The 60,948-nt window shown below is 31.6% G+C and overlaps 6 protein-coding genes, 3 long non-coding RNA genes and 1 other non-coding gene across 14 annotated transcripts; 6 read left to right on the forward strand and 4 right to left on the reverse strand.

Moving 5' to 3' along the window:
• The first annotated feature begins 5,367 nt into the window (after positions 1 to 5,367).
• Positions 5,368 to 6,138, forward strand: LOC7456244 (uncharacterized). The gene has a single exon (XM_002300082.4). It carries the CDS (start codon positions 5,458 to 5,460, stop codon positions 5,827 to 5,829), a length of 372 nt encoding a protein of 123 aa, XP_002300118.1. The 5' UTR covers positions 5,368 to 5,457; the 3' UTR covers positions 5,830 to 6,138.
• Positions 6,139 to 10,496: 4,358 nt separating this feature from the next.
• On the forward strand, positions 10,497 to 11,575 carry LOC112327153 (uncharacterized). The gene is made up of 2 exons (XR_002981205.2): positions 10,497 to 10,582; positions 11,372 to 11,575. It is a non-coding gene; the product is annotated as an uncharacterized LOC112327153 (long non-coding RNA).
• A 4,224-nt stretch (positions 11,576 to 15,799) lies between these two features.
• LOC7456243 (truncated transcription factor CAULIFLOWER A) lies at positions 15,800 to 27,939 on the forward strand. Of its 2 annotated transcripts, none has more exons than XM_024603107.2 (7): positions 15,800 to 16,108; positions 24,234 to 24,318; positions 25,294 to 25,358; positions 25,460 to 25,559; positions 25,752 to 25,793; positions 27,270 to 27,311; positions 27,417 to 27,939. In XM_024603107.2, exons 1-7 carry the CDS (start codon positions 15,924 to 15,926, stop codon positions 27,519 to 27,521), a joined length of 624 nt encoding a protein of 207 aa, XP_024458875.1. In that variant the 5' UTR covers positions 15,800 to 15,923; the 3' UTR covers positions 27,522 to 27,939. The 2 variants fall into 2 exon arrangements, with proteins under 2 accessions (XP_024458875.1, XP_024458870.1); XM_024603102.2 differs by having other exon boundaries at positions 15,803 to 16,108; positions 25,291 to 25,358.
• Positions 22,030 to 27,345, reverse strand: LOC112327897 (uncharacterized). Of its 4 annotated transcripts, none has more exons than XR_008059795.1 (4): positions 26,169 to 27,345; positions 25,276 to 25,636; positions 24,104 to 24,254; positions 22,030 to 23,847 (listed from the first exon to the last, which is right to left on the reverse strand). It is a non-coding gene; the product is annotated as an uncharacterized LOC112327897 (long non-coding RNA). The 4 variants fall into 4 exon arrangements; XR_008059794.1 differs by having other exon boundaries at positions 24,104 to 24,293; XR_002982372.2 differs by lacking the exon at positions 25,276 to 25,636.
• Positions 27,693 to 29,054, reverse strand: LOC127905613 (uncharacterized). The gene is made up of 3 exons (XR_008059796.1): positions 28,481 to 29,054; positions 28,285 to 28,385; positions 27,693 to 28,160 (listed from the first exon to the last, which is right to left on the reverse strand). It is a non-coding gene; the product is annotated as an uncharacterized LOC127905613 (long non-coding RNA).
• A 7,087-nt stretch (positions 29,055 to 36,141) lies between these two features.
• On the forward strand, positions 36,142 to 36,715 carry LOC7495795 (uncharacterized). Its single transcript, XM_002300079.4, has one exon. It carries the CDS (start codon positions 36,429 to 36,431, stop codon positions 36,639 to 36,641), a length of 213 nt encoding a protein of 70 aa, XP_002300115.2. The 5' UTR covers positions 36,142 to 36,428; the 3' UTR covers positions 36,642 to 36,715.
• Positions 36,716 to 40,150: 3,435 nt separating this feature from the next.
• Positions 40,151 to 40,613, forward strand: LOC7495794 (uncharacterized). The gene has a single exon (XM_002300078.4). The coding sequence runs from the start codon at positions 40,292 to 40,294 to the stop codon at positions 40,496 to 40,498; it is 207 nt and encodes a 68-aa protein (XP_002300114.1). The 5' UTR covers positions 40,151 to 40,291; the 3' UTR covers positions 40,499 to 40,613.
• Positions 40,614 to 41,554: 941 nt separating this feature from the next.
• Positions 41,555 to 42,099, reverse strand: LOC7456239 (uncharacterized). The gene has a single exon (XM_024596400.2). It carries the CDS (start codon positions 41,957 to 41,959, stop codon positions 41,747 to 41,749), a length of 213 nt encoding a protein of 70 aa, XP_024452168.1. The 5' UTR covers positions 41,960 to 42,099; the 3' UTR covers positions 41,555 to 41,746.
• Positions 42,100 to 43,099: 1,000 nt separating this feature from the next.
• TRNAS-UGA (transfer RNA serine (anticodon UGA)) lies at positions 43,100 to 43,181 on the reverse strand. Its single transcript has one exon. It is a non-coding gene; the product is annotated as a tRNA-Ser (tRNA).
• A 13,326-nt stretch (positions 43,182 to 56,507) lies between these two features.
• Positions 56,508 to 60,532, forward strand: LOC7456238 (protein NUCLEAR FUSION DEFECTIVE 4). The gene is made up of 3 exons (XM_002300077.4): positions 56,508 to 57,287; positions 58,740 to 59,671; positions 59,770 to 60,532. Exons 1-3 carry the CDS (start codon positions 56,715 to 56,717, stop codon positions 60,275 to 60,277), a joined length of 2,013 nt encoding a protein of 670 aa, XP_002300113.3. The 5' UTR covers positions 56,508 to 56,714; the 3' UTR covers positions 60,278 to 60,532.
• Positions 60,533 to 60,948: the final 416 nt, after the last annotated feature.

A 60,948-nucleotide genomic window follows, 5' to 3' on the forward strand; every position in this document is an offset into this window, starting at 1 on the left:
GCCGTCGGTATTTCTTTCACCGACGGATTTCATGGCTATCACCAACGGAATTAATCCGTCGGTAAAACTGGATAATGTTGTAGTGGTTTATCTTCTTACACGCAGTCATTCGATAAGACTTCAACAGCCCACGCGGTTGTGTAATAATTGACTGCATCGTTCATGAATATCATATTGATAAGTTTAAATTAAAAAAAAAAAAAAAACTAACACGCGTGAAACGATATTTCTAACCACACCTCTCTCTCTCTCTCTCTCTCTCTCTCTATATATATATATATATATATATATATATATATATATGATTATCGGATAGTGTTAGAGAATAATATAAATCATATCTTGAAACCTTACCTAACAGCTTAAGTTATATATTAGATTGAAATGGTTTTTTGACATGGTATCAAAGTCTTGATGATCAAGCGGTCACGAGTTTGAATCTTACCATCCCCATTTATTTGATAAAAATTAAGCACAAGATAATGTGGGGTCTGTGCAATTTTTAAGCCCAAAAAGCTTTCACTTGAGAGGGTATGTTAGAGAATAATATAAAGCATATCTTGGGGTCTCACCTTAACAGCTTAAGCTATTGGGTTAAGATGGTTATTTGACGGATAGAATTGAAGTTTTGCGATTTGCCTAACATTTTGCAAGCATATTCTAAAGCTAGCTAAGGTTGGAATCATGCTAAAATGAGACCCAAAAATATTGTTTTATAATTTTATTTTTTTTGTATTTTTTTTAAATTAAATTGTATAATTTTATTTGATTTAGGTTTTCTTAACTAGCACAATTTTAGCTCGTATTTAAATAGTTTTGTATGTTATTTTTCATATTAAACTATCAAATTTGATATTACTAACATTCGGAATCTATAGACTCGTAGTTTTCTCTACAATTTAAAATTATAATTTAAGGCTTGAGGAAGGGTTTGATATTCTATCTTTCACTATAAATTACATGAAACAAAAAAAAAATAAAAAGACAGCCATAGGTGAAGGGAAATACAAGCAGTAAGTGGATGAAATACAACACGCATGCATAAAACTTGCTAGTTCGTGTGTAACATGCATGTGTCATAAAAAAAGAGGAATTAAAATAGAAGGATGGTCTATAACAGTCTAAATCAGTATTCACCCTCTAACAATGCATTATCGATTGGATCGATTTTTTTATTTTTTTAGTCCTTAAACTTCTTTTTTTATTGATTGAATCTTTCAATTGTAAAATTGATTGCCAATTGCTTTCTATTTATTGACTTGGGAAAAAATTCAAAGAAAAGAGACCAAGGTGGAAAAGGCGCTGAAAATCGGAGACATGAAAAATTCATTTTAGTCCTCCAATTTACAAAATGATACCTTTTTGGTCCTTGAAATTTTTTTCAAATTCAATTTTGTTAAAAAAATTATATTTTTGTTATTTTTTAGTTCTTGTTTGTAAAAGAAAAGAGAGAGCATCGCTAGGTTCCTACATGGAGAGAGAAAGTCGTTATTTTTGCCAATTTTGACCAGTAAAATGGTTGATATTGGTGCTCACGATTTCTATTTGATGAAATGAGTTTGATGAAGGTTATTTAAAACCTCAATTTGCGTAAGAAAATATATTAAAGTTGATGAAAGGAAAATCTAACTCAGTTTGATTTCATGTTTTTAGACCATTTTCTAAGTTTATGAGGTTGATAAATTGATTTCTAGATGTTCTAATGGTGTTCATAAAGTTTTTTTTTTCCTTGAAATGAGTTTATTGGGCAAACAAAAGCTTTACCTTGATTTTTCAGCCACCATAATGGTGGTTAGAATATGGGTAGAAAGACGACATGTTGTTTACTTTATTGGACGACATGTTGTCTTATTTTGTTTTCAAAAAAAATAGGGATGAGTGACAAGTCATATATATATTTGGTCACAATTTAGTCATAAATTCAATTTAGTCATTAATTTAAGTCTTTTATTTATTTGGTCCATGAATTTTTTTTATAACTTTTCAATTCAATCTTGAATTTCATTTAACATGTGATTAATTAAGGCCGGAAAAGAGTAAGGTATAAGAAAAGAAAGAGACATATTTCCCAAATAGACTATCTAATTGGAATCATGTCCATGACCCAGGTTATGAATTTCATTGGTTAACTCAGGTTGACTAGGCTCGATATAAAATGACATATTTTTTAAATCTCACCTCCAATTATTTTATAACTATTTAATTTAGTTCAAAATTTAATCTGACCCGAGATCAATTAAGACTTATTTAAGGCCCAACAAAGAAGAGAATAAAGGAAGGAAAAGAAAAGGACAAATTATCAAACCAGATTAACTCATTGTGGTTGTGTCTATTATCAGGGTCGTAAATTTCGAGTGTTAACCTTGGTCAATATAATATGCCACCGTCTTTTTATTTCACTTTCTATTTTTTTTTAGTTTAGTCCTTTAGCAATCTATTGTTTTGCATTTAAGCCAAGGTTAGGTAATGGTTAAAACAATGGTGACATGAGGTTTTTTTGAACCAGATCATCATTTGAATAGGGTGACTAGTTTGTTATTGCCCGCTAGATCGAATAAGTCTCACGTACCTTCTTGTCTATTTATTAACACATATAATGATTGATTAATTCGATGACTTGAGTTTTTAATTCTTATTTGAAATATTTTATCGCATGAAAATAAAAACAACACTCCTTTTTTTTAATGCAATGGTTGGCTTTATTTGATCTGGCACATACAGTGAAGCGCGGGTTCTAGACCCAATAAAGTCTATTGGGTTAACCCGTTAAATCCCCAACTTGGATCATGAAACAAGGACAACCCAATAAAAACAAGTCCAATGTTGAAGGACCAGTTACTCGGGTCATGAGACCGATATAACCTCTTAGAAAGAAAATAAAAAAACAACCTAATTTAACCAGGGTTAAAATACCAAAACCCATGACTTTGAACGTGAGACCAAGATATTCTCATAAAAAGCAAATAAAAATATATTATGAAGATCTATTCCTGATCCAATGTTGAATGATAAAATTAAAAAATCAATTAAATAAAAGATACAAAAAACAACTCGAGTCAACTCGGGTTAACCCATTCAGCACTATTCTCGGGTTATGAAACCATGATAACCTAATGAAAAGAAAATAAAACAAATCATAAAGTTTAATTCTCAATTAAATCAATATTAAAGATGAAATTGAAAAAAAAAATAAGAAAACAAAAATCTTAGTCAACCGAGTTAACCCATCAAACCAGGTTAACCATCAAACCTAGAATACATGTCATGAAAGTGTGGTAATTAAATAGAAAAAAATAATATTAAAAGATAATATTAAAAAAAACATTGATTGAAAAAAAAAAGTATTGTTCCAATAAATAGTACTTTGTGAGAAGGGGTATAGTAAAACCCTTTTTTTTTAGTTTATAGTTAATTTATAAATTATTTGATAGATCTTAATTTGGATCTCTTTTAAACTCTGTTATCATATTATATTAAATTAGATAGTTGAGTTTAGATTTCATTTAAAAGATTTAAATCTTACATTGGATGGCCTATTCTCAATTTTGTATATTATTTTATAATTATTCAATGCAAAATAGGTTTTTTTGACATATATACAACAAATTATATGAAAATAAAATTAAGATAAAGAAAAAAAATCCTTATATACTCCATGTTGTCCGAATATTCCTAGTGAATAAACCAAATGAGAAACATAATTGACTAATAAGTCACATATAAACCTTTGAATAAATAGGTGTAATAGTTTTAGCCATTAACACTTAAATGCCACTTGGTAATTTACAAGTTGACCAGGAAGATGCATTATCCAATATCTTTTCCTTATCCTGATGACTAAGCAATTTTGTTCGAAAAATGAAAAAGGTTTTTTTTTATTTATTTTAACTTATTTTCTTGGAAATGATACAATTATGGAATTACTAGCTAGGATATGACGATGCGTAGTCTCCTTTATTCCATCAAGGCAACCCCTTTGAAGTCCCTGAAAGTGCTTCTTGCGATTGATGATACACCGCCTTGGGCCAGAAGCTGAAGAGAAGCACACCCAAGGCAGCCTCACCATGGTAAGATGCGGCTTGGTGACCAAGTGAGCACTGCTAGATCAGCTATAGTGACTTACTTTGAAGTACTAAAAACAAAAGCATTTTTTTTTTTTTTTGGTTTTAGCACTTCAAAAAATATATAAATAAAATAACAGTATAAAAAATATTTAGAAAAATAGTATAGTTTAAAAAGTTGCAGATGATATCTGCGACTCTCTCTAAAATTAAAATAAATTGGCACAATTTATAATAAAGAGAGGAGAGATCAGGTATAGAAAAACAAGGAAATAAAAAAAGAAAAAACAAGACCTTTGAGACACATCAAAACTCTAATAACAACACAGCCGGCATCGTTGGAAATATATTGACGAAACGAATCTAACGACACCAAGAATGATCATGAATAGTGACCAAAGTAAGCCATACAAGTCGTCCAAATATTTCGGATTCGTCTCGTCAAGATCTTTTCAACGATACCAATGGTGTTATTATCGGAGTTTTGGTGTGTCTTCAAAGTTTTTTTTTTATTTCTTTTTTCTCTCTCCTCTTTGTAATTTGTGAAGAGGCAAGAGAGATAAAAAAAAAAAAAAGGATCTTGAAGGCACACTGAAGCTCCGGTGATGATACCACTGGTACTGTTGGAAAGATCTCAACGATATGAATACTATGACATCAAGAAATGTCAGAAACAGTTTTGTTATCGAAGTTTCATTGTATCTCCGAGTTTTTTTTTCCTTGTTTTTCTCTCTCTCACCTCACATTTCCACTCTTTTTATTATAAATTATGTCAGTCTATTTTTAATTTTAAAAAGAGTCGCATATGACACTTACGACTCGCGAGTAGCAAATGTCATCTGCAACTCTCTAAATTATACTATTTTTTAAATATTTTTTTGTACTATGTTATTTTATCAATTTTTTTAAGTGTTAAAAGTATAAAAATACTATAAAAAGGAGGGGGGACAAATTATTCTCCTTTATGTAATGATCCACTATGCTGCCTAATTGATAAGGGCACTTGGTCTGTGTAGGGTAGACATTCGCTATCCCTATAAAATATATGATAGAACTCAAATTATGTGTTCATTGCTTCTGGAAGGCATAAAGATTAGTGAATTCCCATATCTTGGAAAGTGGTTTAACTGTTTAACCAATAACTGGAATAAGTACCTTACAGTCCTCTTAGATTTAAAGGAGATTATGCTTTCAAGATATTTAAGCCGAGGGACCACATCTGGACTTTTCATGTCTATCTGTAGCCCCCTCCACAACACACACACACACTCACAAAAGAGAAAAAAAACAAGAAGAAAAAAGGTAGCCAATCCCACTATTATATATATACACCCTCTGTTCCACTGAAATAATCACACAATTTGTATCTAGTGCTTAACCTGATCTTCAAGCAAACATGGAGTCCAACCGCAAGCGCAAAGGGTTCACGAAGGGCAAGTTGATGCTTTTCTATCGTTCATCACCGAAGCCTTCCTCAAATGTACAGTACAGCAGCAAGGTTAAGCCAAGCCAGACATCTCCAACAACAGCTTCAGTGGGTTATGTTAACCATGATTATATGATTGCTCCACAAAAGCAGAAGGTCTCATTTATAGTGCCTGCTGCAGACAACCATCGTGACAAGTTAAGCCAGTTCGACAAGTTCTTCGGGGTTGTTGGTGATGTAAGTGTGGATACCAAGGCTACTAGTTACATCTCTTCTGTTCAAGAACGTTTCAAGCTTGAACGAATCAACTCGGAACGAAAGCAGCTGGAAGACAAGCTGTAGGGATTAATATGCATGGATGGTTAACTCTGCCCGCTGGTTAGCTAGTCGTGAATTAATAAAACCTTGATCGTATAGTTTCATTTGTGAAGAGAGGTACTGTACGTGTTGCATTTGTTTAAACTGAATCTTTAATTTTTAGGAATAGTGCATGTCTTAAGTCATCAAGGCTTCTCATGTATTACCAATGAAGTTGTGGCCAATCAGAAATTTAATTCATCCTTTCACTCTTTAGTACTCTATGCGTTTATTTAGTTTGTAACTGCAGGTGCTCTAAAATATTTACTTAATGGGTCAAGTTTTTTTTTATTATGATTGATGCATCAATATATTTTAAAATTTAGTTTTAGTCTAAGTTTATTTTTAAAAAAAGTGTGATAACTTAACATATATAGACTTGGGAGAATATTTGGCCTGGATGACATGGGTGTGACTTTCTTCCTGACACAATATTCTTGGATTCAGCTAAACATTAAACTCAAGTACATATGGTTCTATCGAGCTTCCAGACCCAACATCCTTTGATTCAGTTACGCGCTGAGCCTAAATAGACGTGTGTCTAGCAAGCTACCAGACCCATCGTCATTAGGTTCAGCTACGCGTTAAACCCAAATAGACAAGGGTCTAGCGAGTTGTTAGACCTAACATAATTGAGTTCAACTACACGCTGAGCCCAAGTATATATCGCTCTGGTGAGCTGTCAGACCCTACATCATTGGGTTCGGCTACGCGCTAAGCCCAAGTATATATAGGTCTAATGAGCTGCTAGACCCAACATTCTTGGGTTCAGTCCCGCACTAAGCTCAAATAGACGTGGGTCTGGTGAGCTATCAGACCTAACATTTTTTAATTCAGTTACACGTTGAGCCCAAGTACATATAAGTTTGGAGAATGTTCTTGGATTCTGCTACATGCTGAGCCTAAACAGACGTGGGTCTGGCATGAAATGCTCACTTCAAGAATTTTTGTTTTTTGATTAAACTAAATTAATGGATTAAATATAAGCATGAGATGCTTACTTCATGATATTTTGCTTGATTTGCTTTATGGGTCGTTACTATAGCAGTGTGTGCAACCTCTTTTGTGATCATCATGCAGCCTTTCTTTGTGACATTAGAATCATATTGATGAGCTTTTTTTGGTGATGGAGCGGTATCCACGGTAGATCGACGGTGAATCTCTAACGAGCTTTTCTTTCTTCTCCTCCCGAGTACAATATTGCCATCTCATTTTTTATTGTTAATTATTGCTTTTTTTTCCTTTATTTATTGTCGATGTCCTTTTTTAATCATTTTATTAAATTAAACGATTTTATTGAACTCAATCAAATGAATGACTTATGTCACAGACTTTTCTTGTTTTCTTAAAATATATTGATGTTGCATAAATATTTTTTTTTATATTTGAAAAATTTTGACACAACCCACAATATTGTAGAACAAGCACCAATCTAGTAAAAAACTAAAAATAAAAAAAAAAGATAAAAGATAAAAAAAATAACATAATTCCTGAAATTTATCCAAAAAAGAAACTTCTCAACAAATTCATTTTTAATTATAAACTACAATAACAACAAGATTCCCACATCAACAAACACATCAGAAACCTAAACCATGCATTATCTACTTGTTTATCTAAGCTTTTTAAGTTATTCATAAATTATATCATGAGTAAATAAATAAAAGATGCTTTTATATGTTTACTTTGCTTTTTTCCCTCTTTGATGCGGTATGCTTGTTTGGATTTGTTGATTCAAAGGTTTTCGGACTTCGGATCATACTTTTTTGATCTTCGTCCTTGGTCTGCTAAGTTTTCTACTGCCTCATGTGAATAGATTTTCTTTATTTAAATTTCTTATTTAAAAAAAAAACAAAATCATTTGAATATTTGTAAAAATAATATTCTTATCCTATTCTTTTATTCGAGATACTTGCTATCATTTTTTAAATTATGTGTTATCGTGAATGTATTTGCTTCATGTATAGTAGTAGGTACTCCTAGGACGTTGGATCGGGTTCCCTTACGTTTTCCTCTTCTTCTCACTATCCATTTTTCTTGAATATCCAATAGGTTTAGGTAGTTTAACACAACAAAATTGAATATTCTTGTTTTCACTTGCATGCAATTTATTTTAGATAAGAATAGTCTTTTGACCTCCGTTATGCTGCAGACTAAATTATTTTTTTATAATATTATAAAAAAAATTAAAGATGTTAAAATGTTAAGAATTTGATGTATAATGGGTGAAACCTTTTTAAAATATTATGACGGTGACATATTGGATGATATATTTTTTTAAATATATATATTAAGATGTCGATAGACTAGATTGATTCGGGCCAACCATATTTAACCCGCTATTTAGGGCATGATCCTGTAATAACCCTATAGAACTCAAATCAAAACAAATTAGAAAACTCAATTTTAATTAACCAAATATTCAAGGTCTAAAATGAGAAACAAAAACGTCGATTAAAGAAAAGAATTAAAACAATAACTTGAGCAAACCTAGATTTGCGACTCGTGGTATGCCGCGACCCATACCGAATTGGTTCTAACATTAAAAAAAAAAAAGGATGCTCAATTCATTGATCTCATTGGATCAATTAAGTCGGGTTAATTTAATAATGTGATTAAAAAATTAGCAAAGAACAAAAAATAAAAAGACCTGAGTTAACCTGAATTATTTTTAAAATTAGTAAAAAATCCAATAGAAAGCCAAAAAAATGTTTACGGATCCCAATCTCCAAAAACTAAAATCTTAAAGGATGATATTGAAAAAACATGAACTTAAAAAAAAAACAAATGATTTTTTACCTAGCGCTACGTTGCGGGCCGAATATTTTTGTTTAACCTTTAAAAAAATGGAGAAGATGACATACTAGATAATATTTTTAAAAAAATATTTAACAATCAATTTAAATTAATTTAATTAAAAATCCTTTTAAAAAAGATAAATCCAACAAAGAACAGCAAATAAAAAAAACTATGATAACTCGGGTAATTTTTAAAATTAGTGAAAAATCCTACATAAAGAAAACAAATAAATGGATTATTGAGCTCAATATCGAATCAAATCAAGTGTTTAATAATGAAACTAAAAAATATGAGTTTTAAAATAAATAGATAAATGAACTCGGGCAAATCTCCTAAATATGGGTCAAGTTTTCAAATTCGCAACCTCTTATATCCAAGACTTGGAGTCAATCAAGAAACTCAATTTAGTGTTAAAAGATGTAATTAAAAAAAATATATCAATTAAAAAACTTATCAAGGAAAAAAAATAACATAAAAAATGAGGATAAAATCTGATATGTAAATATAATAGAGGATGCAATTGTAAAAATAAATCAATTTTAAAAACATCCTAAACAAAAAAACTAGAAATAAAAAAAATAGAGACTAAATCTGAAATTAAAAAAATAATAATAGAGGACTCAATTCTATAAATTAATTGAAATATAAAAAGTAACAATTAAAAAAACAGAGAACAAATCCTAAGACCAAATATATTGAAGGGTTGATGTGAAATGTTACAAGGCTTGAAATGAAATCCAAAGAAAAGAGAAAGAAAAAAAAAAAAAATCAATCGCCACTGCACACAACATGAAATTCACTTACTGGCACATTTGTGGAATGTGCTAGCACTTTTTTTTAATTAAATTATTGAATCACCCCTGGAACACATGATTATTGCCAAAAAAAACAATATGAATAACTAATATGCCCCTAAAGTTAAGCCTAAGAATTTTTTACTTCAAGGGTAATAGAATAATTATACTTCGCGTAGCAAAAGGAATTATCAAAAATGTCTCTGAGCCAAAGTTTTTTGTTTTTTGCTTTTAAGAAAAATCAAGTAATTTAACTATTTTAAAAATTACAAAAGGACCAAGATATCCTCAAACAATTCTAGAATGATAAATGGACCATGTGAAAAGATTTTTTTACCCTTCGAGTTATAGAATACTATTGAATGATAGTTATTTTGTGATTTTTTTATGACTATTAAAGTCATTTGTTGTCGAGAAGTTTTTTTTTTTTTGCCAATAATTAGGGATATTTTGAAAATAATTTGTTCATCATAAAACAAGATTAAATTTTTTTTTCTAAACAATCCTAAAAACAAACATTATACATCAACTCAATACATTTAGATGAAGTGAAATTCCTAATGTTTTAGTTCCAAAATTCAGATACAAAAATCAAGAAATATCTTTAACCACAAAGTCAATTCTCTAAAGTCTTGGTGGTGAAGGTTATATTAAAATAAAGTAACTCTACAAGTCTAATAAAATTCTTCCTCAAAGACTCATGCTTATAAAATTGCATAACTTTTAAAGGAGACTAAATTAGAAATTTCAATTTGATTAATTAATTTCTTTTTTTAAAATTAAATAATTATAGGATTATTAGAGGGTCAATACTTGCGAAAGTCATTGCACCCAGTCTGAATATATACTCCGGTCTAATAATTAATAATAAATTGTGGACTTAGGAGTGAAATAAGAATAAAATCATAAGGATTAAAAAAATAATATTGCCCTTTTATAAATAATTATGGTTAATAATGACTGGTGGGAAAATTGGACGTTTCATTTAATTTGAGTTATTTACGCTATTGTCATCATTTACTATTATATATAAGAGTCATAAAAGAAAAAAAAGATGAAACCAGAAATAGAAAGAAGAACCGAGAGAAGGGAGGTAGGAGAAGGAAAAGAAACGAAATGGATTACGGGGAGAGTAAGTAGTTAAGGTGAGATTACTGTTGTTAAGCGTGATTATTGTTGTTAAGTATGGTTCTGTATATATGTTAAGTTTGTTTGATTAGTAAGGATTTGAAGATGATCAAGAATTGATTTAGAGGAAGTATATTGGCTGTTAGTAAGGATTTGAGATGGGTTGATCTTTGAAGTTAATTTATGGTAAGATTAAGTTGAGTTCTATGGTTTTCATGTTGAATTGATAGCGATATGGGTTTAATGGTAGAAACAATTGATTTGAGATGAGACTTTGTTTAATTGGTGTATTATGGTTAGAGATCTTAAGGAATTTTAATAATGAAAAGAAAATAGAAAAAAATGGAAGAAACTGGAATAATCAGTTTTGAAATTCTGGAGAGACCCATTTGCGAGGTTGAAGATGACAAAATTACAATTTGGTCCCCGGTTTGTGAAATTATGGTTTAGTCCCTTGGTTATGAAAAATCATGATTTGGTCTCTGAATGTAAAAGACAGTTTTCAATTAGGCTCTAGCATGCAAGTCAGATTTATTGATGATTTATTACCTTGTCTTGGTGTGTGTTAGAGACTCCGAAAGATCCTATGCTGGGTCCCATCAGTGTAAATACTACAGTTTAGTCATTTGAAGTTTATGATGATAATATTATGGTCATTGAAGTTTGAATTGTTACATTTTGGTCCTACAAGTTAATAATTAGTGTTCAATTGGGTTCCTATGAACAAATCAGATACATTGATTAACTCTTAAGGAATAATTGAGATATAAATTGCATCCTTATGGTAATTTTATGATCTGTGATAGGTTTGTAAGAAATGCGAAGTGGAGGTTTTTGTTTTTTCCGAGGATCAACTCCTAGATAATGCGAGCAGTCATGGGCATGACTATTGTTTAGTTTTTTAAAACATCCATTTGTTATTTTTTTTTTTATAGGCGTGACAATTATTTTGTGTTTAAGATATCCATTTATTCTATTTTGTATATATATTGATATAGTATGATTTGAAATGGTAATACAATAGAAATTAGAAAGGCAAGAAAAACGAAATGATTAAAAAAAATTGACGGATAAGACTACACTGCAAAGAAGAAAATCGCATGTTTTTTTCCCACTCTTTCTAATTTTTATTTAATTTCTAATTTAAATAATATAGTATTCTAAAACAAATCCTAAAACCCACTATGATTAGGAGCAAAGACTGACGAACGAAACTTAACCGTAGGGCAATTAAAAATTATCCAGAAATTAGTTTTTCATACTAGATAATTAAATTTTGGCTAAAAGGTGGTACCAGGGGCGGAGACAGGAGGTGGCAAGCAGGGCCCTAGCCCCTGCAAGAAAATTGTTTTTCCAGCCCGCCCTTGATAATTTATATGATTTTAGCTAAAATAATAATACAACTGAAATCTTGTCTCTTCTAATTTTATCTTTTGGCTCCGTCCCTGTGCTACCATCTCAAAATTACTATTCAATTTAGGATATAATACGACATATTCTGATGTGTTTTAAGCAGGTCACACACACATTATTCTAAGCCTCTAATATTGTTTTCTTAAATAACTTAATTGAAAAATAGCTAAAGAAAGATGAAATTCAAAATAGAAAATTAAAAGATTGCATATAAGGTTGTATTTGGTTGAAGAATAAAAATAAGACCTTAAATGTTAAGGGATGTTTGTTTTGTGTGAAATGTTTCATGAATTTTACATGAAATTGATTTTTACAATGTTTTGTAAATAATTATGTGGGAAAAAAAATACACTAGTCCCACAATGATTGATGATGTGTTATAATGATGAGGTCGTGGAATCGATGGTGATGGTGATGATGTGATAGTGGCGATGATGAAGATAATATTTTCTAAGTATTTTAAATCAAAAACAAATAGAAAATTAAATTTTTTGACAAAAAAAACTCACGGCCCAACTTTTCAGCAATCCTCCGATCATCAAAAACTAGAATGGTAGATGACGTCTCGCCTACGCTGTTTGTTTTTTTGAGATAATTATGGACAACATGTTGTCTACCCTTTCTTTTATATATATATATATATATATATATGCCTTACATGTGGTTCAGGCCTCTATTGATTGGGCCGAACACTTAGATCCATACACTAGTTTAGTTTTTTTTTTTTTTATGTTTTTACTGTACCTTACAATTTATCCTAATTGACTAAAAAATAATATGAAATTTCATTTTTTTTATGGAATCATTACCTTTTATATTAGCAAGTGTTTTTTGTTTCACAACCCTTCATAATTGTTTTTAGATTTTATTCGGTTGTCATTTTTTTTATATTAAATACCGTTTGATCTTTTCTTTCTTTTTTTTCATGAAATTTTATGGTATTATTTTTTATTATAATAGTCGGCGTTCTGTTTTTGTAGCCCTCTACAAGGGTTTTGGCTCACGATAAAAAAAACATTTTTCTCGCATTGAAAAACATTCTTTGATGTTATAAAAAAATAAGTTGCTAATGACTATATTTACTCGGTTGACGGCAAAGAACAGCCAAGTAGCCAACTAGTATAAGATTTTTTATACGTCTTTATGAAATGAAGGTATTTTTTAGTAAATATATTATATTTCCAGTTTAAAAGCGGATGGTAAAGTCTTTAATGTTAACCAGATTTTTATTAAATATATAAAAAAATAAACAAAAAATATCATTTTTCTATAAAATATTTTATCCAAGATAAAAATATCCCCGTATGGCGGTGACCTTCGGCCTATGCGAGACCATATTCGCATACAAACGGCCTGAAGCCTACGAGGATATTTCGTTAAATATCTGAAATGCTAAAGGGTTCCAGGTGTCTCACTTTCGGCCTTTAAATTAACCAAAATAAAAATGATAATGATAGTTAGTTGCCGTCTTAACTCATCACGTGCTCCAAGCGTGCTATGAATACGACTTCAGAAATCACAAGCGACGATCATCCAAATTAAGCAATTATTATTGTTTTCATAAACAATTACTTGTTATTAAGATTATTTTTAATATTTTTAGCTTATTTTAATATATTAATGTTAAAAATAAACTTTTAAAAATAAAAAAATTATTTTAATATATTTTTAAATAAAAAAATACTTTAAAAAACCATACAATCTCTTATTACAGTTGATCAGCGCTGCAAGGGTTTACAACGTTGGTTCCTCATGTCATTTTATTACAGCATCCATGCCACTTTAAATGCCATCTATGAAGTTGAAAGTTACAGTAATTTATGTGCACGTGTGCGTGAATGCGCGTGTTTAGCATTTTAATTCTGAGATTAAAAATGCATTTATTTTTTAATTATTGAAGAATATATATATTTAAAAATATGCTAAAACGTGATTAAATCATATGTCTAACATAACATGCACAAAAAAAATTATTAAAGTATAAAATAAAAAATAAACTGTAATTAAACAAATATAGGAGCAAAAATGTCTTTTTTTGCCCACTTTACCGAATACAAATCAATCCCTGATGTCTTGTCTCTTTATTAAACACTATCAAAATATTATTATTGAGTACATTTTCATCTCCTTTTATGACAAAGAATAGTAATTGAAGAAATTACAATTATAGAAATTATTGGGTAATTAGTAATTTAAAAGTCTAGTTATTTATTTATTTATCCATAACAATATTTTTCAAAATATAGTTTGTTATTTTTAATGACATGCATGATCTCTTTTATAAAAATTTCATGATTTGTTATTCAACTATAAATACACATATCTGAGCATGTTACACAATCTTTTAATTTTTATTATATAGTATTTCACTTTATTATAAATATTCATATGATCTATTGATTTTTTCATATACTTCATATATTTACGAAACATAATCAATATAAATAGGCAATTGTATTTTGCTAACAATCACCTCATTCTTATACATAATTTAAAATCAATTTAATGTGATTATCTTGATAGTGCTACTTTTCAAAAAATTTACTTGTGCTAATTTTGAAGAACATATTTTTTATATATTTTCCACAATTTTCTTTCACAGGTTTTTCATTTTTTTATAAATGAAAAAGAAAACTAAACGGTGAATAATACAATATTCTTCTTTTATATACAAGAATTTTTATCAATATATAAGATTAAAATTATGTTCTTTTATATTTTCATTTTTAGTTAATAGATATATTTTTAATATTAAGGATAAAAATACTTTTTATTAGAGTTAATAAGTACTTTTTTCATAAAAAGAAATAAAAGAAATATTTAATAATTATATTATCACTAATATAAAAAAATAAGATAACTACTATTTTGATTTTTCATGAAAAATAGTTATAATCTTAATATCTTTTTTTTTTCAGTAAAAAATCTCTTTATTATTGGTAATAATATGACCATGACCACCTCAACTAGTGGAGTCCTCTACTCTTTTATCTTTAACATTACCATTATTATCAGTAACATTTCATTTCTCTCATCTCATCACCACCGCTCAATTATAACTATTAATGAAAAATAATTATTTTACTTCCATAGAAAAATATTTTTTCGTAATACATTAAAAAAAGTTAAACTAATCGTTTTTCAAGAGAATGTTTTTTTAAAATAAAAATAAAATTGTAGGTAAATATTTGTTTTGCAAAACAAACACACCCTAGTTAGTGTTAAAAAATAGTTTAATTTTTATGAATTTCAATCAACATGGTCTATTTTTTAATTAATTTCAGTCAATGTTATTAATTATATTGAGATTTTTTTATTTATTATTTTTTTTAGATAAAATGTCTTTCATTTATTTATTTCTACTATAATATTTACAGCATGTAGCCAATACTTCGGTCTCATGTAAATAACTCCCGGGTATTTACTTAACGTCACATGCTTTTATATCCTATTTATTTTTGTATTTTAAAAATATTTAAAAATAAATAAATTTTATTTTGTTTTAAATTTATATTTTTTAATATTTTCATATAAAAAAATAATTTTACAATTAAAAAATATTATTATAATATATTTTCAAATAAAAAACAACCATAACCACATTATCAAACACCCTATTAATAAAATATACACACCACAGCTACCATTATCAACAGCTCTAGCTTTTAAAGGAAAAAACCGCATTACAAAGGACAAAAGTAGAATTAGCCATTTTAAGCCCGAAAACAAATACGGAAATTGAAGCCATCATATGCGTCCACGTGCCAGTCATTTATAGTATTCTCAACCCGGAATCACCAACTCACCCAACTCGATTCCTCACTGTTTCTGCTCAAATCTATAAGAATCCCCAATCGTCTCTCCATTTTCTCTCTGACTAAGCTACACTGCTTCATTTTCTTCTTGTGAAACAGAACGCAGAGATCACTCCTTGGTGGATCGGTCATGGTGAGAGGGAAGGTGCAGTTACAACGAATCGAAGACAAAAGCAGCCGTCAAGTGTGTTTCTCAAAGAGAAAGAGAGGTTTATTAAAGAAAGCTAAAGAACTATCGGTTCTCTGTGATGTTGAGATGGCGGTCATCATCTTCTCCTCCACTGGCAAGCTCTTCGAGTTTTGCAGTGGCAACAGGCACGTCCTTAATTCTGTCTCTTTATACTTTCCATTTTAAGCTTGCCTTAAATTTTATTTTTTCTTCGTTTTTGATTTGATCGTGGTCATATGGAAGATATTTTTGCTAGAGATACGCTTTGAATTTCATGATATTATATATTTGCTTGGCTTTTGGAAACACATACACTGAGAGACAAAAACCCTTTTCAAATCGTCTAACTGTCACTGTAGAGGGAGCGAGATTCACTTGGTATATCCTTGTTCATTGGAAAAATCAACAGGATCTCCTACTAGAGAAGTTTGTCCACTTATGTGGGCCTTTGTCACTTTCCTGACTTTGATATGCATACCACCAGTTTTGCCATGATTTGCATATGATCGTGCTGTTGTGCTGTGTTGTGTGTGTTGGGATCATCAGCCACGTCTAGGCCTAGGTATATTATTTATTATTTGATTTCAGGAATTACTGTCTAGAAGGAGACAAGATAGGTTACGAGGATGATATGGATTATAAATGCAAGATCCATGTTAGCTGAGGATGTGACGATGGGTAGCAAATTACACGAAGGAATTCTGATTTAGCAACCAACCTCGTATTTTCTGTGTGTTTCTTTAAATTGAAGGATATTATGTTTTGTATAAAAAGTTTGAGAAACATAAATGAATATATAAATACAAATATGTTTTTATAGTGAAGAATTCTTGTAATCTCAAAATAGAAATGATTATTTGTTATGTATTAACTCTTCTATTCCAAGAAAATAATGCAATGCTAACTAAAGGAACATATATAGATGAAAAATTAGTGTCGCATAAATAATTTTTCCAATAGTTAAACCGCTCAAACAAGCCCCCTCATATATTCAATATCCAAATTCACCCACACACTGTAGTTTTTCTCGCTATATAAAAAAACCCCATCACAAATTTTTTTAGAAAGTTCATCGGTTTCAGTAAAACTTCCTAGAACACCACAATATCTAGAATTAAGCAAAATTATTGCGCAAGGATTTAGGAATGCAAATTTCCTCTCTTGCATAACCTCGCTTAGCAGAACGAAATTGATCGAAAGTAACTTGCTTGACTTTTTACAACACTGTAATGGTGCTCGGTGCAGCTCACGAGCACCTGACACTTGGTGCAGGACTCTTTTAATAAGAAAGTGAAGTTCACTTCCATAGTTTAAGTTTTTGGTGGGCGCACACACACACATATATTAAACATGGATCCTAGCATACTTAATTGTGACGAGGAGATAACACTTTAATGATTAGTTGAAGCGAGGTGTAAGGTTAGCCAATCCATTTGTTAGGGAGGATTGGGTTATTAATAACTCACCTAAAGGCGGTTTGTATTCTATTATGTATTAAAATCTCATTTTAATTCAGGGCTTTCAGTCCGATTTACACACACAGAAAAAAAAAAAAAGTTATGTTTACTTGAATGTTTGATTGTTTTTAACTCATAAAACTTAAAATTATATTTGGATTTTTTTTAAAATAAAAAGTTTAACACCGAGTTTTTTAGCTATATCTCTCCTATATCCTCGTGGGTTCTAATCATATCTTTCAAATATCCTACCTTATATTTCATTTAACCAAAATTAAATTTATGTATTCCTTATTGTTTTTGGCTACATTGCCATATATCTGATCCAACTATATCCATATTATATGAGGTTTTTTTTTTGAAGCATTCATGTTTTTTAACTTCTTATTGAAATTGTATTATTGCTATTTTGATGTGGACTTATATTTGAAAATTGAAATGCTTCCTAATTGAAAACTATTTGAAAAACTAATAAATGAATCAAAATTCATTTCATCCAAAATTATGCTATAAAACTTATGACTAAGCATAATCACATTATTTAAACAGCGAGCCATACTCATAATTCAATGTACCTGAATTATATTGTTCAATCCCCTAAGAGTTTGGAAGAGTTGTTGTTTTCTTTCATTTGAATGCAGAATCCTTTTGTAGTAACTTTTGAAAACACCTATTCTCTTCTTCCCACACCTATTCTCTTTCATTTGAAAACAATAGTTTTTACACTTGTAAATTTTTTAGTAGAATCTACTCGATAATTGCTGATGTATACATAAAATGGACATATGACACTAAAATGTGGGCCTTTGTGTTAGACAACTCATTCACATCCTAATTCCGGAAATTACAGAAACAATGAACAAATCAACGTTTGTGCTTATTGATTTTTTATTTATTCGAATGTTTATACCTGTTTTTTCTTTCTATTAAAATTCTACGCCACTATTGTTTTCCTCTTTGAATGCTTGCATCCATGTTGTTTTCAGACAATGGTTTTTTTTATTTCTATTTTAATGGAATACTTTTAACTCTGTATCCTTTTATTTTTCTTTCTTTTTTTATAATTATCTTGAAAATTTAACACATCTCATAAGAGGCAAATTTTCCTTCCAATTTTAACACAATAAAATTATGCTATTTGTGGGGTCAATTGTGTGTTAAATTTTTAATGAGAGGCAAAATCCCCGTAAATTGTATTGAATTTTCAAAATAACATAAAAAGGTACAAAAAAAATTGAATCAACTTTTTTGTTTTGTTTTGTTTTGAACTTAGAATGTGACATGATGATAACAGTTTAAAGACAGGTGATAGTAGAGCGAAGTACTCATGAGTCTGAATCATCTAGGATAGTGCACAGTCGTGCGTTGATTGGTTGCTTTATGATGCTTCAAGTGGTTGAGACTCAATATAACGCCACAACGCCTCATGGGCACTTGGTAGAGTAGATAGTGAAGTAGCCATTTAGGCTCCTAGCCTCTTGCCCCTTCGCCTGGCGGCTAAGCTCTCTGTCCCCTTCTACACCATATAATGTAGGATTGTAGGATTCTTCATTCAAATATTGTGCAAAGAAATAAAGTTGTACCTTCACCGACAACTTAATAAGTTCTTGCTGTAAATGACAAGCTTTTGATTCCAAAATTTGGTTGGTCGATGCTTTAACTTGCTCTGGTGAAAGCAGTAATGGGTGGTGTGACCTACTGATAATTTGCAAAACTTTTTAAAAGGCTTTAGAAGCATTGCAAAACTTTTATTTATAATAAACTCTTGAAACTATGCTCTTGAAATCAAAGCTTCCATTTCAATGAAGAATAAATTCTTTTAAAATAAAATCCTACTACAAATAAAGCAATAAAGCAAGTTTAATAAGTGTGTCTTTGATATTATGATAGTTTTTACAGTTATAACTTGAAAAAACAAGTTTAATTAGAAAAGCCGCAAATTATAATTTTTTTTCAAACCAAAATATATTTAAGTAATGAAAACTAAATAACTTTTGAAACCATGGTCAGTCTAAAAACATCTACATGCCAAATGGAGCATAAACATTTCATACTCTAACTTGACAGGATCTTATAGTCTAAAATCAGTGACTAGAGTCAATGATGTTAATGGTTCGTAGTTATGGAATAAGAGAGTATTACTACCATGAACTGAATTGGCCTCCATTGAGGCTACTCTGATCTCCTCTTTATATTCTTTAATTAATCAAGTAGTTTATGTTAACTGGCACTAAAGCGAATTACTTCAATATAATTTAAATTATTGCTAAAATTTGCCTTTGTTTAATTCTAAGAAGTAAAATTTTATGAATATCGAATTCTCATGATGGTATGAAAACATTACATGATCGTGAATTACTATTATCCTATATTTATTATTTCTTATGAATGATTTTATAAACCGAATCAAATATTTAAAAATGGCTTTTAGTGCTCTGTTTTCTATTCATAGATTGTAAAGGTCACACTACCACCATGAAAATCAACACAACGCCACCTATTATCATAAGCGCACAATCACAGCAACTGCTACTATCCCATCACCATCGTTCCCCCAAACACTTCCAAAACACTGTTATCACCATTAATGTTATCCTAGTTACAGTTTTGGATCATTGCTCTGAATCGAATGTTCACCGATACTCAACCATCAGGTTGTTTTTTATTCAATGTTGTGAATTTTATCAGTTTTAAAAATGATCTGATTCAGGTCCCTGTCACCAGTTATTTAGTTTAGCTAGTCAAATAAATCCTATTTTGATAACACTAACTACCAGAGCTATAGCATACACTTTCACTTTATTGAAAACGAAATCACACAGCTTTACCAAACCAATCAATTTGTTTTGCTATAGCCATCAAAATCATTATCAGCACCATCACTTATACCATCATGATAGTCGTTGTCACCACAACCATACCATATTCATAACAACATGCATTTTAATTATTATTTTTCTTAAAATATTTTCCACAATATTTGTTTATAAAAGAAAGGTTTTATTTTAAAAAAACTAAAAATAAAAGAGAATGAACGATACTTTCTTATATGTATATTTACTCTCTTTATCTGTGTATAGATAAGAAGTATCACTAACTAACTCTTTTATCTAGTATTTCATAGGAATAGAATAAATGATACACATATAAAGATAGCATAAAATATATATTTTCTAGATTTTATTTTTTCTTACTCTTATATTAAAAGGAATCAAAGATGCCTTTAAATACTTTAATGTTGCATAAAAAAATTATTTTTGCATCAATTCAAAGCCCAGAGTTGAGCACTTCTTGGCTATGTCATAATAGATCGAAACATTTGCCCTGGATCGATTTCAAGATCATAATTGCTCTAGTGAATAACTAATGAAAATAGATAGAACAAAACTATAACTATAATACAAGGCCCTTGTTTTCTCGATTTTCTACTGGGTAAAGTCCTTCCAAAATATAGAGAAGTTATGAGTTTATTGAATTGTTATTTAGGATTTAAAAGCATGTTTGACTTTGCTGCCAATTCATGAACGTAGGTTACAAATTAGTAGAGAGAAAAAAAGGTTCTCTATAAGAGGGGGATGAAGTAATGGTATTTTCTCAGAGGGTGGAAATTAGAGTTCTCGGTAAGGAAAGGGATTGAAGAAGTAGGAAAGAAGATTTCCCAACAGAGCAGCAGCCAGTCGAAGTCATGGTTTTTTAGTAGGCCCAAGGCTTTATTCAACCTAGGCTCAAAGTTGTCGCAGAAATGGTGAATTGACCTGATCAACTATGTGTAGTCCACCCCTGTTGAAAACCTAACTTGTGATGGGGTTCAGGATTGACAGAAGCTCCAATATCTAATTTACTAACTTCGTATGAACATGTCAAATCAGGTTTGAAAAGGAATCCAATAGGAGAGGGATGTAAGAAGGACAGCAATGAGATTTTCATTAGTGACACAACAGTATGGAGAGAAAAATAGTACTCTATCCGTCCCCATAGTGATTGTCTAACTTTTTTATTTTTGTTTGTCATTGTCTTGTCAAAATATCAAGTCATATATTTTCTTATAATATCTCTAATCTTGTAAGAGACCTGCGATTAAAATAAGGGTATTTTAAAGAATTGCGAATAAAGAACAATGATATAATATATCAGTTAATGACTTTTATCTCTCTAGAAACCGACGGAAAGAATAATAAATTACACTAAACATGAACAAACAAAATTGGAACAAAATAGTGCAAGTTCAGGTTTATAGAAAACCCTTAATATATATATATATATATATATATATATAGTTGAAATGATCAAAAGATATTCTCTAGATTATAATTATATAGCTTCTTTAGACTAAGGATCTTGCTTTTTGGTTACCAAGTAAAAAATGCAACTTGGTTAAAAAGTGATGGCAACTGCTCAGCCACTTAGAATTTGTTTCTCTCTACGTGTGTGTTTTTGGACGGCGTTTGAAACACACAAAAACACATAAACAAACGAAAATTTGAGTTGGGGTTTGATTCATGAAATTAGGATTGATTAGGTATTATGTTTAGGGTGGAGTTCAGATTTTTTTAATTTCTGAAGTAATCCGAGCTTATTGTAGCAAAAAGAAATATTAAGAGAGGAGCAAGTAGAATAAAGTGCTTTAGAGAAAATAGACGAGGAAGAAATAAGAACTCCTCGAAACTTCTATTCCCCATTAGCCTTGCTAAGGAAAATCACTTGCCAAGTGCATCTGCTACAAACACTAAACTCTCTTCTTTTATACTTCACATGACATAGGGCTTGTTAAGCATCTTCTAGAGTTCAGATTCTGCCATACTTGACTATTCCAAATGAACCAGATAGTTCATCAGTGAAAAAGGTGTGTATGCTTATTTACTGGCACTACAAATCTAGCTTGAAATTCATCACACTACATTGTTAATAGTTTATTGAAATCAACTAGCATAATAACAGGCGATTCAATCATTAAGGCTTTAATCTCTCCAAAGGCTTTCTGAGCTGAATATTTATTCAAGCATATAGTAATAGAACTCATAATGAAAATTTCTTGGTACAGAGACTTTCTTTTAGAAACAATAGGTATGCTATCTCAGAAACAAGCATGGCACAGAGATGTATTTGATGGTGATTTTGTTGATTGCAAAGCTATCTACACCCATGTTCAAAGCAAATACTCAGTCACAAATACTCGATTCTCTCTGTTTTTTCTATCTTCTTTCTCGCAATTCTTCTCATTTTAGAACTACAACATATTCTCAAACATATAGTGCATTCAAATTACCTACTATAATTCCAAAATAATCGAAAGAAAAGAAATGAGAACAGCAGAGAAGCATTCTCATTATGTTCCTTTTTCCTTCAATCTTGTTTTTCCTTTTCTATATTTCTAAATCGAATGATATTATCAATAGAAATACAATAGTTAAATATTGCAATACAAAAAAAAAAAAAAAGGAAAAGAACCCATTTGAACTCACTTCGGCCATAAATAATAAAAGCATAATTACCTACTGCAAAGTTTCTGTGGAGAACCTAAGCTATCATGTATAGTTGGAGAAAATTCATATAGTTTCATCTCAGTAATAGCTGTTACCTTTTGATGTTAGAATAAATATAATAAACTCTAAGAGCAAGGGCCAAAAAACTTAATTTTTGCTTGGCATATTGTTCTTCCTAATGATCTTACTTGACAGGTAAATCCTAACAAGATAACTGAGTGTCATAAATCTATCTTCTAACTTTTGACTATCATGATTATTATTGCACCCTAATACTACTAGCCTTTTTTTCTTCTTTTTTTCAAGTTCAAATAAAAATCTATCAACGAAAGAGAAGATGAAGAAAATACAGAGGACAGGGTATATACCCTCCAAAAAAGGAAATTCTTTCATGATTTTCATCATGATAAATCCTCAAGTCACACTAGCAAAAATCAAAATCATGTCCCGCATCGCATACTTTCAATGTTTCATGCCTTCATTTTGTCCAAAACCCTTGGAACTGACAATATATCCTCTATTTAAGATCAGTCATGCCTCTTGATTAAAAAGCAAAGAATGCTCAGCATGTTTCCCACTACTGTATGACAGCAGGAGGCTAGAAACTGTCTCTCCCTAAAACTACATATGACATGTACATTAATGTTCGATGATACAAGGCCTTCCGTAGAAGAGTAGGTTATTACTGACCTTTCATGTTGGCTACTAGTCTAAATGAAAGCCTTAACCTTAGAATGCTATCAAGATACAAAAAGAAAATAAGTAAATACAATCAGCATAAATGAAAAATGACCACCACAACACACGCTAACAAGGGCTCATAGAAGTGAACCTTACAACCATTATCCACTGTAAATTTTAGAAGATGGAAGAAATGGGAAAATACCTGTGATATGGATTGTCAGGGATTTTTATGCTGGCTTAACTTCACTTGTAGCTTCAATTCTGACCATAGCAAAACAGATCCAAGTAAATTAGCAAAACGACCTCCTAGTTAATTTTTCACATGTAAATATTTTTAAAACAAATATATTTGCAAATTGAAATGAATTACCGAGTTGCAATTTTGATTGTTCATCTACTTTCATTGTTCTAGAATTATATAAAAGAATTTCACGGAAATTGAAGTTAGTACTCTATATAGCATCCATGAGTGGTTACAATATGATGCAGTTTTTGGAGTATTCATTATTATACTTACGTTTTATTGATTCTCTGTTGGTATTTGCTTCACAATACTTGTAGGTTCCTTGCTTGCTTATCAGTTGTACTATGTTCCTTTATGCCCAGTTTGAGGATTTCTGAGTTGCGCAATGTTCCTTTGTGTACAGTTTGAGAAATATCCTTGAGCGCTATGACACACATAAAACTAAAAGTCAAGAAATAGCAATCTGCAAGAACGTTGATAAAACCAAGGTTAGTCGATTATTCATCATTTTGCCAAAACTTGTTATTGCATTCAATATTTGAGCTTAGCACTAGAAATCTCTAAATTTCCAAAAGATACAGCTTTTCGATTATTCCATTTTACTATCTTTTAGGCAAAAATGCGTGAGATCCAACTCCGGAGGAAAGAGTCACTTAAAAACTACTTCAACTCTGTTTTCAAAACCTAATAGTAAAAGGGAACTTTTTGAGAGAGGGAGAGAGATTTTGTGAAATCCTTATAAGCAGCCACCCAGAATATGGCAGCTTTTGCTGGGAAACAACACTGGAATGCAATTGCTGAATAGAGGGGTGCACGGTGCATATGAATTATGATGCTCTGTGCTTCTTCAGGCTACCTGTATTAATGTCTTAAAATGTTTTCTATCATGTATGTGCACTTTTACGTGGATGCCTATGACACATACATGCATGTTACTTCAGGGATCAGTGCACTGCTCCTGGAGGAAGGATGTGTTTTTCTAGGAGGATCATGTTGTAGGGAAAAAAAACAGAGAAAAAGAAAGTGTGAAATGTGAAGGCACTGCTGTACAGAGTAGACTAATGACCAGATTTATAGTCATAGGGCAGTGCAATGATTGTTCAAGATTATTGGCTTTGCTAAAGTAACCATAGATTAATAGGCTCGAATATTAACTTCCATATTAATCAGGTTCAAGAGGTTTTTAGTCTTTTATTTTCGTGTTTATATAGTTGTTTTTTGTGGGATTAGTTTTCTTTAGTTCAATGATCCAGCATTTGAGTTACCAAAATTGGTTGAACTACCTCATGATAGAAGCCATCATGGCAAGGGAAATTTTCCATAAAGTCACTTCGATTCAAATTCGACAAAGATTTTATTTCACCTTTTTTTTTTTTTTTTTTTGCCTTTTAGAATTCTAGATCCTCTTGATGAAATCAATATTGCGTAGCTTTCATTTTGTTTACCTTTTGGAAATTCAGCAGAATCATCACGCAGAATACATGGGTCCCAGCTATATGGATGCTAACCCACTCCAAATGGTCCAAAGGTATATCATCAATCTTCAGATTCATGTCATACGCTTCATGGAAATTGACATGTTGCATTCCACTGGACCTATCACTAGCATTTATTGGCTCTTTTTTGCAGGTACTTTGAAGGGAAGAACATAGAACAGCTAAATCTAACTCAACTCATTCAGCTAGAAAGAGAACTGGACTCCACACTAGTTTACACCAGAGGAAGAAAGGTCAGTTGTCCAATTCAAACCCATGATCAACAGAACAGCCTTGTTTGTTGGTTGTGAGAGCTTGAAACTCTTCATTACTGCAATTATCAAATACCATGTTCCATCTATTTAACACACTTAACTACTCCTAAACAAAATGTGAGTGACTTAGCAATCGAAATACTGAAACATTTGAATAATGGTGATATGTAGAATGAAGCAATGATGAAGTCCGTAACAGCCCTCCATCAGAAGGTATGCCATTCTCTCTTTCTTTCAAATAAATTGGGCATATTTATTGAAGCCTTGTGGATCTAGATCAAGTGTTGTAAGTTCAAGTACTTTCGTTTTATTTATGCGCGCACCAATAGTTAAGTTAGTTTTCTTAAGTGACTGCATGCAAGTGTCATGAATTGTTATGTGCAAATGAAGAAAGTTTATATGATGAACATTAAGAAAGAATCGAAACTGTCCAAGCCTGTCCCTACCATTCGTAAAGAACAAAGGTAGGAATCAAACTATGAAATCTACCACCACTGCCGAGCATACATTTACCAATCATTTCTGTAAATTGTGGCAAGAGATTCCAGCATACACTAACAATAAAAATGATGGGAACGAAAACGATACCATGATTGAAAGCGAAGCGCTGTTTGGTATTGATGGAACACGGAAATACTTTTATGCGACTCCTAGATCCATAAGCTGAGGTGGATTTAATCTGCAATAATCAGAATTAGACTTACTTGCCCCTAGAGGCTTAAGCAGTTGCAAGAGGGGGTGCTTGATGGCTTCTAAACCAGATAAGTCATTCTCCACTGTACGGTTGCCTCCTCCTAGAAGCAATATTAGTTACACGATGAGCACTTAAAATGCATGGAAGAGAATGGTGCCTTTATTGAACTGCTGCCTGTGTTGTAAGGCTCTCATATAGTCACATTCTATCCGTACGGGTTCGTCATTCTTTGGATTGGTGTACAAAAAGATGGGACAAATCATTTAAGTTTGTTGCGTTAAATAATTGCATGGTAGGTGTTTTGTCAGGAGCATATCCACAGCCTGATATGGCATGTAACAAACTTCATTTGCATAGGAATACTAGGTAGAATGTGTTCTGTTTCAGTATATGTTGTTTTCATGGAAGTGAGAACATTTTCTAGAAGATGTGAGAAGCAGGGGAATGGGGTTGAGCAGGCAGGTAGAGACAGTTGCAGTAGGAAAAACTGATGGGGAGTGATTAATTATCATGAAAAGCAATTCCTAGTGATAAGAGGAACAAAGGATTGTCCTCAAATTCTTGCAGTTTAGGCTTAATGTGTTACTTTTCTTTAGGTCTCTGGTTTTCCCCTTGAATTACTATGGGAGTACTAATTAATAATTCCCACTCAAAACAGCAAGTAAGAGAGCACAAAACTAAGAATTTTTAGCTAGGTTGTCAATAAATTACATGGGAATTTTTCTGATTGCTTCTTCACTTTCGCACTTAAGGTTTGGTGTGCAACTTTTTCCTACTGGGCAGGGTCATGATTTTGTTGGCTTCTCTATTTCTCCTGTGTCTCGTGTTGCTTTCGTGTCTCCAAGATTAGGTCTCTTACTGTTTTAAGTGCCTAATAAACGTAGTGCTCTCTTACTGTTTTAAGTGCCTAATAAACGTAGTGCTCTTGCTTAAGCTGTTAAGGTTACAAGCGGATCGATACTTTTCTAACTCCCATTTGCTATTACTAATTACAGGAACAAGATCTGACAGATGAAAATAATCTCATAGAAAGAGAGGTAAATTAAGTTGAAATATTCTTGTAAAATAAAACAAAACTTGAACAACTCGCCTAATATCAGATATGTACTGATCAGCTTGTCTCTCTGAATCATGAAAACCAGATATCTGCAATCATCAACAATGGCAACCTCGCCAGCCAGCATGGCCGTGTTGTTGAAGATCCGGATTGTGTTCATCCTTCTCCACTGGACTTGTTTCACTTTTAGCAAGATCTCAAAAGGACAGATGGCGTATCCCGGATGCTTACGTCTGGGGAATAACATTTAGGCATTTATTATACCCACCTAGTGCCAGGTGGTGGTCAAAACTAATTATGAAGCATGTAACTAGTTGCCAGTTGGAAGCACAAGCCTTTACCAAGTGGCACGTCAGCTTACCTATATATATGTCTGCTCAGGATTGGGCCGTTAAGTTGGGTCCCTTATATGCAGTAATAGTAGGAGTGCCTGTGAATAATTTGCAGCATGCACGGCATGCGTCATGTCTACCACGCATGTGGGTAGATGCCGGGATTGCGAGACCGGTCCGATGACCCTGCTGCTAGTAGTGGCTTCAGGATGGTTATCATGGTTATCATGACTACTGTTGTTATTATGATCATAATAATCGCTGTTATTGATGTTATTTCGTAGCCTTGGCAAGGAGAATACATATTTCACAGGGACTAGCTCGGGCTATTTTAATGGCCGTCCTTCACGGTGCCATATATGCAAAAACTTGCATCCTATTTCTTGCAAAATGCCCTGTAATTTACACTTGTGAGCGGCTTATCGTTGTTTCAAGCACATGACAAGGCATCCATAGTTCTGACAAACATGTCTCCTCCTTTTTCTTGGTCCCTAACCCTGAGATCAGAACGATGAAACAACCTTAGCTGACATCTATCTCCTTTTTTGGATATCGAAACTGGGAAACTGCCATATGCACAAATATCATGAAAAATGCAAAACTCGTGAGAGGTTGGAGAACCTCTAGGATGACGTGGCTCTTTGCATGGTTAGATTGACGTGGCAAGTATTGGAGGATGGTGGCTAGATTCGCTGATGCACTCACACAACAAGCTCCCGGCCCTGATGGGATCGAGATCCTTGGATAGCCAAGTTAGAAAAAAGAAAAAAAAAGTACAAGAAAGATAGTACTGTAGTTATTGAAAGAGATGACATACCAGAGAAGAGGATGTACAAGGATTGAGAGATGAGAGATTGGGAATACCCCTCCCTGCCTCAAGGCTAGCTCATATAGTCTCTGGAGCCCTGCTAAATAGCTTGGAAAGGAGGGTATAGATGTAAATCCCCTTGCCACTTGTGATCTCAAAGCATGATGAACAGGAGATGAATATCTAGAATATTCGATGAGATATTGTTAAGCCTAGCTAGCTAGAGGGTGATATCGTGAACTTGGCAGAAGCAGTCCAGAGAACGGGTGTCTGCATTCGATGTATGAAAGCTCTTGTATGCCTACTCTCTCTCAGAAGGTATTGTATAGGATCAATAGGAGAGTACTAGTCCGTGCCTGAACGAAGGCAACGTGTTGTCTTTTTCTCAGACAAGTGTAAGTGGCTCCTGGTATTTTAATACTTGGTCAAGGTGTGCTTTTGTGTCTCGGCAAAGCAGAAAGAACAAAGCAGAGGGAGAAATGTGGACTCCTAGTATTCGGAGGGGCTGCAACCTTTTTTTCATGGGTATAAAGATATTTTTTCCCTATTTTCAAAGGGCATTTGCCTTGATGATATCTATACAAGGTGATAGATAATATACCCTGGAAAGGTGACCTAGCTAGAGGATCATATATATATACCTAGGCAAGGTAGTTTTCCTTGTATACCAAATGGTGCTGTGCGCTTACTCCTTGATGGAGATGGGTCATTGGTTGCCAAAACTACCATCACGATCATATCAATTTTGCTCTTAACTCGGCTTTACAGCCGTTTGCTTTTTGCAATTGCTTTGACCTAATATCTCGAGGGGCCAAAATCAGAAGAATAAAAAGGTCAGTGGTTATGTTGGATTTATTCTTATAAAATAATTATGACAATCCGAACGAGTTGTCTTAATGGGTAAGGACTAAGGGGATTGATTCTCTTTATTGACTTGTTGGGTTCGACTCTCGGGACCCCCACCTGAGATAAAGGTTGTGGTTAGACAAAAAGTGTACATTTGACAGGTTATTTTTTAATAATAAGAATACTCTATTCTCAAAGCAAGCAATTATCTGTGAACTCTATAAACCTCTTCTTCATACTTGTAAAATAAGAGTTTGTGTGTTAAAATCTCTTTTTTAGTTGTCTAACATACAGTAAAAAGCATTGAGACAACGCTCAATACTCCGGATGTGTGTACTTTTGTAATTTTTGTCGGTATTTATACCGGTAGTTTATCGGTATTTATGTTACCTATAAATTCACGAATAGAAACAATTCATCAAAGATACTCTCGTCGGTAATTTATAAATTATCAGTAAGTTCGTCGGTAATAAATATATCGATAGATTTATAGACAGACAAAACGTGTCAAAAAAATTTACTCTCTTTATTTTGTCGGTATATCTATCGGTAAATATAACATATCATCAAAATAATAACATCTATAATTTTATCGGTGCGTTAACAGTAGCAGTGATATTTGTAGTAATTTCCTTACAGCCTTTTCTTCAGCTAATTGTTGTTCCAAAGACACTATCAGTTCTTCTTCTGTTTTAAGCTCAGCTTGTAAAGTATTAAAAACCATGAAATTTCTGTTTACCAGATTAAAAACCAAACACAATGTCACCGTACTCCGACACCACATTATATAATTCTTCACCTAAAAAAACGGTGGTGCAACATCTCTTTCAACTCTACCAACAAAAAAGTCCTTTTTGCTTTTTCTAAACTTGTGATTCGTTAGCAATAATCGTCGATGACAGTCAAAAAAAGACGTTTTACCACTATTTGTTAATGTGAATGCCTTATTATTTTATATACAGTATGGACATGCTAGTTTTACATGCATGCTCCAACCATAAACCATTTTATAAGCTGAAAAATCATTGATAGTCCACATCAAAGCTGCTTTCGTTAGAAAATTTTGTTTCCCCGATGCATCATAAGTCAAACCCTCGGATGAACACAACTGCTTCAATTCATTAATCAACGGTCGAAGACAAACATTTATATTTCGACCTGGACTATTAAGACAAGGTATGATTATAGATAAAAACATGAACTTTGGTCTCATATACATCCCCGGTGGCAAGTTGTAAACCATGAGTATCACCAGCCAATAAAAATAAGGAGCAGTAAATTACTCGAATGGATTGAATTCGTATGTACATAACCCAAGACGCATGTTCCTTCTCTCCACTGAAAACTGAGGATGCACAATGTTGAAGTGTTTCCAAGCTTCACCATCAGAAGGGTGCTCTATCACTTTATCTACCACATCATATGATTGGTGTCATGTCATGTGCTCAACAGTCATTGGTGACATGAATAATCTAGGTGTGATTGGGAAGTATCTAAGTTTTCTATGTTCGATAAAAGTCTTTCCCTGCCAATCATGGGTTTATAACGAGAATGTTCACATGTTCTACACTCGGTTAACTCTGTATTTTCAAGGTAATATAACATGCAGAAGTTTTGACACGTGTTAATTTTCTGGTATCCAAAACCGAGGGGTTTCATCATGGATTTAGCAGCATAGAAGTTCTCTTTCCGTCTGTTCCTTTCAGGTAAAATGTTTCTCGTCCATTTGACAATTCTGTTACAACCGGCCTTACTCAACTCATGATCTGACTTGATGTTGAACACATGTGCAACAACCGATAATTTACTGTGATTTGTGTAACCATCCCATAACGAATCATTAGAATCTTTTAAAAGATCAAAAAACCTGGTCGCGTCTATATTAGGTTCTTCATCTACGATTGGACATTGACTGGCATAAACATGATTCATTCTCATCGCATCCATAATCATATTCTTATAAGGATTACTATTGTCATCTACAACTTCATGCATGTTGCTAGAACTAGAAGTTGACCCAACCATTCTTTCTACCATGGTATCGTGAGGAACATATGGTTCTCTGTGTTCATACCAACACAAGTATTTTTCCATAAACCTTTTTTTTGTAGAAGATGCATCGTTACAATATCTGGATCGAGAATTTTTTTTATTTTTACACCTCTTGCATGAACATTTAATACCCCTTCCACTAATATTTCTCAGATTAGATAATGCGTAATTAATAAAACTCCGAACCACATTACAATACTTCATCCTCCGCAACCCTTAGGGTAAATCTCTATACATCCATGAATGATCATCTATTGCTTATATCAAACCTATATAAAATAATGATGACAACATGTATTAATTAACTATGTTAACTAAATAATTTACAAAAATATTGATTTAGCTCAAACTTATTCAATCTATTTTAATAGTACTCTTAATTCATTATCAATTATATAAATTTAAATTTCTACACATCTACCAAAATTTCAACTCGACATTAAAATTGACAATATAAAACAGACCGGTTAAATAAGTTATAATTTATTTCATCACAAAACACCTAAGTCAAAAGTTCAACATAAGTTTCATCAATTTACAAATTAATATAATTTTACAAAATCTAAAACAAACCCTAACATGTACAAATCATAAATCCATACAACAAATTTGTATGAGAAAAAACTATAAAACAAATAAGCACCCAAACAAAATACATATACTACAAAAAATATGCAAAAAAATCAACATTTTAAAATTGAGTTCAAATAATAATAAAAAAAAGAGGTATATTTGCTTGCTTAAAGTGGAGAATCCTCAATAAAATTTGAATCAAAACACGAACGCTGACAAACTGAGTATTGTGGTGACCGAATTTGTTGTGGGAGGTTGAATTGTGTTGAGAATAGGGGGTGGTTGTTTGTTGCAGAAAAAATACATAAGGAAAAAGAAAAAATAGAGAAGGGGGAGAGGAGGGTCGATCGTCAGGTCATAAATTAAATATAACCGACGACATTACCAACAAAATTATTCCGTCAGTAACTTCATTAATCATTCTATCGATAAAAATGTCACGTCACTATACGATTTGTCGTTTTGAATCCCACTATAATATCCTCCGTCATCGGTATATACCGATTGAATTTTTCTATCTGTTGGTGTTTACCAATGAATACAGAGATGAAAAATTATATCGGTAAAGGTTATCGTAATATACCGACATAATTTTTTCATCGATGTTTCTATTTGTATTTGTTAATTTTCTGGTAGTGGGGCCAGCAGTTAAGCCTTTAAAAGATCATCTAAAAAAGAATTTATTGAACTCGATTAACATGCAAGCTAGCTTAGAAATATCCTTAAGAAAAAAAAAAGTATGACAATGGATATGTCAAAAAAGTATTAGGGTGTGACTTATTGCTAAGTGTTGTGATGTGGAGTAAACATAGTGTTGGCAACTGGTTACTATGCTGTGCTAATGAATGTTTAAAACAATTAAATAATGATTAATAAAATTATCATGCTTTTGAGATATAAAATTATCAATAAAGATTCTAATATACTTAAAAATTGTAACAAATACATTAATTTTGTGTATATTAAATGATTTATAACTCATTAAACTTGCATGAGATATCCATATTTCTTACGAGAATAGTTCTTAAGCTCAGAAAACTAAAAAAAAAAAAACTTTAATATGATGATTATACATACACGTGCATCATTCAATAAAATCATTGATATAAAAAGAAATTTGAAATGGAGTTACATAAAATACTAATATGTAATTAAAAAAAATATAGAGAAAGTTGCATTTTAACTAAAAACAAAACTATACTATAAACAATTATGATTTTCATTAAAGGTGGGGATACACCTTCGTTTCAAATGCAAATAATTGATTTAGTTTCAAAGCAAAATGAATATTAACTAAATACTAATTTTAAATAAAATAAATACTAAAAGTGGCTTTAATTTAAAAGTACAGTAGAACATCTACGAATTTTAAGATTCACCCATGCAGGCGTAATTACCTTTCCGGCGACTTCTCCCACCACAAAAAACCACCCTTATCTTTCATTCTCTAGCTTCAAGAAAGAAAGGAAAAGGAAACATGGGAGCACAAGATGATCATGATCAATCAAGAGCACTCTCCCAGCTCTGTTCTATGATAGTTGAAATCCTGAAATCCCCTTCTTGGCCACATTGGCTCTGGCTCAGGTCTCTCCAACAGCTTTTGCGTCATTGTTCATTGGAATTTCCCTGGCTTTTTGGGTCTGTCACGTTTGTCATTGGCTTTTTTATTGATGCCTTGGGTTTTCTGTTTAGTTTTGTTGTTTCATTTTGCTGCTATTGTTTCTCATCTGTCTGAATTTGGAAAGTCCATCTTTTGCCCTTTTCCACTGCATCATGTCCCTGATAGGAAAGCTGAACACTCTTTTGCCATTCTATTATTTGTCGAGCTTTGAAAAATCATGAGCTGGGGCGTACTTACAGATTGTTGAAGTCTAAAAATTTAGCATGTGGAGAATGAAAATTTTGAGGTAAATTTAGAGTGCTTAAATGACTTTTGTATTGATAGCGTGCTTTCTTTTGTAAGAAAACTGAAAGAAAAGAAGAACATTGTTCGTTGTTTCATTTACTTGGTATTTTTTCAAAACAGAAAACCTCGAATGAGTGTTTTCATTTATGTACCTTCCAAAAGTTATGCGTGGTTTTGTGTGGATGCTTGCGTGAGTACCTCTGATTCTCTGAACTCTCTGCATCACGATGACAACCATTTAAGGGATATCTTGTGTGCTAGTGGGACTTGGAGTTCAACTTTAAGAACTCACAACAAATCCAATCCCATTACTTAATCATTCTTCAACAAACATAGCATCCTTTTAATAAATCACTGACCAGAAAATATGTAAACAATTGACTAAAAAGAAAACACATTATGAGTATGGAAAAGAGTAGAAGCTTATGAAAGGAGAGTTTTTTTTTCTGTTGACTATAGCTAAGAGAGATGCTGTTGTTTTTCTGAGTGAAATTTGACTTGGTGTGTGTGGCTTTTGATGTTATAGTTTGAAAAATAGGTTTAAGAAAAGTTTTAAATTGTAGTTTTTCATAACCAAGGTTTAAAAAGAGTTTTTAGTGGACCTATACAAAACAGTAATGTGTACTAATTAATCAGCAAAAACAGTTTCAACCATGCCTGTATACTACACTACTAAACTACTAAATGAACCCTAAAGGCTGTTGGCATCGGAAGCGGAGGAGGGTTTTGACGTGGTTGTGGTGAATGGAAAAGATATTATCCTGTGTAAATATGAACGCCAAGTGCGATGAGAAAAATGGTTGAGGCAAAAGAAGATGACGTTTTCAACAAACATAGAGAGTCCACTGGTTTGTCCATGCAGAAATCCACAACTCGGCTATCCGACGTCAGCAGTGTGAACAGAATCAAAGCTATTACCACTGCTCCCCAATGTGCCATTTGCCAGAGTCTTCTTGCTTCCTTCCTTTGTCTGAGCCTTCTATTACTTACCCACTAGGAGCAATGAGGATTGAGGAGAAGTGCTGAAGATATGTGAGGAGTTACGGAATCCAGAGAAGATGGATGGGACTATAAAGACAGGGGGCGAAAGAGTTACCTGGAGAAAGACATGAGGGAAATAACTTAGGAGGAATGGAAATCTGAAGGACAAAGAAAAGGTCAATATCCGGAAGGGGGCATTGGATTTGACTCTGCTTTGTTAGCTGCATCCCCATGGACGGCACAGGATGTGGCAGTTCTCTTTCCTCTGGATGTCTCTGAGAAACGTTTAGATCTTTTTGTGAGGCTTGACTATTTCATTCTGTAGGTGTTTGATTTCCTAGTAAGAGTAAACATCATGGCTTTTTCTTCAGCAGTAGGTGATTGGTTGATTCTTGCTGTTTGGCAACTTGGGGTCCAACTAGAAGATAGGTCTGGTATTCATTTACATATTCAATTCGGAAGAGCAAGATCGAGGAAGATACAAAATGTAATGTTACAGAGAGTTTAAGGAAGCATTTTCTCATCTTCCGATTTTCAGTGCATAGTTTCTTCCAGTTGAGTAGATATTAAGGTTAATTAGTGAATCTTGAATATAAAAGGAATTAATAATAGGAACATAAATGGAAATACAACCTCAGGTTGAATTCAAATTCTATCAACTATCCACAAAGGCACACAGTGGGATTCTTGTAGAAAGACACCTTTTTGAAACGTGCAAGGTGCAATTTTTTCTGGAGAAGGCTTGAATTCGAGTTTGAACAACGCCTCTAAGGGCACTACACCATGGTTCTAGAGCTGTAATCAACAAACTGATTTCAGGCCTAAGCATGCTCATCAGCTCCCAACACATAAATCATAGGAACTTGCCCTGTTTTCGTATGCTGACTCTCTTAGCCATCGAAGCTGAGTTACTGTCAACCATCTTGCTAATTATTAACCACTGACTAGACTTATGATCGATCACTAATTTCTAGAGTCAGTTTATAGAAGCCCGCCCTTGTTAAAGTGTCGCGGCCAGACTTCTAGTTACTAGAATATGTACTTGAGGATCTACTAGCACATACTCCTTCTGTCTCTGCCTACGCTAAGGGTCAAAAAAGCCATAACCCGAACGGCAAGAGTAACGGCTTCAACATATAGATCAAGGAGACTGTTGCTCACCTTGCCTAAGAAAGACAAATGAGACAGGCAAACATTTAAAATGGCGCCAGAGTTAACTGGCCCTTTACACATGCACCTGCCTAGCCATTTGTTTCTTTTATGATTTCTTTTATAAAGGCTCCACCTCCATTAATCTCTAAAGCAGGCAAAAAGAAGCCTATAAGTGAACAATTATTAGATGTTAGTGAAAGAAAAGTTGTTTCCTTTCAGCTTTCATAAAGAAAACCCACTACCAAAGCATACCTTCCCTCCCTTTATAACCCAACCCTCTTCTTTCTCACTAAGTTTCGCATCCCCGCCTCCTTAGTCACCAAGAAAATTAGTCCTATTCGCCCTCCTCCATATTTAAACCCTCTTGGTTGTCTTTTCTTATCAAACCTTGAAGCAATACTCAGAAAGCTTAAACCTCCATCAGAGTAGAGAGAAAACAAAAACGAGATGAGTGCCGATTGGGGGCCGGTTGTTGTTGCAGTGGTTTTGTTCATCCTCTTATCACCAGGGCTATTGTTCCAGCTACCAGCAAGAACAAGAGTGGTAGAATTTGGGAACATGTACACTAGTGGGATTGCCATTCTTGTTCATGCTGTTATATACTTTTGCATAATCACCATCTTGATCATTGCAGTAGGTGTTCACATACATGTCCACTGATTGTAGAATTCCTTTCTTTCGCGGGGATGAGTAATCAATCAGAAACACTCTAGGCGAAGGCCACTTCTTTATCATTATCATTGCTTGCTTTCATTTTATTCTTATGCATGAGTTTCTTCTCTCTTTTCCTCCGTGTTACCAAATCTTCTTTGCTTGGTCTGGACTGTTTTGCATCAACATGCTAGGATAGAGGGAATAGATTTGCCACTTCCTAAAACTCTCTTTTGATTCAAAACTCGTTAAAAATGATGCTTGATACTGGCAATCTCCCTCTTTGTCCTATTGATTATCTCTGTCTCAATTAATATAATAAAGTGATTGATCCTGCTAATGAACAATTTATCTCTATAATTTGGTATGAGACTGCTGACTGAGTGCAACTACCACCAAAACTGAGGTCTGGAGTCTATAGTTTTTTATTTATTTATTTTCATTTTGACTACTTTACTCCGTAGATAAGATATCATTTTGACTACTTAAATGATCAGACTGAATAAAAATCTTACATCATTTAGCCAATTGGTCCTAAAACACAGGTTGGGACAATGATGGTGACCGAACAAGAGATCTTCAGTATCTCTTTATTCTAATCGGCCTACAGATGCAATGGAACTCTATGGCATTTCCTTGTGTTTTTGTTTTATTTCTTTCTTTTAAACAAGAACCCTTTAGCATTTATTTTTCAATGGGCCTTCTAACTAAATTTCCACAACAACAAAATTAAAAGGATTACACTGACTAGGATTAACAAGTCTTTAAACATTCAATGGATCCCAATAATATCGATGATGGTATGTATGCATCGTGTATCAATGGAAAAACACACCACACATTCAATTTCAAGCACTCATTTAATCAACCCAGCACTAGAAGATCAGTGCTTCATGCTTCTTATTCAAATTACTGAGATTAGCAGCCAAGATTCTAATAGATCATGATCATTAACTATAAGAGACTATCTCGCAGCCAAGATTCTAATAGATCATGATCATTAACTATAAGAGACTATCTCTTCTTTAGCGAAAAAAGGAAGAAAAAACATAGAAAGACACATAGATCTTGCCCATCCATCAACAACGTCGTCAAACAAACATACCAAGTACTCGAGTAATCAGCCAGTATAGATGTGAACATGAACAGCCAAGATGAGAATGGCATAGGCAGTGAAAAAGATGAGAGTATGAACAGCTATAGCCTTTCCATTCGTCTTCAAACTCCCAAAATCCACATGCTTGTTGTTTCCTGGTAACTGAAACAAAAGACCAGGTTGTAGCAACACAAACAGCACCACCCCAATTACCACTGGCCCCCAGTCTGCCATTTATGTAGCTCAAAAGACAGGTGGGGTTGTTTAGTTCTTTACTTGTTTTTAAGAGAAGTGGTAATTTCGTTAAGCTAGCTTGAAGACGAGGCTAAGGTGGAAGTGAAGAGGTTTTCTTTTTCCTTTTTTTTTAATCTTTGTCAAGCTTCGAGGGTGGCTTTTGGGATATGGGAACCTGAAACAGTAGTTAAAAGCACAAGAAAAGCAGTGTGCGTCATTTTCCTTGGTCGGTGACCGTCAAAACAGGAATGAGCGACGTCGTTTCTGGTACCCTCCTCCTTCTATTTTCTTCAACAACAAAAAATGATAGATTCTTGTTGTTTCAAAACTATATAAATTTAATCTTTTCGTTCATTTTTTTTTGAGAAATAGAAAATAAAAATAAAAAAATAAATTGATTTTGAAATTAATTCCTATTTTAAACTTAATCTTTTCATTCATTTCATGATTTTCTTCTGATTTATTTTTTCATTTTATTTAAGAAATAGAAAGGAAAAAAAAGATAATAATGAAAGATTAATAAGAAAAGAATTCATTTTTTGATACAAAACTATTAAACAAAGTATACAATCAACCCAGTCAAAAGACTATTTAATTAATTGTTGATACTATAAGGATGAATTGACTTGTTTTAATAAACTATAAGGACTGAATCCGTAAATCACTCGTTCTTCTTAGGAAGGAAAGAATCTTCAAAAGAAAAGCCCAGGCCCATGACTTGATATAAATAATAAGGACATTAGATATTGTTAATCTCGAGAATGGGCCCCAGTGATGGAAAAACTCATTAAAAGCCATGCTTAACGGCTATTCACCAGCTTTCAAGGGAGTGAGGTAGCGTGATAATGAAGTCAATTATAAATTTCCATAAATATCTTTTTTTTTCTATTTTTTTAAATAAAATATATTGGAAAAGAGCATGAAATGATAGAAAAAAAACCCAATTAATTCATTTCTTAAAACAAGAGGGATAAATTTATAATTTACTCAAATACAGTGGACAAAATTAAGAAAGGCTAAATAATGGCAATCCAATTCCACTATGGCTGAAGACAATAATGCAAGCAGATGGGACCTACAAACTTTTAGAATATATATATATATAGCTTTTGTTGCGGTTTAAAACACAATTATTTACATGCAAAATAAATAAATAAAAACAGTTATTTTAACTATTATAAAATAGTGAAGGTTTAAAACACAATTTAATATAAAAACAAGAATTATTTGATTAATCAAATAATTTATTTTATAATTACAGGAAAATAAAAACTATCACAATCAAATATTCTCTGTTTTGTTTTAGTTTTTTAGTTTAACGTGGGTGTCCGGATTAGCTTGCGCGCACCTCGATTAATCCCACAGGCCCTGAAGTTAACGACCATGTAAACCTCCAGTGGCCATCATATAAGCAACCATAGGATTCGAACCTGAGATCACAGAAAAAACAAATCTTTTGATCCCAAATTCTTACTACTGGCCACCACCTCTCTTATTAATATAATTAAAGGAACCATCTAGGTGGTGGTCCAGTGGTAAGAGCTTGGGACCAAGAGGTTTGCTCCCTCTGTGGTCTCATGTTCGAGCCCTGTGGTTGCTCATATGATGGCCACTGGAGACTTACATGATCGTTAACTTCAGGGCTCGTGGGATTAGTTGAGGTGCGCGTAAACTGGCCCGGACACCCACGTTAAACTAAAAAAAAATATAATTAAAGGTGATGGTGCGTTTAACCATACTGCCATCTGGTATGCAACTGATTAGAATCCAATCAATTTTCTCCATTATGGCCCTGACATCCATAGAAAATGACACTCTCCCTTATCCAGCAAGCCATACAACTAGCTCAAAAAAAGCTTATAAAGTATATGATTGATAAGATAATTCATCTACTGTGTTCATGGAATTCTATTCTCGAATATATTCGGAATCTTTATCAGTATTAAGAATTAAATTCTAAATAAAATTTAATCTACAAAAATAAATCAGAGATTAACTACTCTAATTTATAATTTTTTTAAAAAATTAATATTTCTAAAATATTCATTTTAAAAAAAATACCTTTAAAGAAATAAGATAAAGATAACAAGACTAATATAAAATAATTAATAAATTAAATTTTATGTCTTCTGCGAATTCAATTTATTTAATTATTCTAAATAAACTAGTAAAGAACTACCCTCTCTCTGGGAGTTGAAAGGAAGATATAAAAATATAGTAACCAAAGCCTTTTTGGTATGCTTTGCTTCATTCTCCTCCTCCTCCCCCTCCTCCCCCTCCCAAGTCTTTCAAAAGTTGAGCTGAAAAGAACGAATTTAGAGATTTTAGAATGAAGGATTGGGCTGCTCCTCTTATAGCTGCTGCTTTGTTTGCATTTTTGTCACCAGGGCTGGTCTTTCAAATGCCAGGGAAGGAACGGCCTCTTGATTTCATGAATATGAAGACAAGTTTAGCTGCCATGTTTGTTCATTTGGTTATCTACGGTCTGCTTCTTATTTTGTTTCTTGTTGCTCTTCACGCCCACCTTTATGTCTAGTCTACATGCAGTGTTTAGTGCTCTTATGCTCTGCTGGGATTTTTATAATTAGGTTGCTCTTCTCTTTTCAATTAGCATATTGTTGTGCGCTATATAAAATCTGAATTTTGCTGAAGGGGTACAAAATCTCTGTAGGTTTTGGTTGTTCTTATGCTCGCAGCCATCTCTAGCAACTCTTCGAACAAAGAGTTTAGCTTTCCCAGGCATATATGACACAAACATGTGCTTTTGTACAGGATGGTGTTCCTGTGACCCAGCATCACGAGTAACATGCAGGAAAGCAATAGCTGGTTAGTCCAAAAAGCTCTGTAGTCAAGATCACTTTGAAAATGGTGGTTGTGGATCACGACAAAATGGAAATGGGACAAGAGGGTATCATAGCCTCATAGGTATCTGACACACTTTTTCATAAAAAAAGAAAAAGAAAAAAAAAAGCATAGTGCTCAAAATGCAGTGCCTGATTCTCTCACGATGTACCAGTTTGATCTCCACGTTTTAACAGAGAATTGTCAGCTACATCCTGGACCCGAACGTTTGGTGATGGTTATTGTATACAAACAATGAATATTACCAAATAGATAAAACCATAAACAGCAAGGATCCAGCACTATACAAACAACCCATCTGGCTGCCATTTGAGCTATGCAAGTTGCGGTTTCTAAAGCAAATCTTGGAAAAATCAGGTCTTTCAATCAAGCATAGATGGTGTACACAAAGAGCACCTAGCATGAAGAAAATTGATATGTTCCTTTAACTTTTCTTGCCTTGCGATCCCTCAGTCTCTATCTTCACTGGCCGTGCTTATGCAAAGATTCCAGATCCTCCAACCCTTTTTAATCCACTTTCATTCAAGTTACCCCTAGTCATCATCAACCTAAATTTTTGCTTCTCTCTCACTAGCAACAGTTCTTCAGTGACAGGCAAAAGCCAACCTATGGTGCGTAGTGCTTCCTAAATATACAATCCATTGTGCTTGAAATATGTGTCATGTTTATGAAGTTGCTCTGCAAGTAAATCCAGTCTCGTCTGTTAATTGATTTAGCCAAGAATTCCAACTTGAAACCACAAAGCAAAGACAGAACTGCATTAGATTTAACTAAAGAAATCAAGTACAAAGATTTGCTACACGAATCAGTTTCAAAACATCTATCATAAATGGGAAAAGAAAAGCAGAGTTATCACAATTCAAGAAAATCAGAACGATTAAGTCTCACATCCCTGTGTGACAGGCAGATCAGCATTCGAAGGCTATGAACCTACATACACGTGGACACCAACAGCTAACAAGAAAATGCAAATGAGAGCAAAGTAGAGGATGGAGTGAACCAGTATGGAAACTCCACTGGTCTGAAAGTTGCCAAACTCAACTAATCGCTGACGACCCGGTATCTGAATCAGCAAACCTGGTGTTAAGAGTATAAACAGCACCACCGCCACAAATACCGGTCCCCAATCCGACATCTTCTCTCTTGCTTTCCTTTCTGTGGGTCTCAATTCTCTCTTGTAATTAAATTGAAATCGTGGATTTGAGAAAATGGGATTATAAAGGCAAGGTATTGCTTTAAGGAGAACGGACAAGGATTGATGACTAGGAAAAGTGAAGGTTAGAGAATCAAGCTTCGGGTTCACATTTGCTTAGCTCCATCACATGCACTACAACTAAAAAGGAAACTTCCACCTAAATACTTAATCTACCTCGTTTGGATTGCTCAAAAGCACCTTATGAGATAGAAACACAGCGCTAACTTTTTGTGGATCTCCTCCAAGATCATCACACCGCTGTCCTAAGATGTGGATAGACTAATAACACGGCCAGTTGTGCTGTCCCACACGACTAAAGCCCACTTGATGAATATTTTCCACTTCAGAATAATGATTCGTGGACATGAGCTTGAAATCCTGGTTAAACCATCATTAAAGGAGATTGTTATTATTGAGTCCCACAGTGTGGATCATTCCATCTTTAATCCACAGAGCCCCATCATGGCCCATTAGAACCTGGACTCCAATCTTTGAAATGAAGTCCCCATCATCTATACCCTCCCACTTCCTTTCCTCCTAAGAACAAATCAACCCATTAGCATTTAGCGATTCGAAATCCCTGCATGCAAGATCAAACTCAGGGTATAGATTAGAGCCATGTGAAGATCAAACTCAATTCAAGCTCCCATTTAAACCCCATCATTACCCGTTAATTAAGAAAATTAAAAGAGGGGTTTCTGTTGCTGTTATTCAACCAATAATTTAACAATTGGTTCCATTTTTGCTCCTTTTTTATGACTTTTTCTGATAAAATCATCCGAAAGAGTCGCATAATGTTTATAAAAATCAAGATTTTTACATTATCGTGACTGTGGTCATCGAATCCCTTTGAAGACGATATGGACAAAGGAGAGCCGTGGCGTGAGGTTCTTCAACGATCCAAATTATAAGACTCTGGGTATTTTCAGTTTCTCGATTCAGATTGGCGTGTTTATGCTCAGCGTGCAATGCCCAAGGTGTTTACGCTAGAGAAAGACAGTGAGGTTAAGGGTTTGAAGAGCAGATTGGTCTGTTGAACTGGTAATGTGGTTCGATAAAATGGAGTAAAAATAATCTATCCGTCGACAGCAGGGTTCGAACCTGCGCGGGCGAAGCCCAACAGATTTCAAGTCTGTCTCCTTAACCACTCGGACATATCGACGTTATTTGATTCTTGTTCCTGGATTAATTTGATTATTTTTATTATCTTCAACTCAGCAAGCAACTACTCCAGAATGACATTTGCATCAAAGAACAAATTGACTTTGTATTTTACATGACGCTCGCAAATTAATTTAAATTATTTTTCGGTTTTTTATTCAAAATAATTATAAATATGAATAATATATTTATCTGAATAAAAAAATTGTTACTAAATTGAGTAATAATTTTAATTTAATTAAAATTTCAAACTTTTAACTTATAATTGAAAAATAAGTTTTCAATTATAAATGAAATTCAAAAATCAAAATTAAAAACATTATGTCAACGGTGATATGGTAGCTTGATTTATTTTTTTATTTTTTGGTAGTTGAGAAACTCTTCATGATGACTCCTTTAATGCAAAGGCTTTTGGAACGTGACTAAGTCGGAAGAATTTGTTTATTTTTATATTTTAAAAAATTAATTTTTTTATTTTGAATTAATTTTATATATATATTTTTCAAATCATTTTGATGTGCTGATATTAAAAATAAATTTTAAAAAATAAATAAATTTATTTTTAAATAAAAAATATTTAAAAAAAAAAACATTTACTATCTAGGTAGTGGCATTGAATGATCCCACTAGGCTAACTAGTAACTACTACATATGAAGATAAGTTTTGATCCCCGCTATGATTGAGCAAAATGAGGCTAAGAGCGTGTTTGGTATTGTGGTTGCTGTTGTGGTTGTGGTTTTAAAAAAGTTGTTTTATAAAAAGTACTTTTAGTTGAGGTTGGGTTGGAAAAATATATGTTTGGTTAAAACTGTGGTTGAAATTGAGGTTGAACAAAAAGTAGTTTAATGTGTTTGGTTAAAAAAATGCTTTTCAAATTGAGGTTATAAAATAATTAAAAAATATTTTTAATTTAAATATTGTAGATTTAACTACTATTATTACATCATGAAATAAATAATATTGATATCATTTTTTTTTTATTATTCCATTAAACTATATGCAATGTCATCACATACGAAATTTATCCAACAATGACTATATTTTTCATGGTTTCTTAAGCACGCAACAACAAAAACTGAATTTTTTGTTACGTCATCAAGCGATATCTTTCTAATTTTTTGAATAAAACACAATTAAAATAAAAATAAAAACTGAATTTTTTTTAACTGGGTCGAACCCGGCAATAACATAATTGGAATTGCGATCAAATTTCACAAATGCTACGTCATCATGTGATATCCTTCTAATTTATGTAGTGTTATTAAATAATATTAAATACTAGTTTTTCGAGTAAAACTCAATTGTTTTAAAAAAAATTTACAATTTCATTACGTACAAAATTCATTCGACAAGAACTACAGTTTTTATGAATTTTTGAGCGTGTAATAAAATTAGGTAAAATATTATCAGGAATAAAATTGAGATTACAATACGAGTAAATTTAATTCACCTTAAACTAATTTTTAAAAAAAAAATATTGTTCATGTTCACATGAACAATACGAGTGAAATCAATTAACTATACTGGTTTTTCGAGAAAAAAAAAACTAAACTTTCTGCCATGTTTTTCAAAAAAAAAAAAAAAAAAAAACAACACTGTTCACTAAAGTGAACAGTGCAACAGTGGAGCATGGCTCCACTGTGGAGCCATGCTCCACTATTCTGCTTTTTTCCCTACGAGAAGCAGCAAAATGCTGCTTCTCATGAAACTCCGGTTTCATGTGGGTCCTACCCACCAAAAGCAACTTTTTTTGGGTTACCAAACGTTAATTAACGTGGCTGCGGGTGAACCTCGCCCGCAGCCACGTTCCCAAACAGCCACTAAAACTGATAGTGGACCGTTATAAATTATTTTAATAGAAATCCAAGAAAATCGATGATGATGACGACGACGACTATATACCAAACCCAATTTGTTTTCTATTGTTTCTTTTTCACTAACATATTTAAACCATAGTTCATTATTCAAATGAATGGTCCGCCGCCCACTTGATCCGACGGTACGAGAGTTGGTGGAGAAGAATCGTTTTGCAGATGGCTACACTTGTCTAATTGATCATATAACATGTCCATTCATGCATGGAACTATTTTTATTCTCTACTTAATTAATCAAATAAAATTGACATCTCCATTCATTTAAAAATTTAAAAAATTATACACGTTAAAAATTATTAGTCGGAAATTAAATTAATTTAATCATGATTTAATTAAAATATAATTAATACAGATATTATATTTTTAAATCTAGAAAAATCAAGTAAAGATTTGATTAAGTTCATTTCTAAAACTGTCCTGAATTAATATATGTATATTATTTAAAGGGAGAATTGATATTTTATCGATTTATAAAAATTTTGTATAAATAGTAAGTTATGTTTTTTTATTTTTTAGCAGTTGTTTGTTAAACAGAAAAAACTATGTAAGTCATAGAAAAATAGATTTACAAGATTTTTTACTGGAAGTCCGTGTGAATTATCGTTGGAGACTAAACAATTGGATGTGTTATAGTTACGACAACTCAATCTTTAAAAAATTATTTAAAGCAAAAAAAAATCAGATTTTCAAATAATAAATCTTTAAATTATTTTAAATCTGTTTAATAAGATATTAGAAACTTTCAAATAATAATTTTATTTTATTACTTTCATTGCATATATAATAAAAACCCAATATATATATAAAAGAGACTATAAAATAACCATTGACGAAAGAAATTAGATTAATTTAAAAAATTTCGAGCTCATAGGGCCACAAAAAACAACTGGAGTTGAAATTTTTAAATTGATTATTTTTGGTTGTCCAGCCTTTACTGATTAGATTTTCGAAAGTTGTCCCTTGTCAAAAAGAAAAAGGAAAAGAAGGAAAAAGGCTGGCTTTAATATAATATGCTCTTCTTCTTCTTTTTCCCTTATATTATAAGCAATGCCCACGTAAGTGGGGATTGTAATTTGGACTAACAACAAACAAACAAATGAAATGTACAATAGAAAGAAATCAAATGTGATCCACGTTGGGATGTACCACGTTGGGATGGTACATCAACATAATTGTAAGTAATGAACAGTATGTAAGGTTGTTCATGGCCCGTGGTTGGTTCGGGTTTAAATTTATAATTGTATTAAACTTAGTTTTTTATATTTTATAAATTTTATCCATTTGGTTTTTTAGACAAGAACTGGTTATATATTTTGTACTCGGCTAATTTTTTTATGGATATTCCAATATTAGATATAATTTTTATACTTTATACCATCTTTAAATTCTAGATATCTCCACCCTCTTTTCCAGCAAAGAAATAATATATTTTTTGTTTCGTTAAAGAAATCTAATAGGAATCTCACTGATAAAAACCTTGTAACTAAAATATTTCTAAATAATATAAAAATAAAAGGAGTATAGAATTTTCGAGTTACACCAAGTTGATCGGGTTTAAAACATCCAAACCTGATTTATTATTATATATAATATCTATATTATTTAATTTTAACGGATGGATACAGATCATATAATACAAATATTATAAATAAAATGATTTTTTTAATAGTGAACATGATGCACAAAGCCCTCCAAATCTTAATTAGCAACTAGTAAATATCCCCGTATGCCCACTTGCTGGACAATTAACTCGAAATCTTGTTCCGATGACGATGAACCGGCCACGCTGCAAATCATGTTGGATAAGAAGAGGGATGGCTGCTGTCTCTCGTGGATGCTATCTGACCTTTTGCTGCCTGAAGGGGCATTTTATAACTTGACACAGTTTCTGCTCCCAGACGGTGGATATAGGGGTGGCCAAGGCACACCACACGACTTGCAAAGGTAGCCAAGGGCGTCAAAATCCACATCAAGAGGAGGGGTCGATGCATGCATGACTCCCTCCAGCTCACTGTGCCGATGACACTGACCTGTCATGCAAAATGTCAACGTCAATCAAGGAAAATCACGAATCACGAGGGAGGATTTTGCTTGCTTAGTTTTATATTTTATTTCATATTTGATAGGACCGTTTATGTATCAATTCATTTATTTACTCGAAGAAGAAGATAGGAGGAAGGAGGTGTTCTTCAATACAGCAGAGAACATTGACTGATCGATAACTTGGTGGTCCTTATCTGCCACCACATGCTTCGTGAATTAAATTATAAATTAGTCCTTTTAGTCTTGCAAAACAAACTAAATATTTTTCTTAATTTTATAAATTAATTAATTACTTCCTATGTTTTAAAATCTATTTTTAGCTTAATTCTTTTCTTCCATTCCGTATTCTTTTTCATTTTTTTATGATTTGAGAAGTAGAAAAGGAAAACAACCAAGTATATACTATAAAAAAAATGATAAGAAAAGAAGACATTTTTTAAAACAAAATAAATTAAACTAAACATGATCAACACTATTTAAAAAATAATTAATTAGTTTTTTAAATAAAAACTATTTGACTCGTTTTAAAAAAACTAAAAACTAGAAGGACCAATTTATAATTTACTCTTATTTCAACATGTTTTGCATGAGATTTTATTATATTTATGAAGAACCCGACAAATCATTAGACATGACCACGAGAAGGATCTAACTTTATAGTCCCACGATTAATTTGCTCTGAGTGAGAAATGCCATCCAGTGATTGCTGTGAGTGGTAAGCTATGGAATCTTAACCATTATTCTACAACACTAAAAACAATTTTTTTTTAATGCTTATTTTACTATTTATATAAATAGTAAAATAAGTTAATATATTTATTTAATTATTTTAATAACAAGTACATGTTGTAACAGTTGAATAGCGTGTGGGAATAGAGCGTCTGTCACGGGCCTAGGTACTACACAAGCACTAGGCTTTATTTTGTTTTTCCCTTGGTTTTTATTGCATTCTAAAAAACATTATTAGGTTTATTTATTATTTAATTTTAACATGGTTTTTAAATGTTATTATAAATTTTTACTTTTATTTTATATAATTATTATGTATCTAATATGAAAATAATAATACTAATAATAAATTGTTCAGGAAAGCTTGATTTAGATCCGCTTTTATTCTTTAAATTTCTAAATAGATTTTAAACATGATTTTATTATATTTATGATTTTTTTAGCTTTCAATCACATATAAAATATAAACATATTATTTTGATTTTTTTTTAATTTACATTAACAATTATAAAATATTTTTTTAATAAAAATAATAATTTTAGCTAAAAACATTGTGTTCGCTAAGATAAATAAAAGCTACGCTAATAAAAAAAATTGTTTTGATGAAAAAAGATTCAAAACAAATATATTTTAAAATTTAATAATGCTATCAATAATTTTATGAGACCTAAATATTTTTTATATTTAAAATAATCCTCCCTTTTCCAATACAATGCGGGGGCATATAAACTAGTATTATGCTCTTGTTAAGCAGTAGATTGTATTTTAACTTCAGCAGTGTTTTCTTCCTGTTAAAAAGAAGGTTGATTTTCTTTCTCTTTTGCCTGTACGCATTATGAAAATAATTTTATATTTTAAAGATATTTTCATTAGATAGTTTTATCATTTATTAAAAAAAGCTAAAACTTCTTGAAAAAACATTATAGCTTCATACTTAAAAATATAATTCATTATAATAATATATAATTATAAGAAATTAAAATACACGGTGAAATGACTAAAATGACCTTAAAAAAAATTTCTTTAGGTTATCATAATTATTATTTTTTTAAAATTGATATATTTATTATCGTTTCCTATTAATTTTTTGTTTAATTGAATTAAAGACATATTATTTGATATAGTCCGTCTCTCTTCTTTCTTTTTTAAATCCTAAAAGGAAAGCAGTATATATGTTTCTTTTTCTTTTTTCGTTTCTTTTACAAGAAGCATATATAAAGTCTCTACGATTTATTAACTAGCCTAATTTTTATAATTTTTTAAAACTAATTAATCAGTCATCGTTTCACTATAAATAATTGAATAGTTCATTGGATGATCTTAAACATCTTCAATTTAGCAGTTTTTGCTCCAAAAAGTATCTTTTTACATTATAAAATTTCTCTATTTTACCTAATTCTCTTTTCTTTATTTTTTTTCAAAAACAATGAAACAAAATAAATTTAAATTAAAAACATGAAATTATATAAAACTAAATTATAAGTAAATATTAAAATATATGAATTAAATATATAATTTCTAAGATTATGATTATTAATTAATTAGTTTTGTTAAAGTACATAGGTTAAGTTATAATTTTATTTTTTTTCATTTTTAAGGTAACGTTTGTTTACTATCTCGTAATAAAAGAGATGAAGACCGTAGAGATAAAAACATGTTTAACTAAAGAGATAAGGATATAAAAATAAATATATTCATAGGATAATTTTGGAGTGAATTTCTACACTTCTTAAACATGAGGTACAAAAAAAAACATATATCTAAAAACAATATTTTTTATCCCTAAAATATCATTGCAAAAAAAACTTTTAATTTCAAAATTGTACAAGCAAGGCATGTAAGAATAAAAATAGTTATTATCATAATTTTAAAAACCGATCTAGAATAGACCCATGGCAAAGCCAAGATTATAGGTTGGGAGGGTTAACTTTAATTTTTTTTAAAATGATCAAAACAACATCATTCTGACCAAAAATAATTTCAAGAAAAAAAGTCAATGGGTTTTTTAATCAAGTTTTGACCGGGTTTTACCCAGGTCACGAGTCAAATTGAATTTTTTATTTGGTGAGGTTGGGTCAATCCTTCATTTATTTTCGAAACCTAGACCAATCTGGGCTTCGTATCCTGTGTCGACCCATCAGGTCGGTCTAAGTTTTATAACTAGAGTTATTTTACTATTATTAATTTGAATATTCAATATAAACTAAAGTAGAAAAATAATAATATCTAATTATTTTTTAAAATATATAAGTTTGATAATAATATATATGAAGGGTAAAATATTTTTATATATTTTTTATTTTTTCCACCATCAAATAAACATGATATAAAGACAAACACTTTATCTTTTACACTACTATTAAATATAATTTTGTCTCTATGTTTATGTCATATTCTATTATATTTTTTCTATTTTTATTATCTTTAAACAGTAACCAAACGTTATTCTATTATAATATTAAAAGTTATAAAGTTTGAAAACTTAAAAACCCATGCATATCTTTATATCATATCCCGATATTTGATTTAATATTTCCATACAAGTAATGGGTAATTAGAAATATTTTAAAATACCTTTTATATATGTATGTAATATTTAGAAATGCTTTAAAAATACAAAAGTATGAAATTCAACACTCGTGAAAACTTCATTAACATAAATGCAACTCTTTTAACCATTGAAAATGTTTTCACAAACACTCATGTAATTAAAATGTGTGACTTAAACATTCTTATCATTATTATAATTTAATGATTTTACAAGAAATTATTACACGAACTCAATCCATCATAAAAAATCATGAACTAGATTAATAGGACTATTATAAATCATTAAACTTATTCAAATCATCTATTAAATAAATCATATTTGGAACGCAAAGTTTTTCTCATTTAATGGCAGAGCCATAATTATAAAGTAAAATAATTAATAATGTATGTTGACGAATTTAGTAAAATATAAAATTATATAATTTTGATCCATGATTTTAGATGATGAACCGGGTCTGTGTAATACTTTTTCATTATTTTAGTATTTTTTTTAATTTTAGTTGGTTGTTTTTATTTGTAATACTTAATTGATATATATATATATATATATATATATATATATATATATATATATATAGAGAGAGAGAGAGAGAGAGAGAGAGAGAGAGAGAGAGAGAGAGAGAGCGTGGAATATTAAAATAATGTTTTAATAGCATATAATATCTTAGTTTTTCAAGAATTGACGTATCACATATCTATATTGTGTCTTATTCGTGCCGATGCTTCATAGCTTGGAGAATTAGCTTAGTTGGTGGGTTAATGTTTTTCTTGTGTTATCATTTTGAATTTAAAATTTTAAAATAGCTGGAAAAAAAATCTTACGAATACATCAATTTAAAAATTCATGGTTTACCTAAAATTTGACCAAATAGAGATTTAACTTCTGTGCGCAAAACGGACCTAAACTACCTATACCATTAAAAACAAAAGAAAAATCTCTAATTGATATATATATATATATATATATATATATATATATATATATATAATCTTTCAATATGCCGTTAAAATAACCCTCCCAGATATTTGTAAAATAAGAATTCGAGAGAGTAAATGAGAGATATATATATATTTTTTTCATGTGAACTAGCATTTGTATTTTATTCTTTTATCTTTTTAATTGTTTTAATTGTATATTGAAATCGTTTAAAAGATAAAAAAGAAATTGATGAAATCATTTGTTAATTTTTATTTAAAAAATAACACTTATTATTTTTATTTTTTTAATGATCAAGGAGGTTTACTTCCTTCCTTGATTTTTTTAATTCAAATATCAAAGTCAATAATCAAAATAATTTATATATTTATCTGAATTAATGCTCTAAAACAAAAAAAAAATATGTATTTAGAATTGTTTAAGAAAATGATTTAGTCTCAATTAATATATAAAATAAATTGAGATCATCCTAATCATCAAATAGAAACAAAACTTAGTAGAAACAATTAACCAATAAATTATAATATATATTAAAATTTATATTTTTTTTGAAGATAGATAATATTAGCGTGTGCGCGTGTGCATTAAACACAAGCACGTGTTGTTATGAATACATGAGTGACTTTCTTAGATTGTTTATTTAAAAAAGCTATTTCAAAGATTATTATTTGTATAGTGGCTTGTTTATTATTTTGTTATTTTTTTATTATTATGAAATGAAGCAATATTTATATATAAAAGATAAAAGTTTTGGAAAATTAAATTGAAATGAAGAGGAAAAATATTAAGAGGGATCGGCCCCTCGCAATACAACACATAAAGGAACTTATTCTTTTAAATACAATTAATCGATGTAGTGAATCAATTTTTAAAACCGTTCAAAATAAAATCTTAATTTGATTAACACTCAAGCTAAAAATTCTTTTATCCTTCAACCAAAACACATTTTGCATGCATGACATGTAATGTCAGTGTGTATAGAAAATATATTTTAAATCGTGAAAATTATTTTTTTAAAGTATTAATTGGCTCTATTATATTTATTGTAGAATTAAAATAATATAACTTCGGGATATAATAAAGTCTTAAACTTGTAAACAAAAACTTTAATAAATTTATTAAAAAGTTTTATTTTATTTACGATAAACATAAACAAGAAATTTGAAGAGAAAAATCATGGAGAGAAGAAAATTGCAAGTTGACACGAGGTGTCATGCATAATTATTAGATTAATTAATTTTAAAAATTTAATTAATTAACTTAAATTAATTAATTTCAAAAAAATTAATAATAATAATTTATGTTACATCATGCAAAATGCAATGCAAAGTCTCTCTCTCTCTCTCACACACGCGCGCGCACACACATCTTCGGTTGCCCTTTTCTTCCCCCTCGGGAAATGTACTCTTGTCCTCATTGTTATTGACTTTTAATTTTTTTCATTCAAATCAAGTTTATAGTTTTTTTTCCAATAATAATAATAATAATAATTTCAATCTAGTCTTTCTTCTTTTGATATCTTTTTTTTATTTTACCCTTTTGTCAAAAAAATTATGATTTTTAATTTTATCCTTCAAATCAAGTTCATGGTTGTTTTTTTTTTTCAATAATAGTAATGGTAATGGTAATGATGCTAATAAAAAAAAAATAGTAATATTATTTATGAAAATAATAATAATAATAATATTAGTATGAGTAGTAGCAACAGTATAACAACAACAATGATGATGATGAAAATGATACTAATAATAATGGTGGTGGTGGTGGTGGTGGTGGTGGTGGTGGTGGTGGTGGTAATAATAATAGTTTGTTATTGTAATAATAATAGTAATAATTACAATGATAGTAAAAATAATAGTTGTGATATTAGTATTAATAGTAGTAGTAGTAGTAATAATAATAATAAGAATAATGATAATAAAAATACTAATGATAGTAGTAGTAGTGATAATAACAATAGTAGTAGTAATACGGATAATAGTAGGAAATTAGTAAAAATGCTAATAGAATTTATAATAATAATAATGGTGAAGGTGATAATATAATAATAACAACAACAACAGTAGTGGTGGTAGTAGTACTAATAATAATAATATTGCTTATTAATAATAGTAGTAATGGTAAAAATAATGATAACAACAACAACAATAGTGATAAATGTGATAATTCGTCATTCAACGATAGGCTAGGTTTGGTATGGATTGAGTTTCATCATTTTTCTATGATTGATACTTTCAATTTAATGATCTAGATCACAAGTTTAAAAAGTTGTCGTGACCCAACATCCTTTGTTTTTTTTGCATTAGTGTTTTTTTTTTTTCACGATTTCATTGCTTAAGATTAGTTTTTTAAAATAAAAAAAGGCTTTATTGTTTTCTTAAGTTTCATTTTCTATCTGGTTAACCTGATTTCATAATCTAACAACAGGGTTTACGGGTTAACACGAGTTAACTAACATCTTATTGCCCATCTTATATATCTATCACGCTACCTCGAATTAACTCAATTCTATTTTTTTTTTTATCAAATTACATACCCTTTTTTTAAGTTATCATGGTTTTTTTTGCATGTTTACTATTATTGTTAAAAAAATATCATTTAATTAAAATAAAACTAATTTATTAAACCCAATTAAAGTATATTTCAAGTCATTTGTTTTTTCTATTTATTTGAAGTACTTTTGCAATGTCTAAACAATGTTTTTTTCCGCAGAAAAAAATACAGACCCGCTATGTAACTGGTGACCAAGTGACACTTTATTTCTTGAAAGATACATTAAATTTTGCAAAACGTCATACTTCAATTGATTGCCACAAAAAGAAGTCTCTCCACTTTCTTCGCGGTGTCTGCACGATCATTATATATGGCCACCATGTTCATCAGCATAAAATCCAAAAATAATTCTCCAGGGATATATTCTATGGTTTGACTTTCAATTGCAAAATCTTCTGTTACTGTATGATTCACTTGATCCTAATGTTTAATCTAAGTAATGCAAGTGGCAAGGGTTTGCTTTTTATATGATTATTCTAGTCTCATGACTCTGTATTTTGATTTTTGCTAACTCAGGTTTTTTTTTATTCAAGTGATATATTTTTTTAATTTTATTATTTACTATTAAGTTGAATAGAAATCAACTTTCATGATTTGTTTTAGTTTATTTTTATTAGATTATCTCGGTCTTATGACTCAGATCACGAGTTTTATCGGTTAACTTGAGTTGACTCAAGTCATTTTATTATGTCCTTTTCTTAGATTGATTTTTTTCTCCATTTTCATTATTCAATAACAAGTTGATTGTGAATTGTGTTTCATAATTTGTTTCAATTTGCTTTATATGAGAGTTATTTTAGTCTCATGACTCGAGTTATAGGTTTGACAGTGTAATCCTTTTTTACCACAATCTGTTTTCCAGATTGTTTTTTATGAGACCATCACAATTCTTAATCTTATGGCTTGAATCATGAGTTTGGAGGGTTAAATCGATTGACTCGGGTTGTTTTTATGTCTTTTTCTAATTAATATTTTTTTTAATTTTATTCTTCAACATTAGGTTAATTGAGAATTAGATTTCATAATTTGTTTCAATTTATTTTCTATGAGATTATCTTGGTCTCATGACTCAGGTTGTGGATCTGGAAGGTTAACTCGTGTTGACTCATATCGGTTTTTTTAATCATTTTTAATTGATTTTTTCTTCAATTTATTTTTCAACATTGAATTAATTGAGAATTAGACTTCATAATTTATTTTGATTTACTTTATATTGAGGGTTATCATAATCTTATAACTCAAGTTATGAATTTAATAAGTTAACACAAGTTGACTCGGATTGATCTATTTATTATTGTCTCAATATTATTTTTTTAAAATATCATCTTAAATTTTTTTAAATCAAATTATATTTTTATCAATTATTTAAATTATATTTAAACTTATTAAATCAATAAAATAACATTAAGTCAACTTCCAAATAATTAATTTTTTTATTAGAAGAACATTAACAATACTTAATCATTTTTTTTACTTCTAAAGTGGACTACGAGTTATGATGTAGTTAGCACTAAAATTCCAACCATTTATTTTTTGCTAATGTCAAAAAGGTTCAGACATTACCAGGAACTTCATAGGACAGCGGGCCCTCGTGTTTATGGCGTAACTTTTTCTTTAACATCGGAAAATCACACGGTCAATTTTAGCCAATGGATTCGGCACGTTGCCACATGGCATAAATCCAAGACACATGAACTAGCAATTATTACATGGAAGCCAAAAGTAATGGAAAAAAGAGAGAAAGAAAGAAAAGAGATAGAGCCATGATTGACTGGTCTTCCAATGTTTTATTACCCAATTGATAGATATTAAAATATTTAAGAATTAAATGAATTTATAATTATAAAAAATATTAAAATATTTAATTTTATTTATTAACATCTCATTTATTAAGAAAACATTATAATGTAAAAAATTAAGAAACTCTAATAGAAAAAAATTACTCCATTCTAACAAAAGACTAAAAAAACCTAATAATATTAAATATACAATTAAAAATAGAAAAAAAACTAAAAAAACTAAATAAAAATAATTAAGAAAATCTTTTATTCTTAAAAAAATCTCCGGTGTTACCTTGTGTCTATCCAAATAAGCGTTTTGCTAACTAAAATTTACTAGGTATCACACTATCATTTAAAACTTTATATTTAGCCTCTGATTTTAACATACTTGCACCCTTGACTTGTTTCTCAAAAAATACAATAAGAAATTGAGAAAAAAAAATTATTGAATAATAAAAAACAATTAATGAACTTGTAATGTAAGACATTTGAGAAATTGGTGTTTGTTTCACCATCTATAAATTGAAAAATAATTGTTATTTCACTGTATTTTTAATCACATGATAATCTAAATTTTCATGACTGTTCTGTTAATTAATCTATTTATTTTAACCCCCTTTATTACCATTCTTAAAATAAATTTCTCTAAGCCATTCTCTGTCATTTTTTTTTAATGGAAATTGCTTCAATTTTTTTTTGTCAAATGTATTTTTTATTAAATTTATTTTAACAAATTTTTATGAAAATAAATTTTGAGTCAAATCTAAAGTTAAAGTCACTCTTCAGTATTTTTGCAGCTCATAGAACATGTTGATATTGAAATATTTTTGTAAACTCTAGATCAATATGGGGATACTATTTTTTGATTTGGGATTTTTTTTTTGTTTTTGATATCTAGTAAGCAACTAGATCCATGTGGGTACATTTTAAATTGTAGAGGTCAAATCAGAAATTTTAATGAATTAGAAGGAGTAAAATATTAGTTCAAGTTTATACATAGAAAAAAACCAGACAGGACAGGGCAGCTCTTCAGGATCGGTAACCCCCAAAAGGCCAAAACAGCGCATGAATCATCATTATCAGCAGCATCATCCTCGTTTTCCATTATTTGTTTTTCTTTATCCCTTTTGTAATATAAAAAACTCAAAAGTTCCTTTCTTGATTAAACGAAGAGGCGAATCCAGTCTTCTTTGCAAAACCCGTTTCTCCATTTGCTCTATTTCACTTCATCATTTCATTTATCAAGAAACCACAAAGAATCAACAAATACCAAGAGATTTTTTTTTTGTTGTTTTGGTGGTGATGGGCAAATTACATGAAAGATTTGCTGGGTTTATCAATAATAGATGGCTAGTTTTTGTGGCTGCAATGTGGATACAATCTTGTGCAGGGATTGGTTATTTATTTGGTAGCATATCACCAGTTATAAAGAGTTCTTTGAACTATAATCAAAGGCAGCTTGCAAGTTTAGGTGTGGCTAAAGATCTTGGTGATAGTGTTGGTTTCTTGGCTGGTAGCTTATCAGAAATCTTGCCTTTATGGGGTGCTTTGTTAGTTGGTGCTGTGCAGAATCTTGTTGGATATGGTTGGGTTTGGCTTGTGGTAACAGGCAGAGCTCCTGTTTTGCCTCTATGGGCTGTGAGTATCTATTGACCTTTTGACTTTTATCATGGTTTAAAGTTAATGATTTGTTTGGTCCGTTTATGTAAAATTTGGAAGTTTTTGATACTTTACGTTGCTGGTAAAGGATCTTCTGCATTCAATTTTTTTTTACTCCTATGGTGGATTGTTGTGGTTGCAAATCTAGCTTTGATTTTGACTTTATCTCTGTTTTTGTTGAAGATCTCTGTTATTGCAAGTTAATGCTTTCAAGTTTTTAGTTTTTATGTTTCATCTGTTCAAGTTGGTCTCCCAGATATTTATGATATTTGATAAAATTCTACAGCAATGGATCGTTCCTCTTCCTTCTTTTTTGTTGTGTTTTTCTTTATCCTAATGTTGCATGCATCAGAGTGGTCTATAAATTTTTTCAAGGGTTTAGTATTGAAGTTGAAAGCATCTTTCATTTCGTCTTTTTTGCCTTGAGTGTTAGATAAATGTCCGGTGCAGTATTTTTTCCTGATATTTTCTTCTTCTTTCTTCACATGGTAATTTTGTTCTTCTTGTTTATTCCTCCTGTGCCTACCATGGTATGATTCTTTCAATAGATCTATCAATCACTGAATAGACAAAGCGAGTTATGTTCTGAGGGAGGATGTTATGGTTTTAGAATTTATTGTGTGATTTTAATGGATTTGGGGGCATATCCTTTCATGCTCGCAACAATCATGTGGGGTTTTGATTTGCGGGACCAAAGTATGCAAAATGCATATGACCTATAGACCAGGACACATGTGTGCTTTACCAAAAGGTAAATTTCTTGAATTTGATTGGTCGGAAGTATCATGGCATTTGCTGGCAATTAGCTGTTGCCAAACCAAAAGGCAAGCGGTGGTTTAGTTTAAATACGCATGTTGGTTTCTTGGACGTATATAAACGTGATCTCAATACCTTTTGGAAAAATATCTTATAGAAATCTCAGATTTACTGTAGAATTTAAAGTTGAATCGGGTTCTACATGTTCTGGACCAGCTTAATTAATCATACCATGATAAAATTAAACCTGCTTCACAGGATGTGTGTTTTTTTTTTTTTCAGATTTCATCTCTTAGGAGAAGGATGGTATGGTGACAAGAATCGACATAGAAAGATGATTTTACTGAAGATCTAGGAGGAGTTATTTGACATAGAATTCTGATACAAAATGAGATGTCATAAATGTTTTAATTAACACTTAACTTAGTGATACTGTTTTGAGTGGATTCCCTGCTTCTAATAGGCCTGTATGTGGTTGCAATAGGAATATATTCATTGGAATCAGGCTGATGCATTCTTGGTTGCCATAATCTCTTCTGCTATTCCTGTCTATTAGAGTAACTTTTTCCTTATGAAACTTTCATCCTATCATGTGCATGCATTTTTGGTCCAAAGATTTAATGAAACCTTACAGTGCTTGCCTGGGATAAGTTGCTAACTTGTATAATTGTGCAGATGTGCATTCTTATATTTATAGGGAACAATGGTGAAACCTACTTCAACACAGCTGCTCTAGTTTCTTGCGTGCAAAACTTTCCAAAAAGCCGTGGCCCTGTTGTGGGAATTCTAAAAGGCTTTGCTGGATTAAGTGGTGCAATTTTGACCCAAATATATGCAACGATCCATTCCCCTGATCACGCATCTCTCATTTTTATGGTTGCGGTTGGGCCAGCAATGGTAGTCATTGCTTTGATGTTCATCGTCAGACCTGTTGGAGGTCACAGACAAGTCAGACCATCTGATGGCACAAGTTTCACATTTGTATATGGTGTCTGTCTTCTACTGGCTGCATATTTAATGGGGGTTATGCTTCTTGAAGATCTAGTTGATTTGAGTCACACCGTGGTTATAATTTTTACAGTAGTTTTATTCGTCCTCCTCTTGATTCCTATTGTGATTCCAGTGTCATTGAGTTTTTTCCTTGATCCAAGAGATCCAGTAGAAGAGCCTCTTCTACCTGAGACACCGAAACAAGAACCTGGAAAATCTGGGCAGGAGACTCCTGAGGTAATATTCAGTGAGGTTGAAGATGAAAAACCCAAGGAAGTAGACTTGCTACCAGCATCAGAGAGGCAAAAACGGATTGCACAGTTGCAAGCAAAACTGTTCCAAGCAGCTGCAGAAGGAGCAGTGAGGGTCAAGAGGAGGAGAGGTCCACACAGGGGCGAGGATTTCACCTTGATGCAAGCATTGATCAAGGCAGACTTCTGGCTTATTTTTTTCTCACTTTTATTGGGATCTGGATCTGGACTGACAGTGATTGATAATCTTGGTCAGATGAGCCAGTCTCTAGGGTATGATAATACACATATATTTGTGTCCATGATTAGCATTTGGAACTTCCTTGGCCGTGTTGGCGGGGGTTACTTCTCTGAGATTATTGTCAGGTAAAAACTGATTTCTTGTCTCCTCTATGCTGGATGGATTTTAGTGCAAGTCTTGATATCGACTCATTCCTCTCCCTTGTCTAACTAATATCATTCAGGGACTATGCTTATCCAAGGCCAGTGGCAATGGCCATTGCCCAACTTGTCATGGCAGTTGGGCATGTCTTCTTCGCATATGGATGGCCCGGGGCATTGCACATTGGTACTCTGCTGATTGGACTCGGCTACGGGGCTCATTGGGCAATTGTGCCAGCTGCTGCCTCAGAGTTGTTTGGTTTGAAAAAATTTGGGGCTTTGTACAATTTCCTCACTCTGGCAAATCCAGCAGGTTCACTTGTCTTTTCCGGTCTAATTGCTAGCAGCATATATGATCGTGAAGCTGAAAAGCAAGCTCATGGAAACAATTACCTCGTTCAGAACTCAGGGTCAATTTTTTCAGGCATGTTGGGTCCGAATGAACCGCTAAAGTGTGAAGGTTCCATATGCTACTTCCTTACTTCTCTGATCATGTCAGCATTTTGCGTTGTCGCGTTTGTCTTAAGCACGATTCTAGTGTATCGGACAAAGATTGTCTACGCAAACCTCTATGGAAAATCACGGAGTTGACTTGCACAAGAGAACTAAAGCAGGCATTTATAGCTAGACTACATCCAGTGATGACAGTTTCTGTGTTTTCAGAGAAAGGTTTTGATGGATTTCTTCATATTTGTGTGTTCACGTTGCCAGAGAGCTGGCTGAGTCAAGCTCCCTACAGTAAACGAGAGTTTACTGGAATGTTGCAATTGCTGTAGATTTTTATCTATCTGTTTGAACATTCACAATGGTGATTTTTTTGGCAATGAAGTCAGTTTTGTTCATCAAGTTTTTCTTCTTTACGGATACACAATATTTGCTGTTTCAAATAAAGCTGGCCATAAATATTATTCCCTTCCCATCTGGTTTGGAAAAGGAGAATGCTTTTGATTCTAAACCAGTTTTATCACAAGGTTACTACTAGGTGGCCTGACTTTAACTTGTGCTGCTGCATGGATGGTGAAATTTCATTACATCCATTGTTGTCTTGAGAATTATGTTTCAAGGTCTTGTTTTGTAAAGGTGTATCCCAGATTTTACAACCTTCTACTCGCAATCTTGATGTGGATGCAATGTGGAAACGACTGTGCAAAGAATCTCATACACTTATAAATCTTATTTTTCTAAGTAATGTTTAAAATATCAATACTATATGTGATTTAAAAATATAGAATTGTCATTAAACATTACCAGTGATATGCACT

This window comes from Populus trichocarpa, chromosome 1, assembly GCF_000002775.5.
Source record: "Populus trichocarpa isolate Nisqually-1 chromosome 1, P.trichocarpa_v4.1, whole genome shotgun sequence".
Lineage (NCBI taxonomy): Eukaryota > Viridiplantae > Streptophyta > Magnoliopsida > Malpighiales > Salicaceae > Populus > Populus trichocarpa.

Excerpts from the sequence above, each read along its gene's own strand:
- LOC7456244 (XM_002300082.4), top strand. The coding sequence starts at position 5,458 with ATGGAGTCCAACCGCAAGCGCAAAGGGTTCACGAAGGGCAAGTTGATG.
- LOC7456243 (XM_024603102.2), top strand. The coding sequence starts at position 15,924 with ATGGTGAGAGGGAAGGTGCAGTTACAACGAATCGAAGACAAAAGCAGC. Across the intron at positions 16,109-24,233 it reads GAGTTTTGCAGTGGCAACAG|TTTGAGAAATATCCTTGAGC; the intron begins GCACGTCCTTAA and ends CTTTGTGTACAG. Across the intron at positions 27,312-27,416 it reads ATAATCTCATAGAAAGAGAG|ATATCTGCAATCATCAACAA; the intron begins GTAAATTAAGTT and ends CATGAAAACCAG.
- LOC7495795 (XM_002300079.4), top strand. The coding sequence starts at position 36,429 with ATGAGTGCCGATTGGGGGCCGGTTGTTGTTGCAGTGGTTTTGTTCATC.
- LOC7495794 (XM_002300078.4), top strand. The coding sequence starts at position 40,292 with ATGAAGGATTGGGCTGCTCCTCTTATAGCTGCTGCTTTGTTTGCATTT.
- LOC7456239 (XM_024596400.2), bottom strand. The coding sequence starts at position 41,959 with ATGTCGGATTGGGGACCGGTATTTGTGGCGGTGGTGCTGTTTATACTC.
- LOC7456238 (XM_002300077.4), top strand. The coding sequence starts at position 56,715 with ATGAATCATCATTATCAGCAGCATCATCCTCGTTTTCCATTATTTGTT. Across the intron at positions 57,288-58,739 it reads CTGTTTTGCCTCTATGGGCT|ATGTGCATTCTTATATTTAT; the intron begins GTGAGTATCTAT and ends ATAATTGTGCAG. Across the intron at positions 59,672-59,769 it reads TTCTCTGAGATTATTGTCAG|GGACTATGCTTATCCAAGGC; the intron begins GTAAAAACTGAT and ends AATATCATTCAG.